Consider the following 72,089-nt stretch of genomic DNA (forward strand, 5'->3'; position numbering starts at 1 on the left):
TCAGATGTTAAGTCACATAGTGCTTAGAGCCATTTGAATGATTGCCATAGGGTTTATCATCATTACATAGCAAGGTAAGTCCTTCAGTGTTTAGTGCTACTGTGTATCTGTGTCAAAGCACTTTCATTTCCTACAGTATATTTTGAATTCTGTCTTTAAGTATCTCTGCAACAGGCTGCATTCTTCTTACTTTATGTATTTATTTATTTATTGTCACTGGCATTTTCTGGTGTACAATGTACAAAGATATAGGACATAGTTTACAGTAACTGTACAGCAATTGTTCAGTTTTTTAAAATATATAATACAAATAGTAATAAAGTTAAATATTTTCAAATGCATAAGCTTAATGTATGATGACATTAAAATAATCAAAAAGCTTATCAGAAAGAGGAGCAGCTTGTGTGTATGATTGAATAAAAAGGTATCATAAAGGCAAATACCCACAGTGGACAGTTCATAATTAACAGAATGCATAGAATATGAAGTAACAGTAATATATATGGGCTAGAGTGCATGATGGGAATGAAGAAACTACAATTAGTACAAACATATAGACTCATTTCTATACATAACTGACTTAGAGTGCAATTAATTTCATTATATGAAACAATATTAAGAATAGATAAATTAATTTAATGTGTTATTTGACAATTAATGATCTCATGTAGTTATTTGTTGGGGAAGGAATTTTGGAGAGCTAGTGTAAATTTGCCTTTATGTACTCATCAGTAGAGTAAACAGAGTGCATGGCAAGTAGTTCTTTTACTTTCTTCCTGAATGACAGACCTTCACTATTTCTTATGGGCATTGAAAGGTTATTGTACTGATGATTGCCTGTATTCCTGACACCTGCTTGACACTTACTTTGTCTCTGGGGCAGCAGATGAATGTTCTAATCTGTTCTCATATAGTGATCATATATAATCCTATTTTTGGTGAAGAGGTGCATAAGTGCATCGTCCTTACTGGTAAAATTTTCAGGTCTTTGGAAATTGGTGTTGCTGATGATCTAGTGTGTTGTTGATTCATTATCTTTAATGGCCTTTTCTGCATTATAAAGGTCTTTTGCGATGATCACCAGAAGGGGATGGGGAATGTTAAAATGGAATGTAGTAAGCCAAAGCACACTCTTTGTAATGTATCTGTGTTGCATGTTTGACTGAGGATTCTGAATGCACAACAGGCTGCTCAGCTTATTCAGTACTTCAGCCTAGAGCAAATTTCACTTCAAATTGTTATCTATCCATATTTTTAAAAAATTTCATTGCTTCTACAGGATTGATTTCATCTACATCTACATCTACATTGATACTCCGCAAGCCACCCAACGGTGTGTGGCGGAGGGCACTTTACGTGCCACTGTCATTACCTCCCTTTCCTGTTCCAGTCGCGTATGGTTCGCGGGAAGAACGACTGTCTGAAAGCCTCCGTGCGCGCTCTAATCTCTCTAATTTTACATTCGTGATCTCCTCGGGAAGTATAAGTAGGGGGAAGCAATATATTCGATACCTCATCCAGAAACGCACCCTCTCGAAACCTGGCGAGCAAGCTACACCGCGATGCAGAGCGCCTCTCTTGCAGAGTCTGCCACTTGAGTTTATTAAACATCTCCGTAACGCTATCACGGTTACCAAATAACCCAGTGACGAAACGCGCCGCTCTTCTTTGGATCTTCTCTATCTCCTCCGTCAACCCGACCTGGTACGGATCCCACACTGATGAGCAATACTCAAGTATAGGTCGAACGAGTGTTTTGTAAGCCACCTCCTTTGTTGATGGACTACATTTTCTAAGCACTCTCCCAATGAATCTCAACCTGGTACCCGCCTTACCAACAATTAGTTTTATATGATCATTCCACTTCAAATCGTTCCGTACGCATACTCCCAGATATTTTACAGAAGTAACTGCTACCAGTGTTTGTTCCGCTATCATATAATCATACAATAAAGGATCCTTCTTTCTATGTATTCGCAATACATTACATTTGTCTATGTTAAGGGTCAGTTGCCACTCCCTGCACCAAGTGCCTATCCGCTGCAGATCTTCCTGTATTTCGCTACAATTTTCTAATGCAGCAACTTCTCTGTATACTACAGCATCATCCGCGAAAAGCCGCATGGAACTTCCGACACTATCTACTAAGTCATTTATATATATTGTGAAAAGCAATGGTCCCATAACACTCCCCTGTGGCACGCCAGAGGTTACTTTAACGTCTGTAGACGTCTCTCCATTGATAACAACATGCTGTGTTCTGTTTGCTAAAAACTCTTCAATCCAGCCACACAGCTGGTCTGATATTCCGTAGGCTCTTACTTTGTTTATCAGGCGACAGTGCGGAACTGTATCGAACGCCTTCCGGAAGTCAAGAAAAATAGCATCTACCTGGGAGCCTGTATCTAATATTTTCTGGGTCTCATGAACAAATAAGGCAAGTTGGGTCTCACACGATCGCTGTTTCCGGAATCCATGTTGATTCCTACATAGTAGATTCTGGGTTTCCAGAAATGACATGATACGCGAGCAAAAAACATGTTCTAAAATTCTACAAGAGATCGACGTAAGAGATATAGGTCTATAGTTTTGCGCATCTGCTCGACGACCCTTCTTGAAGACTGGGACTATCTGTGCTCTTTTCCAATCATTTGGAACCCTCCGTTCCTCTAGAGACTTGCGGTACACGGCTGTTAGAAGGGGGGCAAGTTCTTTCGCGTACTCTGTGTAGAATCGAATTGGTATCCCGTCAGGTCCAGTGGACTTTCCTCTATTGAGTGATTCCAGTTGCTTTTCTATTCCTTGGACACTTATTTCTATGTCAGCCATTTTTTCGTTTGTGCGAGGATTTAGAGAAGGAACTGCAGTGCGGTCTTCCTCTGTGAAACAGCTTTGGAAAAAGGTGTTTAGTATTTCAGCTTTACGCGTGTCATCCTCTGTTTCAATGCCATCATCATCCCGTAGTGTCTGGATATGCTGTTTCGAGCCACTTACTGATTTAACGTAAGACCAGAACTTCCTAGGATTTTCTGTCAAGTCGGTACATAGAATTTTACTTTCGAATTCAATGAACGCTTCACGCATAGCCCTCCTTACGCTAACTTTGACATCGTTTAGCTTCAGTTTGTCTGAGAGGTTTTGGCTGCGTTTAAACTTGGAGTGGAGCTCTCTTTGCTTTCGCAGTAGTTTCCTAACTTTGTTGTTGTACCATGGTGGGTTTTTCCCGTCCCTCACAGTTTTACTCGGCACGTACCTGTCTAAAACGCATTTTACGATTGCCTTGAACTTTTTCCATAAATACTCAACATTGTCAGTGTCGGAACAGAAATTTTCGTTTTGATCTGTTAGGTAGTCTGAAATCTGCCTTCTATTACTCTTGCTAAACAGATAAACCTTCCTCCCTTTTTTTATATTCCTATTAACTTCCATATTCAGGGATGCTGCAACGGCCTTATGATCACTGATTCCCTGTTCTGTACATACAGATTCGAAAAGTTCGGGTCTGTTTGTTATCAGTAGGTCCAAGATGTTATCTCCACGAGTCGGTTCTCTGTTTAATTGCTCGAGGTAATTTTCGGATAGTGCACTCAGTATAATGTCACTCGATGCTCTGTCCCTACCACCCGTCCTAAACATCTGAGTGTCCCAGTCTATATCTGGTAAATTGAAATCTCCACCTAAGACTATAACATGCTGAGAAAATTTATGTGAAATGTATTCCAAATTTTCTCTCAGTTGTTCTGCCACTAATGCTGCTGAGTCGGGAGGTCGGTAAAAGGAGCCAATTATTAACCTAGTTCGGTTGTTTAGTGTAACCTCCACCCATAATAATTCACAGGAACTATCCACTTCTACTTCACTACAGGATAAACTACTACTAACAGCGATGAACACTCCACCACCGGTTGCATGCAATCTATCCTTTCTAAACACCGTGTGTACCTTTGTAAAAATTTCGGCAGAATTTATCTCTGGCTTAAGCCAGCTTTCTGTACCTATAACGATTTCAGCTTCGGTGCTTTCTATCAGCGCTTGAAGTTCCGGTACTTTACCAACGCAGCTTCGACAGTTGACAATTACAATACCGATTGCTGCTTGGTCCCCGCATGTCCTGACTTTGCCCCGCACCCGTTGAGGCTGTTGCCCTTTCTGTACTTTCCCAAGGCCATCTAACCTAAAAAACCGCCCAGCCCACGCCACACAACCCCTGCTACCCGTGTAGCCGCTTGTTGCGTGTAGTGGACTCCTGACCTATCCAGCGGAACCCGAAACCCCACCACCCTATGGCGCAAGTCGAGGAATCTGCAGCCCACACGGTCGCAGAACCGTCTCAGCCTCTGATTCAGACCCTCCACTCGGCTCTGTACCAAAGGTCCGCAGTCAGTCCTGTCGACGATGCTGCAGATGGTGAGCTCTGCTTTCATCCCGCTAGCGAGACTGGCAGTCTTCACCAAATCAGATAGCCGCCGGAAGCCAGAGAGGATTTCCTCCGATCCATAGCGACACACATCATTGGTGCCGACATGAGCGACCACCTGCAGATGGGTGCTCCCTGTACCCTTCATGGCATCCGGAAGGACCCTTTCCACATCTGGAATGTCTCCCCCGGTATGCACACGGAGTGCACATTGGTTTTCTTCCCCTCTCTTGCTGCCATTTCCCTAAGGGGCCCCATTACGCGCCTGACGTTGGAGCTCCATGGTTTCATGGCTTCATGGTTTTATAACAGAGCCTTGTTGCACATCACAAGTAATGAGGGCTTTGTTAGAGCAAGTCCTTTCTCTGCTAGTGGTAGAGACATCAATCACCTGCATCCTGTTTGTTAGTGTGATTCAAACCATACTTAGTTGCCATACATGCTTAATTTCTGAAACAATATCTGGCAATTAACCAAATCAAATTCTTTGGTTAAATCGATGAACAACCCAGAGGAGACTCTCTGTGATTGAAAGAAAAGAAAATTTAGTCACAGGGAGCAGAAGGGCTCATTAACAGATCTGTGCTTGCAAAACCCATTTTTATGTCCTGATATTAAGTTTCCTTAATTCAGGAGTTCTAACACATGACTGCACATGACTTTTTCAGTTACATTTGTTACTGCTGCTAAGTGGTACATTGGCCAGTAATTATTTACATCATGTTGCTCACCTCTTTTTGAGAAACAGAATGACTCTTGAGATTTTCAAGAGTTTTAGAAAGCAGTCACTGCTTAATGAACTGTTTATTTCACCACAAACGGATCTAGCAATCTGTGGCCAATTTTTTATTAAATGGTCAGACAAGCCATCAGTATCACAAAAGTATGCGATTTTTGTTTCTCTGATAATTTTTACACTACTGGCCTTTAAAATTGCTACACCAAGAAGAAATGCAGATGATAAACTGGTATTCATTGGACATGCGATTACATTTTCACGCAATTTGGATGCATATCTCCTAAGAAATCAGTACCCAGAACAACCACCTCTGGCCATAATAACGGCCTTAATATGCCTGGGCATTGACGCATACATGTACAGCTGCCCATGTAATTTCAACAAAATACCACAGTTCATCAAGAGTAGTGACTGGTGTATTGTGACGAGCCAGTTGCTTGGCCACCACTGACCAGACGTTTTCAATTGGTGAGAGATCTGGGGAATGTGCTGGCCAGGTCAGCAGTCAAACATTTTCTGTATCCAGAAAGGCCCGTACAGGACCTGCAACATACAGTCATGCATTACCCTGCTGAACTGTGGGGTTTCACAGGGATCGAATGAAGGGTGGAGCTAGGGGTTGTAACACATCTGAAATGTAACGTCCACTGTTCAAAGTGCTGTCAATGCGAACAAGAGGTGACTGAGACATGTAACCAATGGCACCCCATACCATCATGCCGGGTGATATGCCAGTATGGCAATGATGAATACACGCTTCCAATGTGCGTTCGCTGCAATGTCGCCAAACACGGTAGCGACCATCATGATGCTTAAACAGAACCTGGATTCATCCGAAAAAATGACGTTTTGCCATTCGTGCACCCAGGTTCGTCATTGAGTACACCATCGCAGGTGCTCCTATCTGTGATGCAGCATCAAGGGTAACCACAGCCATGGTCACCGAGCTGATAGTCCATGCTGCTGCAAATGTCATCAAACTGTTCGTGCGATCTGTTGACTCAGGGATTGAGACATGACTGCATGATCCATTACAGCCATGCGGATAAGATACCTGTCATCTCGACTGGTAGTGATACGAGGCCGTTGCGATCCAGCACAGCGTTCCGTATTACCCTCCTGAACCCACTGATTCCATATTCTGCTAACAGTCATTGGATCTTGACCAATGTGAGTGGCAATGTCTTGATATGATAAACCACAATCGCGATAGGCTACAATCCGATCTTTATCAAAACTGAAAATGTGATGGTACACATTTCTCCTCCTTTCATGAGGCATCACAAAAATGTTTCATCTGGCAATGCCGGTCAACTGCTGTTTGTGTATGAGAAATCGGTTGGAAACTTTCTTCATGTCAGCAAGTTGTAGGTGATACCACCAGCACCAACCTTGTGTGAATGCTCTGAAAAGCTAATCGTTTGCATATCACAGAATCTCCTTCCTGTGAGATAAATTTCGAATCTTTAGCACATCATCTTCATAGTGTAACAATTTTAATGGCCAGTAGTGTATAAACTCTGGAGTTGGCATTGGTATTAAGGATATCGTACTGTTTTTTTTTTTTTTTTTTTTTTTTTCGGAAGTCTTTTGTTGTTTTGCCATTCCTGAAGAAGGAATACTTACATTATTTGTGGCATATGCATTAAAAAATTGACGTATTTCTTTAGGGACTGAGAATTTTTTTCCAATTCCCATTTATAAAATAAGGCAGTGGTTGTTTAAGCATTGTTCTTGTGGTACCACTGACAACTTACCACACAGTTTTATTCGTGTTGCTTGGACTGGTTGAGTGAGAGCTTATCTGACTTGGATATCAATTTCTGAAAGACTTTCTCGAATTTTTTGAAATAATTGACAAAATTGGGGTTTCTGTTACTTTTTCTTTCATTGTACAGTCTTTGCTTGGTTGTACAGGAACTGTATATTCATTGTGTTATCCACCCTTCATTTTCAGATCCTAATTATATCTTTTTTAATAGGAAAGGCAGTATTATAATCTGTTCACATACTTCCATAATACTAACTATATAACTGACATTTAGTAATGTGACTCTTGCTATCATTATCTGTTGCCTGGTAAACCTCAACCAGAACACCTATCACCGTGTGTCATACCAGTACTTTCTAAAATGGATAAAAAGGGTTTTTTCCAGGGCTCAGACTTGGGGTGCTATTGGTGACAGAAAGTTGTGGTCAAGCATTCTGTATAGCCCTTGGGCTAGGAAGCATTTGTGTAACTGTAGCTATCCTGCAGTACAGGGTCAATTTTTGAATATCACGCACATTTTTCAGGTTAAGCGAATGGAGCAAATAGGTCAGTTTCTTTTTGTGTTCAATGAGGTTTACAGTGTTCCTTAAGAAGCTCATGGAGGCACCAATTAGATGATCTGTGGTTCCTGCAAAGATCTGAAAAAAGAAACTTTCTCAGTATTTGTTTATGTCAGCACTGGATAAATTAAATAACTAACCGCAGAAAATTGCTGAAGTTTTATGTATATAATCTCACTGCATTTATCTAGAAATGCCATCTTCCTGTTTTCAAATATCATTATCCATTATCAAGAAATCTACCAAAAATGTGGATTTTGAGTATCAAATCCAAGCCATGGATTCTAAGATGGCTATGTATAGGAAAGGGCTGTAATTTTTGTGACACATTCTTAAGATTCCAGTCGTGAAAAAACTTGAAAATGTTATAGGTATTTTAACCATTTCCAAGACACAAGGTAGCCTACCTGTGCTTGTAAAATATGCACAATGCAGTGTGAAGCAAAAAACATAGTTTAAAAAGTGAATAAAGTGACTTAGTATGGAGACGTGAAGTGTCTGTTATCATCAGAAGGATTCTGAAACTCAATTTTGTAATATTTGAGCACATGTGAAAATTTTCTGCTCGTAAATTCTGGACTGAGGTGAAAAATTACCTTTGCTTACTTCAGTTTCACATGAGCAAAATGTCAAAATATTATGACCCATGAAATTCTTGTCATACAAGTGACTTTCCATGCCATAGCAGGGAAAGAAGGGAAACAGCAGTAAATTGCTGTAAAGGTAATAAATAATGGATGATGCTATACAGTGGTTATGGTATAGAAAGAGTGGAGTGAGGGAGACAATGGGAGTTTGAGGGAAAGAGAGGAACAAAGTGGGAGTGGAACACAAATGACAGTGACAGAGTAGTGCAAGGAACATAGTGACAAAGACAGTACCATTGTGAGAAAAATCCAGAGAAAAATTGATTATCAGTGGTTCTCACTCATACTAATTTGAGACGGTCAACAACAATGGCATCAAAGATAGAGAGATAACAACATTTAGAAGATGACAGCAATGGAAAGGATAGTATGAGAAATTAGCAGTAAGAGGGTGGCAGTGGCAGTGGCAGTGATGGTGAGAGGACAGAATAGTAGTAGGACAGAAGGAAGGGAACTGTGACTATGACACAGGGGACAGTGACAGAGACAGATAGAATATGACAGAGATTGATGGGTATAAGCAACTTGGTGTGATGGCTAGTGAGTGTAAGCAAGTTACAGTTAGGGTAGCTTGTGGGAGTGAGAGGTGAGGTGCATGTGAAAAGATAGGGATATGTTCAAATGCCAAAATTTTTGGGGAAATTTTTGAGGGTGGTGAGGAAGATAGAACGTGGCAGCTGGTATCCCACTTTTTAACTACTGTATTAAACAGGAGCATATTTGCCTTTTTTTGCTCTAATAGGAGTATTTTTCCACAGGCAAGTGATTTTGTTCCCCTCATAATATCCTGATCTTTGCTTTAAAATAAGATGTTTCACTTTCAAATAGGACTCCAAATAGAGTTTACATATTACTTTGATGGAATTCACTGTTCCCTGGTTCCATAATTTTTGCACATGTCGACCCAATTGTCCAATTAGATTTTATGATTCTCTCTCTTTCCACCGGTGCCATTGTAATGTCTGTTTTGTACCAGCACACTCAAAGGCACTTGTGATAATTAAAATGGTTCTACTGACAAGTGTCTACTGCTCTCTTGACAAATTTGTTCCTTAATTTCATCAAATTACAGTTACTTAGGACACTGAGAGGGGGTTGAATAGTTTCTAGCCTAACAAATGAAGAATGACATTATTTTCATAATATTGATTTATTTTTCAACCAAGCATCCACAGTATCAATTACTGCATCATCATTGTCCTTTGAGGACATTTGTAGGTTTGGGAAAAAAAGACTGATGGAACCAAATCTGAAGAATATGGCAGATGATGTAAATATTCGAACCCACCGTGACACAGTGTTGCAAGGGCTTTGTGTGCTGGTGCATTGTCCTGATGCAAAAGAGCTCAACCTGCCAATTTCCCATGCCTCTTTTCCCGTATCTCATCTCTCAAATGGTGCGGGAGGGTGCAATAGTATGATGCACTGATAGTTGCACCCTTTCATAAGTAATCTACCGTATTTGCCACTTGTGCATCTCAGAAGACGAATGCCAATAACTTAGCAGCTGATTTTTGCACCCAGAATCTTTTTGGGGTGGGGATGTAGGATTTTTCCTTTTATTGTGAGACAAAACAGCAGTCACAACAAAGTGGTGAACCAACATTGTGTCCATTGACACATACCTTGCAAGAAAGCTGTCTTTATCCACTTCAAATTGGTAGACAATTTTTGCACACAATGCTGCACATGCTCCCATCTCTGATATGAATTCAAGTCTTCCAGGATCAACTAAGATGAAACTTTGCATTCCTAACAATGTTGTGAGCATGCACATGAAAGATTCCAGATGTGATGAGAGGAGGAGTTGCCATATATGTCAAAAGCTTCCACAGTGTAAAAAATTTAGAAACTAAAAAATTTTGTGTAGAGCAACATATGGAAGCATGTGCCACTGAACTAAAACTAAATGATGGCACTTTCATAATTGTAACAGTGTATAGTTCCCCCTCAGGGAATTTCCAGGTATTTCTAGAAAACTCGGATGCTTTGGTGTGCTATCTGCCAGACAGGGGGAAGCAAATTATCATTTGTGGGGATTTCAGTGTTGATTCCCTGAAAGAGTGTAATAGGAAGAATGATGTTGTAGTATTACTCAGTTCTTTCAATTTGAGCTCCATCATTGATTTTCCCAATCAGATAACAAAGAACAGCAAGACATTGATAGATAACTTTTTTATACACCAAGATAAGTTTAAGGACATAAAGGCTTATCCTGTTGAGAATGGTTTTTCAGATCATGGTGCACAGCTAGTTACAGTACATGACATATCTCCATGCGGTATATCAAATCAGACTTTCAAAGCAGTGCATTCAATTAACAATATAAATATCGCAAAGTCTAGGGAAAGCCTACAGCAGCTAGACTGGGATGAAGTGTATTAGGAACCCGATGCAAACTTGAAATGTAACTTATTTCATGATACATTTTTAAGGGTATTTGAAAATTGTTTTCCCAAGAAAGTAGTTAAACATAATTCCAAGAAAACATATAGATAACCTTGGCTAACTAAAGGAATAAGAATATTTTGCAACCGTAAAAGAGAACTGTATCTAACAGCAAGGAGTAGTAATGACCCCGAAATTGTTCAATATTATAAAAACTATTGTGCGGTACTAAGAAAAGTTATTAAAAAGTCCAGAAGCATGTGTATCATGTCTGAGATCAGTAACTCTGATAATAAAATTAAAGCAATTAGGAATATTATTGAAAGGGAAACAGGGCAACCAAGAGCACAGGAAGACTTTAGTGCCATAAAAGTGAGTGACAAGTGTTCTAACAAACAATCAGAAATTGAAAATATTTTCAATAATCATTTTTTAAATGTTCTGGAGAAAGTAGGATCTAGATATTCACTAGAAGAGGCAAGGCTACTAATAGAAGAGGCCATACCTGTGCAGTTTGAAACAACTGTATTTCCACCAACCTCTCCCTCTGAAATCAGTAAAACAATAAACTCACTGAAAAGTAAAAGCTCTTACGGAATTGATGGCATTTCCAGCAATCTTGTTCCCCACAGATAAGTTGGATTCTCAGCCACATATGTAATAGCTCTTTGGAGCAGGGTGTTTTCCCTGATAGACTGAAATATGCCATTGTAAAACCATTGCATAATAAGGGGGATACGTCGGATGTCAACAACTACAGTGCAATCTCTCTTCTCACAGCTCTATCAAAAATTTTTGGGAAAGTAATGTATTCAAGAGCAGCCTCCCATATTTGTAAAAATAAAGTACTAACAAAATGTCAGTTTGGCTTTTCAACAGAAAATGCTTTATACGCTTTCACTCATCAAATATTAAATGCTCTGAATAACCAGACATCGCCCATTGGTATTTTTTGTGATCTCTCAAAGGCCTTTGATTGTGTAAATCATGGAATTCTTTTAGATAAGCTAAATCATTATGGTTTGAGGGGGGCAGTGCACAAATGGTTTAATTCATACTTAACTGGAAGAATGCAGAAAGTAGAAATAAGTGGTTCATGTAATGTTAAAACAACAGCTGATACCTCAAACTGGGGTGCTATCAGGTATGGAGTCCCACAGGGTTTGGTCTTAGGTCCTTTACTGTTCATGATATACATTAATGACTTACCATTCCACATTGATTGAAGATGCAAAGTTAGTTCTTTTTGCTGATGATACAAGTATAGTAATAACATCCAAAAACCAAGAACTAAGTGATGTAATTGTAAATGATGTTTTTCACAAAATTATTAAGTAGTCATCAGCAAACGGCCTCTCTTTAAATTTTGATAAAACACAGTATATACAGTAAATGGCACAACTCCAGTAATAAATATAGACTTTGAGCAGAAGTCAGTAACTAAGGTAGAATTTTTAAAATTTTTAGGTGTGTCCATTGATGAGAGGTTAAACTGGAAGCAACACATTGATGGTCTGCTGAAACGTCTGAGTTCAGCTACGTATGCTATTAGGGTTATTGCAAATTTTAGTGATAAGAATGTCAGTAAATTAGCTTACTATGTCTACTTTCATTCATTGCTTTCGTATGGCATCATATTCTGGGGTAATTCATCATTGAGTAGAAAAGTATTGGTTGCTCAAAAATGTGCAATCAGAATAATTGCTGGCGCCCACCCACTGTCATCCTGCAGACATCTATTTACGGATCTAGGGATCCTCACAGCAACCTCACAGTATATATATTCACTAATGAAATATGTTGTTAATAATCCAACCCAGTTCAAAAGTAATAGCAGCGTGCATAGCTATAACACCAGTAGAAAGGATGATCTTCACTATGCAGTGTTAAATCTGACTTTGGCACAGAAAGGGGTAAATTATGCTGCAAAAAAGGTCTTTGGTCATCTACCAAACAGCATCAAAAGCCTGACAGTTGGCTAACTAACATTTAATAATAAGTTAAAAGAATTTCTAGATGACAACTCCTTCTACTCATTGGCTGAATTTTTAGATATAAATTAAGGAAAGGGGGGAAAAAAACAAATTAAACATTAGTGTCATGCAATATTTTGGGTAATGTAATATCTTGTGCAGACATCTTTTATTAACCTGACATGTTCCACATCATTACAAAGTGTCGTATTCATGATCTATGGAACAAGTATTAATCTAATCTAATCTAATCTAATCTAATCTCTGGTTTCAATTTGCTGCAACGTTGTTTGATGGTCCTGCAGAATCGTACCATGAATTGCAGTCACTGCTTCATCAGTGGCAATGGTAATAAGCCTTCCACTGCTTGGCACATTTTCAACACTCATTCTTCCATGTTTGAGGTCATATACCCAGTTATTCACTGTTTCATAAGACTGAGCACTGTCCTTATGTATACTGCGCATGTCCTCTGCAATTTCCTTGGGTGTCACTCCCTTCAAATGAAGATATTAAATCACAGTACAGTTTTCAATTCTCTTGATATTCACCATTTTGCTTACACTAAGGTATACAACACATCCAAGTGGCAAAACTAACGGAGTTGGAGCTGCGAAATTTGACTTCCATATCCAGAAAGGGTCACCATAAAAGTAGGTGGTGGTGTTTGTGCAAGGCACTGTTGTAACTAACTCAGGCTATAAACTTTTTGACCACCCCTCATCTATCTTGCTGTAAACACTGACTCCCCTCCTGCTGTTGTAGTGTGATCCTGGGGATGGACGGACTATGATAAGTTGTAGATCTGGATGATACTCTACAATTGGACCAAAGTAATGCTGGATTCTGTTATGATTATTCCCACTTCCAGATGTGCCTCTGCCATCCTGTAACCATAAGAACTCTTTCAGGTCATTTGCATGCCCCATAAGATATTTATTCTCTCATATTTCAGTTACTATGTTGGATCATTTAATGTGTTTCTCAGTATAAGGGTCTAGCAATGACTGATTTCCTTGGCCTCCCATGTCATACAGTTTTGTCAAATAAAAAAAAAAATTCTCCATTTTGGATGCTGTGTATCGCAGCAAGTTGTGTTTTCACTGACAATTCTCATTTGTGGCTGTTCTGAGGTGCCAACTGTAACCTAAGACATGACTATTTGAACGACATGACTACAGAACTCTTTCAGATGCAGGGGTAACTGGATTGGGGCACCAGAAGAGATTCCCAGTGAGACTGGCAAAGGCTTATGGAAGTTATGCTTAGAAGACATGAAGATCACATAATGAAAGGCAAAGATAAAAGCTTTCTGTCCTTTAAGCTCAGATTTAGGTAGGAAAAATTTAGTTCTGTTGGAGCGGATAAACAGAATCAAGGAAGGGGAAAAGGCAGCAGTTTCGATAATTCCCTTATTGTTGAGCAAAAGAATGAATACAGCCTGTTACCTGATTGAGGGCAGGAACCTCATTGAGCTCTAGAAGAAAGTAGGGCGCAGCATACTATTAAATTCTTATTACGATGCTCGTCAGAAATGAGGTGAGGAGGAAAAGCTAGATCTCACCATAAGAAGGGTACAGTTGCGTGCGTGTTGTGAATGTGTGTGAGAAAATAAAGTGTCTTGTGAACAGAAATATATTACAGTTGCACCTTTTGTTAAAATCACTGTATGCAAGGTAATGTATCTTAAACAATGTTCATACATCTGATCTGACATTACATGAACTCAGTTTGACAGTTGAATGACAGGATGTTGTAGCAGGGAATAATGGAATCTTCTGCAGGCACTGTGCTGTGAGTTGTGCTGAGGCTGCAAGTACTATTCTGTCTTCAACAAGTGTGGTGTCCATCCCTATCAGTTTACATACATGAAAAATAAAAACTTCTGAGCAGTCTACAATCCTAATTTCTTTAATAGATAGATGTTGGGTAGAACACGACATGGATGATTTACCTGCAGATGTGATCCTCCATTTGCATAATTCTCCCTGAGAATAGTCAGTATTGCCTACGCTATAGTTCACTTGACTTTGCATTGAAAAAGTGGTTCACATTAATTAACTTATAATTCACAATTGAAATCGTTTAAAACGCAACATCTCCTGCACAGAGAGATGGGGGAAAGATGAGATGGCAGAGAGGGAAAGGAGATTGAGATCTGTGAAATACATGTCAAAGGCATAAGTAGCTGAAGCCATGGGGAAAAGTAAAATTTGTATACAATCCAGCATTTTTCCTGTGCTCCTGCTTGCATCTGTGTTTGACACATACATACCTCCCATTTTCCCCATTCCCCACTCTTTGTCTACCTCTTCCTCCCACACTTCAACCACCTTACACTCAAGCCGCTAAATGTACATCTCTTCCACAACTCCTCCCTTCCATCTCTACATCTCATCAGATTCAGGGCTGCCCTCCCGTGTGCTGCTCCTCCAGGTGCAAGAGAGTTAAATAAAGAGGCCTATACTGCTCCAACATGACACACCAGCTGTGCGTGGTAACCTATATATATCAGGCTGTCGGCCCATATCTCAGCCCTTGTTTCACCTAGGAGTTTCTAACACCCACACTGCAGATACCTGTGACCTTGTTGTTAGTGCGTCACATGTGGTTGGAACTGATCCAGGGATTTTGTAGATCATGTAAGTTTGCAGCATGTTGCCTTGTCTTTGACTGAGAATGTGTATTTGCTGTTCAGGAATGGCTCAGTTGGGAGCGGCAAGGCTTATTGAAAGACAGAGTTCTTTTCTTGAAATTAGGCAATTTATTGGCAGAAAAAAGAAAAATTCAAATGGGCAATATGGTTTAGGCCTGGGGAGGTGAGAGTGAGCCAAGACGTAGTGGTGGGCAAAACATAGTTCCCAGCAAACTTAGGCAAGGTTACAAAAAAGTGGTGACAGCCATCCGGACAAGTCCAGATGGTGTGGCAGTTACAGAAACAGAGTCCTCGACACTGCAGCATTGGGAAGGGAAGATGATGTTCACAGCTACAGTTCATGCAGCAGAGACGTGTGGCCTGCATTTATGAGGGTGAGGAGGGAGGGGAGTGAGGGGTACAGCATTGCAAGGTAGCCTGGGGAGGGGCAGAATCTGAACAGCTGCTCACTCGGCGATGAGGGCAGGGCTTGCGGTCTGTAAACAAACTGCATGCAGCTATCTTTCCTGGCATTAACCAGCGACTTTCTCTTTTGCATTTGGTATACAGAAACGCGTAGTATCACGAAACCTTATATTGTTGTTTCTCCAGTGGCATATTAAGAAACAATAAAACAGCACTTAGGGTGGGCTCCTTTTACTTTTAAAGTAACATATTTTATGTTTAACATGAACATATGTATTCTAGTTATCTGAATACACTATCTCCCTAGCCTGATGTTTAAATTGTTTCTTCCCTTTTTAACATTGTCAGTATGGGTGTATGAGCTCTTAGCATAAACATACGCGTAATCTGGTGTATCCCAAATTGTAAATAGAGGGTGGCAGGTTGTCTCTGATCTTGTGCTAATGGCAGTTATGAATACGTGTTACTAACATACTTTTATGGCAAAGCTTTAACAGCTGTTCCTGTTCACTAAATCATCATGTGAACTGTCATTCCATTTGACATATGAAAGATTAATTGATTTTCACTCTGTGTGTTCTACTGACAAGAACAATGTTTCCCCTCAATTTCCTTACTAAAGAGTGATTGTGTTTCCAGCTCTTTATTGCTACAACAATATTACTGAAGGCATTGAATGATGCAAGACAAAATGATTACAAAAAACTCCAATCCCTTCCCGTTAGCATATGACATCATGACTTCTATTACAAATGGTTGCCAATACTTATGAATACTTACAAATAACATGCACAACTTAAATGAATACATTGCAATGACTGCAGTTTCCCATCAGTTAGTTCTCTTGCTTCTCTGAAGACTTTTCAAATTAAGTACATGGCATGCTATACCTAGCCCCTGGATCATAAACCATAAAGGTGTTTTGACCTTAGAGCATATTTAGTTCACACTATAGGTGGTTGCACTACTTTCTTTCTTGTCCTCTTCGTTGCGGCTACTTGTGTAGCAGGCTCTGCTTTACTGTCAAGCAGAGGTGGCTCAGAACCCTTATACAACATAATCTGTCAAAATGAATGATCACAGTCTGCTAACTGAATTTCTGCATTTACCGGTGAAGTGAGCTCCATGATGAGGTTATGGACCTTTATACATAAGAATAAATTTCTTTGTCCTTCCCTTCTTAACTACTGGATTGTGCAAAATCACTAAATCTCCTGCCTTTTAGTAAAGCATTTTTGCTCTCTCATTATTCCTTTTTAGCTGCTGAGCCATAGCTTTTGTGTACCAAACATTTCACATCCTTGGATCTAATCCCTGGAGGCAGTTTGTCAATTTCAAAAGGTGAATTCATGGGCCAGCCATGTATGGCCTCATAAGGGGAGTATCCAGTGACCTCATGGACATGGCTATTACATGCTTACATGACATACTGGACGGTCCTGTCCAAATCAGAATGGTCTTTTTTGACATAATAAGAAAGCATATGCATAACTGTGTGGTGGACTCACTCTAAGCATCCATTAGCCTTAGGATGAAGCAGGGTCTTTCTCCACTTTTTGATTCACAATATTCAACCAACTTCTGTAAATAAGGCTGCCATAAAGTTCGTGGCTTGATCTGTAAGTACAGCTTCATGACTTCAATATGGTAACACCAAGTGGGTGACAAATGCTAAAGCTACAGTTTCTTCTGACATGTCCAGTATGGGGGCAAGAATTAGGAATGTGGAAAAATGATCTATAATTGACAGTATGTATTGGTTATTCTGTGGACTTAAAGGTAAAGGATCAACAATATCTGCTGCTAGTAAGCCCCAGGGGCAAGTGGCTTCTGGCACTTTGTTGCAACGGTACATTTGTTTGAGGCAGCAACGACCTCCTAACGCAGGGCAATTAATTTTGTATGTACTTTTGCATGTCTTGCCATCTGCCTTCCCAGAAATAATAGGCTGCTATTTGACATTTGGTAGCATGAAGACTATTATGACATGCTTGCAGGCTATAATGACATTGTGCTATTATCTTAGGATATAATTCTTTCAGGATTACTACTCGTTCACCCAGAGGGGTTTTTCGATACAAAATTCCATCTTTGACAGAAAATACGGGCAAAGTTTCATACCTCTGGCATTCAAAATCTCTTTGCTGCGCTTCCCCCAATTCTTCAATAGAAATATCATTGGAAACAACAACTCTAACCTTCCAGCTTAAAGTATCAGCATTTTGATGCAACTTGCTGCTTTATGTTTCAGCTCATATTGAGATTCACTCAGTTTTAAAGTCCAATGAGTTAACCTGCTGCTGGGATCTTTCAAGCTTATTATCCACTGTAATGCGGAGTGATCTGTTATGACAATAATCTTCCTTCCATAAAAATAGCATCAAAAGTAGGTTACGCCAAACATAAGCATAAAAGTCCTTTCTCAGCTTAATCTGAGGTATCTACCAACAGAATAAATGGTTTTCCAAAATCTGGGTAGGCTAGTACAAGGGCTCTAGTCAAAACATGTCGAATTTGTTGCATCACTTCATCACATTCCTTGGTTTAGGTGAAACTAACTCTTTTCTTCAATAGTTTAGTCAGGGACTTAGCAATGGTAGCATAATTGTTCACAAAACGTGTATAATAATTTGCAAGGCCTAAGAATGACTGTAATTCTTTGGTACTTGTTGGCAATGGAAAGTCCTTTACTGCTGTGTCCAAACAGGGTGGTGGGGGTTAGTGTTTAACGTCCCGTCAACAACGAGGTCATTAGAGACAGAGCGCAAGCTCGGGTTAGGGAAGGATTGGGAAGGAAATCGGCCGTGCCCTTTCAAAGGAACCATCCCGGCATTTGCCTGAAACGATTTAGGGAAATCACGGAAAACCTAAATCAGGATGGCCGGAGACGGGATTGAACCGTCGTCCTCCCGAATGCGAGTCCAGTGTGCTAACCACTGCGCCACCTCGCTCGGTCTGTGTCCAAACAGGGATCCAGTTTGACACCTTCCTCACTTATTATATGTTCTAAATATTGTACCTGCAATTGAGCAAAGGCACACTTCCCCAGTTTAACACTCAGGTGGGTTCCTTTCAACCTTTCAAATACATCCCTCAATCTCTCTGCATGTTCCTTTATGGTCCTAGAAAAAATGATAGTGTCATCTAAATATACTAAACATGTTGTGGGTTTTTAGTTCATGCAACAATAAGTTTGCAAATCTCTGGAAAGTGGCGCGCGCATTCCTCAAACCAACTGGCATTCTTAGAAATTCATATAGTCCCATAGGTACAGTGAAAGCAGTTTTATGGTGATACTAAGGTGCAACAGGGATCTCGTGATATCCAGAGAGCAAACCAAGTGCGGTGAAAAACTTACGGTTGCCTAGTCGTTCCAGGGTTTCATCGATACACAGTAGGGGATATGTGTCTGGAGTAGTTACTCGGTTCGCTGCCCTCATATCGACACACAGACAGTAGGCTTTTTCACCATTTGCTGATTTCCCTGGCACGATGACCATGAGAGACACCCACAAGCTTGAGGAAGGCTGAATAATTCCTGCTGCTAACTGCTGCTGAATCATATCTTTGATGACTGATTGCAAATGATGCAGTAAATGAAATGACATCTGTGCGATCAGCCAAGCTTCACTGGTTGGAATTTCATGCTCTAGTGACCATGACATGAATGTTACAAAACAAAGAGAGGCCACAAAATAACCTAATCCAGCAGTGGTTGTCCTGCGATGTTAAGGTTTGAAGTAATGCTGCTTACGTTGAAGTTGAGTCAGTGTGATGTGTTGGCAGAAATGACAGCATGCTGAAGTGGCGGATGGCAGGGTTGTTGGCGGCTGTCATAGATGCAGGCTGGCAGCTACTGGACACTCAGGCAGTGGCAAATTTGTTGGCGGCTGATGACTGTGGCTTGCCTGACACACAGCTGCATCCTCTTCACGTGGCAGCAGATGGCAGCAGTTACTCGAACTCTGGCTGCTGTGGCACTGCAGCAAAAATCCTGCATGTTTTACTGACACAGCCACGTCCTGTGTGGTGCGTATGTGGCCACAGTCTGATGCATTTAGTACATCTGAAATGCTTGGCGCTATCATCTTAATGAAGTGGAAGTGTCCCACCACGGCTGCCACTCATTGTCCATAAAGGAGTACTAATGATGTTATAATATGGGCCCACTAGCAAGATACTTTCGCTGGAAGGATTTAAATTAGCTGCATGTGCCCTCTACCATCACCATAGTGATATCACACATTTCAGGTGTAAAGTAGAACAGACAGCCACCAAAATGACTGCAGGCCAAAATGCCAAACTGAATGGTCAACAGCTTCTGTCTCTATTTCTATGACAATGATTAGAGACTAATGAATATTTAAGAATAATCATTGTACTGAAAACTGAAAAGTTCAGTTGCCAGGTGTGATATGCTGTCTCATAGAAACACCAGTGGTTAAACTGTAAACATTACAAGTAAATAAACTAATTTGTTTTTGATTATTATATGCTGGAAAACAATTTTTGATGAGGGTACTTTCATTGACTCTGTCCCAAAAATGGAGGAATGCAAATGAAAAGACAGTACATGACAGCAAACAGAACAAGATTTTCTGCAGAAAATTTTTTTAAGCCATGAAGTACACACAGTTTCAAATCCATAAAATGAATTGTGCAGGACAACCATGCACAATGACAAAAAAGTTTGGTTCAAAAGGCAGTTTAGAAATGAAACCAGTAAATTTGTGCAGTCCAGTTTCACGCCAACGTCTATTGTGATGAAAGAATGAGGGTGAATTGCCTTTAGGAAATGGAAAATGGACCACAGAACACTGACACAAATTTGTAGAATATGCAACTTGTAAGCAGAACTGCCATTTGATCTATGGTATGAGGAAGTAGATGTAAATTTATAATTATACCCTCAAAAACTATACTCTTGTTGGTGTTAGTTCTTTTCTATGTATTCACCCTTCACCCACTTGTGCTCACACTGGAGTAACCATATAACCTTTTTAACTGTATTTGGCAGTCTATCAAGTGTGTTGTAGCTAGTAGACACAGGCCTCAGGTCATTTATTTTTGACATTTTCTTTGTATGCTCACTTACTCCTGCTGTAAGTAGTATACCAAGATATGCATAAAATTCTTTAGTTGTAAATGGCTTGCTCAGTTTCACTGCTCCTTCTGGATTGGATATAATTTCTATATAAATAATTTGCCTTCCTTTGCTTTCATGTATAATTATGTAAAACATTTCATCTGTTAATATAATCTCAAGTTATATTTCATGGAAAGAAATTTTGCTGCATGTTTTGAAGCAGACCTCTCTCACAAAAATTGTTCTTCAGAAGGTTCCTTATGCCACTTGGTTCTATATTTACCACATAGCGTCTGAAGAAGACACAATAGCTTCAATGTCTTCATCAGCACTATCAGTGTCATTCCTACTATTATCGCTCATCTCTTTTGACTTCATTATTACTTAAAGTGCAAATAGCATGTTCAGCATCTGAAGCAGCACCATGTTTCTGAATTGTAATCCAATTGTGTGCAGAATCTTCTTCTCTGACATCCATAGTTTCAACAGTAGACAATTACTTTACAGTATAATCATCTTTGTTTTGTAGCGTAATCTTCTGTATTCAGATTCAGAGAATCCTTCTATACTATCCACGAGAGTAGCCAGCAATAATTCAACTATGTTGTTATAATGATTTTGTACATACTGTGTGTTTCCAATTGTGCATGTACGGTAAATTGCTTCAGTTACAGTCATGAACTAATTACAGAACAAGGCATAATTTTTTGTGTTTCGGCACAAGGGTTCATGCAACAAATTTTTTCCAATTGCATATGACTTGACAGACACCTCAGTTGTAGAAGTCTATATTTTTATTTTCAGAAAATGTTCCACCCCAAAAATTGATTCAGTTCTATTTGAAAATGGCTGCCACCCAATGGTTTCTATGTCAGAGTAAAAAATCACTAAGTGGAAAATATGGGGATGAGGCAAAATTTGATAGCTGAAAGAAGCAACATGTCTGCCCTGTACAGAATGAACTGATACATTCTTATTGAGCAAAAATATGACCTCATTAATCATCTTGTGATGCTTCACCCTGACAGCTTTGCATTACCTCATCTGGAGATTTCACCAGTATGTGGATATCATTGTAATCTGATAGTGACACACAATGACATGTCCAAAGAACACTCATCATCAACTTACCTAATGATGTTTGTGTCTTTGCTTGTTTTATTGATCATGAGTCCATGTTTACACTGCTCTCTATGCTCCTTTTTTTTGGGGCAATGACTGGAAGTGGTGCAATGATCCTTCACCATGCTCTGTGTGGTGGTGTGTGGATTATGTATGTAGAAGTAGGTGGATGTATATACGCCCAGCACTCGTTCCGTGATTAAATGACTAATGAAGCCACCTCTGTTAGCCATACACAGCTGCAACATGTTCACTGTTGCTTCAGTTTGATGGCTATTTCAGTAAGTGGTCTACACTATAGCAACCAGAGAGAGAGAGAGAGAGAGAGAGAGAGAGAGAGAGAGAGAGGTGTGTGTGTGTGTGTGTGTGTGTGTGTGTGTGTGTGTGTGTGTGTGAGCATGTGAGTGAGTGAGTGAGTGTGAGCACGTGCGTGTGCGCGCATACAATTTCTCCTGCCCTGAAATGAAATCCATTGTGTCCGAACTTTTTTTCTCCACACCTAGGAAATGTTTTCTGCCGCCCTCCCAATATCTGCAATATTCTTGTCAGACCCTATGCTCCTTCTGCAGCCATCTCCCTACCCTATACATCCTACCCTTCAAGAGCCCCACTGCAAGTTGCCCCATGCACCCTCCTACTACCAACTGTTCCAGCCCTGTAACTGGCGAAACATATGCTGCTGGAGGGAGAGCCACCTCTGAAATGACATGTCATACACCAACTGTTATGTAAAGACTGTTTGGCCTTTTTACCACCAAATTATCAATTGGGATGAAAGGGCATAGGTAGTGGGTGTATACACACACAAAATATAGTGTTGCAGAGCATGTGCTACATCATCACAGTTGTGACCTTTGTGCCTGTTTCACCCCATGCACTCTTTGGATTCTTCCCCCGAACACCAGTTTCTGAGAACTCTGCAGGTGCGAACTAGTGCTACAACATGTCCTTTGTTCTTGCCACCCATCTGGCATTAATTTACATTAATTTCTTCTGTCTCAGCATTTCTTCACAGTAAGTACTCTTACTGTGACTCAGTTTTAGTTTTCTACATCTTTCATTGTCTTACCTACCTATTTTTCACTGCCCCGACTGACCTCTGTTACGTACAATGCGCTTGCTTAGCTTTTCACTCTTATTAACTCATGTGTCTTGCATATTATCCAGTCTTCCAGCTTTAAGCCCTCAGATTTTCAAATCTCATGCAATGGAGTCCCCAACAATCAGTCGTTCCTTCTCACCCTGTGTGATAAGTCTCCCCTGACCCATGGTTCCAGTAGACTTTCCCTAAATCTTCCCTTTTTCCTAGACCTCTATAGCACTTTTCCTTCACCCCTCTTCATTCCCCTTCAACTGTTCTGCCTGAAGGCGGATCCACTGGCTCCAAAAGCTTGCCTAATTTCAATTTTCTTTTATGTGTGTCTTCTGCCACCACTTGTTTAGTAGTTTATTTATCTATGTCATTAAATATTCTCATTTTCATACTGTGTGAAAGTAATGTGTTGCTAATCAACCATTCAGGTCATGGATTACACCTATTATAGACTCAATTTTTATTCTAGGTTTCAGTGGAACTTCATAAATGGCAGTCCAGATTCCTTGACATTCTGATATTATAGTGGTCAAAAGTTTTTAGTCGGTAGACTGTCATCTAGATAGCATACAATAGTGTTTTCTCATCAACACAGTAACATTTGGCAAGTGCTGCTTAAATCTCCTTCCTTGCCATTGAGGATTATGTAAATTCCTCTTTAGTGTTTTCATCCTTCTTCATTGGTTTTACGTAAGCATTCTCCGCCCTATCTTATTACTTCTAGCACATACACATTTTTTGGGATAACATATTTTATAAGACTGACAATGAGTGCTCGTTCTTCCTATAATAGTTGTATAAATGAACACTCGTTCAACCTATACTTCAGTATTGCTCATCAGTGTTGGATCCGTACCTGGTTGGGTTGACAGAGTAGATAGAGAAGATCCAAAGAATACTGGTGCATTTCGTCACTGGGTTATTTGGTAAGTGTGATAGAGTTACAGAGATGTTTAGCAAACTCAAGAGGCAGACTCTGCAAGAGAGGCGCTCACATCGCGGTGTAGCTTGCTGTCCAGGTTTCGAGAGGGTGCATTTCTGGATGAGGTATCGAACATATTGCTTCCCCCTACTTATACCTCCCAAGGAGATCACGAATGTAAAATTAGAGAGATTTGAGCGTGCATGGAGGCTTTCCAGCAGTTGTTCTTCCCACGAACCATACGCGACTGGAACAGGAAAGGGAGGTAATGACAGTGGCACATAAAGTGCCCTCCGCCACAAAGCATTGGGTGGCTTACGGAGTATAAAAGTCGATGTAGATGTGTAGATGTAGATTACTTGACTCCAGTGAGTACATGTTCCATTGTAGTTTCACCTCATGTTTGGGATTATTTATTTTCTACATGGTTGTTTTTTCACTGAAGATGTAGCTGTAAGTGTTGTGAAACTGATAGAGCCTAAGAATAAAAGGGTTTTACAGCTGAAGCAGTTTCATTTCTCAACATGGTTTGCCATGGCTGTGGTTGCCCAGATTGTAAAATTTTTAAACAAAATGCTGATAAACTGCCTGTAGCATCTGATAATTGCATCCTGTGATGACACATTGTTGCTATACACTTCCAATTAATTTGGACTGTAGCAACATTGTCCTCCTTTAAGTGCAGAAAATGCCACACAGTTTATCAGGCCTGCAGAGATTTGCCTGCAAACAATCAAACAGTTATTATGTAATTTTATTTTTAAGGTGATGATGAAAATGTCATGACTGTTTCTTCTGTACTTGTGTCAGATGGCGGCAGATACGGCTCCCCAACAATTCTTGACCAATGTATCTGCTGCAACTGACACATTTGGTTTAGTTTCTACTGTTACCTCATCCAATGTCCACTTTTCTGACAATACAATGCAGTACTAAAACTGATAATAGTGCCTCACTTGGCAAAAAAGGAAGGAAAACCCTGGATTTTTCTGCTGTACATTTCTTCTTCCTTTGAGTAAGAAATATTGGTTGTGGAAGATGTTTGGAAAATGGGATAACTCACTCAGATCACAGACTGAGTGGAGTGTGCTGTGAGAAGAAAGTGTCGCAAAGTTTGGTTTGGTTCTTTTTTTTTAACATGAGAGCTTGCCATGTTTGTGTTGGTTAAAGGTGATGGTCATGGTGTTTGGAAATTAATACTGGACATTCACACAAATAAAGGTCTGCAAGACCTTCATGCTACCACCTCTTCTCTCCTCGCTGGCTGAAAACTAACAGTGACGTTCTCCACCACCACCATTCAAACCAGAAAACCTTAGAATTGAGCTCCACTACACAGATGTGCATTAGCCTACAGATGTAAATACATCAGATAATATTCTCACTGCACACATTTGTGATATACATTGTCTATTGCATAGAACTGATCCAGAATATTATTTCATTTGACATCAGTGAATGGAAGTACGTGAGGTAAGCTAATTTTGTAAAGCTTTCATCACCAAATTCTGAAATGATGCAGAGAGCAAAGTTTCTGAAACTGTGGGTTACTGAACATGTATAACATGTGATTTCCATTTAAAATTCAAATTATAAGGGCACATAGGAATTTTGAATAGCCGGTTTTGCAGATTCTCTTTCATGACATCCCATACTCTTAATTGCTATGATATAACTTCACTTGTAATTAAATGAAAGAACTGTACCTTTAAAAGCTATGTGATACACTGTTTACCAGGAATAATTTAGTGATACCTTTTAACATTTCATTTATTGGACACGGTGTTGTAGCTTGGATTATGATGCTTGCATCGTACAAAAATGGTACTATTTCTGCTTTACCAGTGTAGCGTGGAAGATCAGTTATATGAAACGAGAACAGGAGTGGTTCTGCAGCAGCAGCAATTTGACACCTCTCAACTCAAGATGCTATCATGATCAATCTTCTTCTATCTGACACAGTACTTTGCTTTCTTTTTGTTAAGTAAGAAGTGGACCATTTACTCATTGTGCCTCAAAAGCATCTCGGTGTCTCATGTTCTTACTTTCATTGCTCTTCTTCTTGTACTTGTTGTTGTTATTGTTGTTGTTGTTGTCTTAAGTCTGAAGACTGTTTTGATACAGATCTACATATTTATGCAGCCTACATCCTTCTGAATTTGCTTATTGTATTCATCACTTGGTCCCCCTCCAATATTATTACCACCCCCATCCTCCCTGCTTCCCTCACCACCATATTGGTGATCACTTGATGGCTCAAAATGTGTCCTATCAACCGATCCCTTCTTTTGGTCAAGTTGTGCCCCAAATTTGTCTCCCCAAGTATATTCAGAACCACCTCATTAATTACATCATCCACCCACCTAGTCTTCAACATTTTCTGTAGCACTACATATCGAAAGCTTCTATTCTCTTTTTGTTCCAACTGTTATTGTCAATGTTTCACTTCCATACATGGCTGCACTCCAGACAAATACTTCCAGGAAAGACTTCCTATCACTTAAATCTATGTTCAATGTTTACAAATTTCTCTGAAATGCTTTTCTTGCCATTGCCAGTCTGTGTTTTATATCCTCTCTACTTTGTCCATCATCAGTTATTTTGCTATCAAAATGGAAAAACTCATAGAGTACTACAGGTGCCTCATATCCTAATCTAATTCCATTAGCATCATGTGATTTAATTCAACTACTTCCTGTTATCCTTATTTTGCTTTTGTTATGTTCATCTTATATCTTCCTTTCAAGAAACTGTCCTTTCTGTTCAGCTACTCTTCCAAGTCCTTTGATGTCTGACCCAATTATGTCATGGGCAAACCTCAAAAATTTTATTTGCTCTCCATGACCTTCAATTGATACTCCAAATATTTCTTTGGTTTCATTTACTGGTCATTCAATGTACTGGTTGTATAACATCATGGATAGTCTACAACCCTGCCTCATTCCCTTCTCAACCACTGCTTCTCTTGATGGCCCTTGACTATAGCTTTTCATTCCTTGTGTTTTACCCCTTATGTCTTTGGAATTTCAATGAGAGTTTCCCAGTTAATATTGTCAAAAGCTTTCTCTTAGTCTACAAATGCTATGAACATAGATTTGCCTTTTCTTAATCTATCTTCTCAGATAAGTCATAGGGTCAGTATTGCCTCACATGTTCCTACATTTCTCCAGAATCCAAACTCATCTTCCACGAGGTCAGCTTCTACCAGTTTTTCCATTCTTCTGGAAATAATTCATGCCTCATCCAGATAACAATAAAAATAAAAATACTGAAAATGAAGTTATCATTCAGGCATTATAATACATAGTGAGTGAAATTGGAATTGTATATGGCACTTTCAGTGGGGAGTCCCTCCTAAAAGAAAAAATGCAACCAAAATAGCATCTTTTGTTTGCAGTTTTACATAATCTTCAAACTGCTGTGAAGTGCATGGCACAGGATACTTAGCATTGTAACATATTACTTTTTCTTCCCATTCAAATCATATCTGAAGTTCAGGTAGACAGGCCACTTAAATGGCTCTGGAGTTTAATTAAACTAATCTTGCCTTTGCAATCCCTGCTGGTGTGGTACATAGAGGGCCCACGAATATCCCCATATTCTTCACTTACTTTTTGGTAATCAATGTATGCGTAGTGTAGTGACCTATGTTTAGTTTCAGCTTGATATGTCACCTCTGCATCTATTATCAGTTGCTCTTTACATCCTCTTGCTCCTTTGCAGCAGCCTTTTTGTTCTTAATTTATAATTTTGTTCTGTATTGTATGTGTCATTAATTTCTGTGTAATGACTGAAGTTAATATTTTGTATATTGTTGTCAGGCATGTTATGTGGCGATATTTTGCTGGGTTTGCTGTGTCTGCTTAATCTTTAGGTTTCAGATAAGTTGTTCCATGTGTAAGTGTATCAGGGAATGTGTATGGGTCTGCAATGTAACTGTTAAATAATTTAGTTAGATGTAAATGTTTTGAGGTGAACTTCTTTGGCCAGAAATTTGCTATTTTATCTTTTACAGGAGCTTTTCAATTGTGCGTAGAATTAATTGCTCAGGTGACTTCATGTTGCAAAATTATCACTTCAGGCATTTGTGGTATCAGCATTTATGTGTCTGTTTCTGCTTGTATCCACCATGCATGTCTGTTATGTTGTACCGGGTTTGACCATATGTTGCTCCAGAAGTGTTCCTTGTCTGTTATGTTTGGTGAATTGTCTATTTTAATGTGTGTGTTATCTATTGTCTGGTAAAATTTCCTTTGGTTTGTGTTGAATGTTTGGTTTTGTTTCCTTCTATTTTCACTCTTTTTGTATCTTCTAAGTCATTTGGCCAATGCTTGTAATTTCTGCTTCTTTTCATCTAATTGCTCTGTCGCTTCTTGTTGTGAGATTTTACCTAACCTTTTTCGTTTTTTTTTCCGAGATTTCATTTCTTATCAATTGTGTTAGCTGTTCGATGTCTTTTCTCAGTTTTTCTGTTCTGATCTGTAGCCTGCATTGCCATGCTGGTTTGTGGGTTTCTTCTGTGTGTTGGTTGGTTCTGATCTCTGCCTAGTGTGTATATTTAGTGTAATGAGTGCTCCTATATAAACCAGTAGTTGTAAGTCTTCCATAGTTGTATTTTCATTTATTTTGTTGTGTATGATTGTGCTGATAGTTGTTGTTGTTGTTTCGACTTGTGGGTTATTTGGTGGTCTATGCAAGAATGGTCTAATGCCTGTATTTGTGTCTTTGCATTCTATATATGTCAGCTGAAATTTTTCTTCTACATCTAACGTGTGTGTCACTTTGTGTTCTGTTTGTGCTTGTTCTGGTGACTGTCTTAAGATTTCGTTTTCCTCTGATTGTTTAATTGATGCGTGTTGTTCTTTGTTTGTTTGTTCTGGGATGTTTGAGTCCATTACTGTATTTTCTTCTTCTTCTTCTGATTGCACATTATTTTGTTCCAGTATTTGTTGTTTGATGTTTTCTAATTCTGCTTGGGGTATCCTTTTATTTTTGATTATTACACGGATCTGATCAGCTAGTCGTTTGTTCTGTTAAAAATTTTAATTCTGGGTATCTGCTAATAAATGTTGTGTATACTTTTGATCTGTATCCAGTTGTGTTGGTTCCTAAATTTGTTGCCTGGTAATAATAGAACATGAGGTGTTGGTTAACTTCATCTGACAATCTCATCCTCGGTCTTTGTTTTCCTTCTAGATTGGTTGCAGGAAGCATATCCTGAAAAACACCTCTATTTGTATTTAAATCATTTTCCGTGTGGCTAGCAGTGTCATTACCATTGTGGATGGGCATAGGGTTCAAGCATTGTCCCCAACCACGACAGTGCTTGTCCAAGGCGTCATTAGTTCTGTCCTGAACCAACTGATCACACTAAAAGGGGGTGTTAGCCCTATTAGTGGTTTGTTCTTTTCGTCGCCTTTTTTGACAGGCAGAATGTACCAGCGGCCTATTCTTTTCCTGGGCCTCCACGGGTTTTATTATTATTATTATTGGTTTTTGGGGCACTCAACTGCATGATTTTCAGCACCCGTACAAGTTCCCAGCCATTACACAGTCCAATCTAGCCACTTTCATGAATGATGATGAAATGATGAGGACAACACACACGCTGGGTGCTTCTCATGTCCCCTCACACATGCAGAATTGTAACTGGTTTTGTCTTGTACTTTTGGGTCATCTGTGTAGAAACATATTGAATTAAAATAATCATGAAAGACTGAAAGCAAAAAGTATTTGAGAAGGGTAGGATCAGCATACTGCTTGGGACCACAAAAGAGGTACATCCATATCACAGGACAGAGAACAGGCCAAGGGTGTGTGGAGAGGGAGCTCTACGGACCCAGACTGACAGATGCATTTGGAGGTCCTTCATTTGAACAAGCGAAAACACAGTTTTGGGTGATGCAAGAAAAGACTGGACTGGTAGTTGAGGAACAGAGTTGAGTGACAGGGTGGGGGAGGGGGGGTTAGGCATCTGACATATTGTTACTGTGTGATTTGCCAGAAGATGCTGTCGTCTAACCTACCACAGCAGTGGGACACCAGCTTCTCCTAGAAAACTGTCAACAGGGCTTCTACAGAAGATTCCCAAAGCCAACTGCACACTTGTCTGCAGTACAGGGTCGAGCAACCTCAGTACAGATGGTGCTGCTGTCCCACAGGCAGCACATCCGTAGTCCAAGTGACATAAAAATCAGCACTTGGTAAAATCTCTGAAGAACTGTGCAGTCTGTGCCCCACAAAGAGACTAAGAAAACAGAGCATTCAGCTTCTTTATACAAGTTGCCTTGAGTCAGCAGACATGTGGCAGCCAAGTTAGCTTGCGGTGAAATACCTAAGAATTGGAAAGCTTCAATGACTTCAAGTAACTCATCACCAAGATAATTTTATGGGTGCAGGTGCACAGTACAGAGTTGACAAAAATGAATAACTTGTGTTTTTGCGGCAGAAAATTGATAGCTGTGATTCAGGGCCCAGTCATTGGCTCTCCAGACAGCCCCCAGAAGTTGGATCTCAGTGGTGTGCAGTGATGTACGGAGACAGTACAGGCCAAGATTGTCCACATACATTGACGCAGAGACTGTGGGGCCTACTGCATTTACGATAACATTGATGCGATAGCAAACAGCATTACACTAGGAACCGATCCTTGAGGAATTCCAGTTTCCTGCACATATCAGTAGCTGGGAGTCTAACATATCCAGACATGAAAAAATTGAAGAGATGGGAAATTCCGGATAAAAATGAGTAAACTGGCCTGGAATCTGCACTTGTGCAGTGCAGATAGGATGTAATGTCACCAGATGGTATCGTATGCCTTCTGTGGGTCAAGGAATACAGGAATCTGATGATGGTGATGCACAGAAGCATTGCACACAACGGATTTCAAATGAACCACATTATCTGTGGTGGACTGGAACGGCTGAAAGCTACTTTATAATCACAATATATGCCCTCTGGCTTCAAGGCACCTACAAAGACAGTGATCAACCATTTGTTCAAATAGCTTACAAAGTCCATTTAACGGGGAGATTGGACCATAGTTAGTCTTTTCCTGGAAATCAGTGGGTCCTTTCCTGTTTTCAGGACAGGAATAATACTACCCTTCCACCACTGAGATGGAAATGCTCCCTTCTGCCAAACGCAATTTATAAGCCTGAGGATATATTTCACGGTGTTGGCAAGATGATGTTTGAGCATTTTCTTATGAATTTTATCAAGACCAGGGACCATATTTCAACACACTGACAAAGTGCTGTGAAGCTCCCATTCTCTAAAAGGGTCACTGCATGATAGAGAGAAAGGTGCATGGAAAGACAGCAGGTGGCACCTACCAAGATGTTTCCACATCAGGAAATGAGGATTGTAATTACTGGAAATGGACACTTCAGTTAAGTGTGCTGCAATACTTTCAGCAAGTACCTCTGGATCACTGCAAGTGTTACCACTCACAAAGACACCATGAACTGTGTCAGGTGGTGGATGGTTGCATATACAGCTTAGTTTAATCCATACTTGGGACGATGGGACCTGGGATTGGAAAGTTGAGATATGTTGCTCCCAACGTTCCTGCTTCCTTTTCTTTATCACCTGAAGCCTCTCGAATGCTATTAAATTATCCATAGAGCACTGTTGCTTGTACCATTGAAGCACTCTGCAGCATTTCCTGATAGCTGCAGTTATATTTTCAGACCACCATGGCACTGGTGGCCATCAGGATTAACCTGAGAAGTAGAGTATTGTTGCTGCTGCAGCACAAGTGATAGTATCCTGTACAAATTTGTCAATATCCATCACATGACTGGCTGAAAAATTGGCCGAAGAGGAGATGGCCTGCCAATCATCTTTCCAAAGTGACCAATGTTATGAATATTCTAGGTATCTGTGAGTGGAGAGGGAGAGAACAGTAGGAAAATGGTTTCAGTCACAAAGATCACCATGGGTGTGTCACTGAATCAGGGGTAAGATAATCAGGCTGCAAACTGAGTTCAATAGCTGAAAGCATTCTGTGGGCAACACTGAAATGCATTGCAGTACCAGTGTGGAGTAGTCAGACATCCAATTCTGAAACGAGGTGTTCTAGTGCCCAGTTTCGGTGAGACAATGTCATTGCCCCAGAGAGGATAATGGGCATTAAAGTCCCCAATAAGGAAAAGGGGCCAGGGAGCTGTGACCCTAACTCAAACAGCTCATGATAATGAAAGTTTCATCCAGGGTAGACAGAAATTACATATTGTCATTGAACAGAGAGGTTGACACTGACAGCTGTGGCCTCTAGTGCAGCAGAAAGTGGCATCCACTCACTGAAAATATCAGAGTGTGTGAGGGTACAGGCCCCATAGACGCTCTTTAGACATTAACACAATTTTTACAGTAGGGTTAGTAGTTTTACAGAGCAGGGAGGTGTGTTGCCCTGAAATGTGCTTCCTGGAGCTTGTCTCCAAAGAAGCCATTAAATGATGGAGTTCTCTCAAATGGCAATAGTAGTCATTACAGTTCCATTGAATGAGGGTTAGTGTCCGGTCTGAGAAAAGTGGTAAATGGAAGAGATGGATGTGATTACTTCACTAGCAGGTAGTGGTCCACCTGAATGCATGAAACATTGTCAATGTGCATAGGCTCGACTGCTGCAGGGCTGGGGAGCGGAAAATTTCAGGCCTCAGAAAGTAGCTTATCTTTCCACTTACCCTTCTGAGACTGATTTCTGTGAAGATTTCCCCATTTAATCTCCCAGAAGAAGAGGAGCATACTTTCCTTTGGCCGATGACCTGTAGCTAACAACTACAAGGAAGGGTTTACTGTTTCCAACTAATATGTTCTCAGTTTCATTGCCTATTTCCATGGAGCAAGTTGTAATGACTCAAGGCAAACATCTGGAGCCATGAAGCAAAAGCAGTCAGATAATTCCAAAGATCCCCTAGCTAAAATGAATTTGTCAGAAGAATTGAATGCCACTGAAATTCTATAATTCTGCAAGTCAAAGCATGGAATGTCATGAGTCTGAATGTGGTAAGGAAGCTAGAAAATCTGGAAAGGAAATTTGACTGCTCAGTCTGGATGTAGTTAGGGCCGTGAAGTGAAATAGGAAGAATATAAGCATTTTTGGTTTGATGAATTTGTCGTTAATAGAACAGTAGGGCTGAGAAGGAACCACTGTGAATGCTCTAGTCCCACAAGAAAATACCATATAATGATGCACACAACAAACTTTATCAAGTCTAAATCACAACTAATTATAACAGGTACACTAGCCACAAAGAGGTGCACAATAACAGTCTGATAACATGAATATCAAGGTAAAAGTGACTAATTTAGAGCGGGCTGTGCCCATCTCTAAAAGCTGTCAGCTGGCCAGGAGAGTGTACATATGAGAACTTGTATGTGCATCCACAAGTGGCAGCCTATGATGGTCATCATACTTCCAGCTGTGTCTGCCAACTTGTGTGGTGTACATTGTGCCAGCACATCCAGATCTCGGGTGTGGATCTATGTGGGTCACTACAGTTAACAGTTCAGTAATGGGATTATTCTCATCAGAATTGACAGCAAAAAAGCCAACAATAATAGTTCAGATATATCCGCCAACTTCATGAGCAGAAGATGAAGAGACTGTGAAAGTATATGAGGAAATATTTATGTAAAATGGATAAAAATCCAATAACCATGGGTGAGTGTAATGCTGCAGGACAAGTAACAGAAGACAGAGTTGTAAGAGAATATGAGGTTGGAAAGAGGTGTGACAAATGAAAAAGTCAAATTCAGTTATTTTAGAAATTTTAGTTAATCTGTTCAAAAGTCACACAAGGTGGAGGTATAGTTAGAAAAGTCCTAGAGATGTGAGAAGATTCTAATTAGATTACATCATTTTGTGACATATTGCAAAATTTGATATTGGACTGCAAGGTGTACCCAGGAGCAGATAGAGATTGATATCAAAGTTCTGTAATGATGAAGAATAGCCTGAACTTTAAGGGAATTGCCCAGACCTAAACGTGATGAAGGAAGTTGGGCACTGAGAAGAATGTTGTGTGTTTGAAGTTCAAAGGGGCAGTAAACAGTGTGGTAATGAATACCACAATGGGCAAGTCAGTTGAAGAAGAACAGACTTACAGAAGTTGGACAGACAGATTTAAGTATACATGAGGTAACTGTGAAGAAACATGATGTTAAAGAAGAAATGCTTGAATTGATTCATGATGTAAGGAAGTACAAAAATGTGCAGTAAGGGACAGGAAGACATTAATATAAGTCACTTATGTGTGACATAAGTAGGAAAGCTGTGAAGCCAAAGTGAAATGATTGCATAAAAAATATGAAGGAGTCAAAAATGAAAAGGTTATTGCTACTACTGTTCAGAATGTAAAACAGTCAAAGCAACCTTTGGTAAAAATAAAACTAAAGGAACAAGCATTATCAGTGCAAAAGGATCTCCACTGTTAAACTCAGAGGAGCAAGCTGATAAGTGGAAAGAGAAGATTAAGGCATCTGTGTGTGGTAGGATTTGTCTGGTGAGATGATTGGAGACGAGTTAGAAAATATAGGTGATCCAATGTTAGAGTAAGGGTTCAACAAATTTTTGGGAGACCTGCAATCAAATAATACTGGAGGCACATGCAACATTCCTAATTGTATGTTTGGAATGCAGAATTGTATAGAAGTCAATTACATACTGTGGGAAAACCAGAGATGAAAAGAATCAAAGTGTTTGAGATGTGGTTCTACAGAGGATTGTTGAAAATTCAGTGGACTGATGTTATAAGGAATAAGGAGTTTCATCACAGAAACATAGATGAGAAGGAACAAAATGATAGGTCATGTGATAAGAGAGCAATGAAGAACTTCAATCATAGTAGAGGGAGCTATAGAGGGTAAAAACTTCAGGAGAAAGCAGAGATTGGAATATGTCCAGAAAATAACTGAACATGTTATACTCTGTGGTGAAGTAGTTGCGATAGGAGAAGAGTACATGGTGGGCTACATCAAGCCACTCAGAAGACTGTTGAATGTCACCATTCCCTCTGAGCTGTTATGAACCATGCACAATGAATTTTATTGGAGAAAACATGTGTTGTAAAGCTTTGGATAAAATACCTAACACCTTAATCAGTTGTCTAAAAGATAATCAAGGCAGAATACTACATGTTATTCTTTTGGCATTCTCTTGTACAATTAAGTTTTGCTTATGGTGTCTAATTCCCTCAGAATCACCTGCTTCAATAAAACTACATCCAGTTACACTTGTTTTTCACTTTATAATCTGTCTAAAAGGCACTGTCCAGTCTGTGCAACTAATCTTCCATATCCTTTGCCCCCTATGAAAATTAAAATTCATTTGCAAACCTAAAGTGATTTTATTCTTCTCCTTACTTGTTGTCCTCTTCCTACAATCTATAGCTGTGTACACCATTCTGTGTGAGTACATTGCTGTGGTCAAGTCCTTTGAGATGGGTGCATTAAACAAGATTGACTTCAGCACCCTCCATGCATTCCTTGAAATGGTGTTGTATTCTATAGCTACTCTGTCTGGACCTTATTTCAAAGTATATGCTTCTGTGTGTTAAAAGTATCCATCATGTCTTTTCCTCATAACTTTCTTTAATTAGCCTAGCATCTAACTATGGAACATGGAACACCCATATGAATATCAGAGATCCTATTACCTTTATGTACCTTTGCCTTGCAAATGGAGCAGTTTTGTTCCGATTTTTTCATGTCTTACAATTTGTCCGATGTTTCTAACTTGTAGTTGGCTGTTAAAACCTGTTAGAAGTCATGATATATGATATTACTGGGACATAGGTTTGATTATAGGCTTAGCTGGATGTTATACTTAAGACTTGAGTAATGATTCAGCACTTAGACATATTTTAAAGTGCATTAATGTAGCTTGTGGGGAACAGACCATACTTGCCTGTCTTGATTCTCCATAACCAGGACTGCAATCCCAGCTTGATTATGTATGTGTACTTCTGCCCCTTCTTAACATCTACACTGAAATACATTTTGTACTCCACACCATGAGGGCCTCAAATGAAGTATAAAAAAGGTCATTTTGTATGGAAGACACCTGAGGAAAGAACTACTCACCAAAGCAAATTATTTGAAAGAAAGGAACTTCTTGACCAGGTTAGTTATATTCTGAAAGTAGGCCCATGCTATCTGCTAATGTCTGGACACAATAAAAATAGCTTTTCTTTTCTCAAATTGACCATACAGACCCATTGTCCATTTGTCTCTTACAAATGGGTGCGGTAGCCCAAGTCTCACATCAGCTGATCTACAACCCATGTTTATTTATCACTGTGCCATCATTGAAAGCTAAACTTTAGATTATTATGAGCACCTGTTGCAACTAGTGGGTGATTTGAATGTGTACAGCATCTAAGAACCACAGTTGGAAAAGAAATTCTCTACAGTGCAAGGTATTGTTGCATAAGTCTCTTCCTTCTGCCTTACCATATCTGTTGATGTTTGGCAAATTCTGTTCTAGATCTATATTGTAATTATTGGCTCGCCCTTTAGTATCTTGTCATATCTTGTTCTTCTGAGGTAGAATTCCGACAGAGCACTTCTACACAGGTATCCCACCAACAGTTTACATCATGCCAGAATAGATTTTCCTAGTAACAACTGAGACATTCAACAAAATAAAATTAAAACAGTCAATATTAACATATTGTGTAATGCAATATGTTCTTTATCTCCAGTAGACTTATAAGATAAGAAATTTAAATTCCATTTGAATGACATTTCACTTAACCCTGCTGTTCTGTTCACTTTTACTTGACATATATACTGTTCGGGTCAATATGACCCGACATATCAAAATGCTTTAGAAACATAAATTTTGGTACAGTTTTAGCTATCGACATTGTTGTTCTATTCCAGTACCTTGTTAGTAATAATAATAATAATAATAATAATAATAATAATGGTAATAATAATAATAATAACAATGCATACAACTTTATTGAGGGATATTTTTCATTTAAATATGCACATAAATTTGAAACAACAGACAGTTTCCATTACAGGCATTCAACTTAGAAAGCACTACAGTTTTTCCATACTTCTATTCTTATTGTTGACAGTTTAGACGTAAGTATTGACATTTTCTAACAACAGACAGTTGTCATTACAGATATTCATCTTAGAGCACACTACAGTACAGAACACACTACAGTTTTTTTATTACATTCCAACATAGAAAGCACTACAACTTTAGAATCCTCTCTTCTTACTGATTGTAGTTTAGGCACAAGTATTCACATAAATTTGAAACAACAGAATTTTCAATACAATCATCTTATAAAATACTACAGTTCTTTTCTTACTGCTTGCACTGTGGACACAAGTAGGTTACATGTTTCTTGCAAATATGTTTACTACATTTTCCACACACCATGTTTGTTTTATTGTCATTACTTGATGGACAGAACTTACAGCGTGCACGTTTTGTAGATTTTCTTGTTGTTACCGATTCTGACACACCACCCACATCATTCGGGTTTTGGATGCTTGTGACCATTCTCAAAGAATCTTCTGTTCTTGGGAAATGCGTTCTTGATGCAATATGTTCTTTTATCAGTGACTTTCCAAGTTCCTCCAAGAATATTCTCCTTCTAGTCAATTTGCTTGCATTCCAATTAGGGTCAACCGAAATCCACAAAACGTATGCATTATAAGCAGAAACATCAAGAATATTGTAGAAAACTATCATTGGCCACCTATTACTTTTTCGTTTGCATGTATATGTACCTAATAACTGATCAAGCGTGTCTACAGCACCTTTGGTTGAATTATAGTCCAAAATCATTTTTGGCTTCTTATCAGCCCTGTCACTGATTTCCGCATCATGGTGGAGAGTGCTCATAAGTACAACATTCTTGTGTCTCTTAGGAATATAATTAACCACAGTAGTGTCATTTGTGAAGTAAAATGAAGAGCTGTGTACCTCCTTGTTGGTCATTTTGTGTGGAAGCTCCGGCTTATTTTTCCGTATAGTTCCCAACATAGTCAATTTCCTTTTCAGAAGCAGCTGCCCCAAATTGTACGACGTAAAAAAGTTGTCACACGTGATATTCTGACCACGTAACTCAGAAGTGAGATCAGATACCACCCTCATTCCCTGATTTCTTTCTGGTGCCGCTCCACTCACCTTTCCTGTATAAATTTGGGCTTTCAGTACGTATGAAGTTTTGCTGTCACACATGGTCCATATTTTGATCCCATATTTTGCCGGTTTACTTGGGATATACTGCTTGAATGGACAGCGACCTCTAAATGCTACTAACTGCTCGTCAACAGTAACATTTTCTCCTGGATTATACAGTTTAGGAAGGACCTCTACCCACTTCTCCCAAATACTACGAATTGCGGCAAGTTTGTCAGTACGTCGTCTTTCCTCTCTAGTAGATTTCTTGTCAAATCGCAGGACACGTGATATCTTACAGAATGTTTCATGAGACATGGTTGCTCGAAATATGTTTCGCCCAGTATCTTTATCCCACAAACTTTTTGTAGACTCCCCATGAGATCGATATACACCCGCTAGGAGTAAGAGTCCTAAGTATGCATGGAAAACAGAACCATCAATATCTGTCCACTGTTCACCATAAACTCGCTGCCCTTCAATATTTGTCATCTCTATTATTTCATTTTGAAGCGCTGTGTGAAATACTGCTTCAAATGAACATTTTACATCAGATATTCTGCTGACTGCATACCTGGTAACTCCTGGGGTACTCTTGATGATGTTCGAAGCTGGTAGGCGACCATGTTGTGCTGGTGGATGCAACTGCCATTCTATATTCCCATTTTTAGAAAGAAAAGTCTCTACACTATTTTGTATGGGCTGTGGACTGTCGTAACTGTCATCGGAACACTCGCTTTCAGATGCATTGCTGATGTGATCTTCAAACTCAGAAAGTGATCCTTCATCTGGTGAGGCATTTACTATTTCTTCCAACTCACGATCATTCAATGGTCTCATCGCCATGGTGTCACAAGTCAAACTGGGCAGAAACAAAGCATTCCAATTATTGAGAACTGCCAATTATTATTTCCTGGGGAAAGCAACAAACAAGCCCATTGTTGTGAACGCATGGAGCTTTAGGTGATTGTTGAGAGTAAGTTGGAATGATGCAGTCACTATTCCCACACAACACAACAAAAATAATTTTCGCCATTTCCAGATTTTAGAAATAAATACGAGTTACACTAAACATATTTGTGTCGGGTCATTATGACCCGAACATTACATATGCAACTATTACAGTTGAAGCCCAAACTTCTTAAACTTTTTTAAAACCTTTTAAAACACATGCTGCTCATCCATTTTCAGACAAAGTCACAAAGTTTCATAAATATATATTGGTATTTACATAATGTAAAATAACGTTCATATTCGTTTCGGGTCATATAGACCCGAACAGAACAGCAGGGTTAAATATTTGTTTTTATAACCCATCACCTGTATTACAGGTGCACTACTAAACTATTTCAGTATTGTTTATTGTACATCTGAAATGATTTAGAGGTTTTATTTTTATAACAAATAAACTTACAACTAAGTAATATTATGCTAGTAAAAAGTAGCATTACACAGAATGTCTCTTTGTCTTGCAGAAAATTTGAGGAGCCTTACTGAGAAAAAAATGGTACAAAACCAAGGAAACGTTATCATCCACTGGCTAGGTAATGACACAAGTCTTATTTGTTCGTAGAAAACTATTTTATGTTAGATTTTCATAGACAGGTGATGGTTTTTACAAAAATTACTACTCAGACAGAAATTTTTGTGGGTTTTTCATTAGTTTTAAATACCTGTGGCCACTGAAGCTGTGTTAAATGTCCCCATAATGAATATTTCAGTCTTCAGTGGAGTAAGATCCAGTATGAAACTGGCTGACAGTTTAAAACTACGTGGTGGTGCATTGGGACATGAACCTGGGAACTTTGCTTTTTGTGGGCATATGCTGTACCAACTGAGATACCCAAGGAAAGTCATGACCCATCCTCACAGCTTTACTTCTGCCAACACACACACACACACACACACACACACACACACACACACACACACACACACACACACAAATTCACAGAGTTAAAGTAAATGTCTTTCAGAAACAATTTCATCTGTTTCTGATCATATTTTATCTATTTTATGTAGGTTTGCTCTTATACAGAATCTTCTCTGTGCAGGTGAGGGTGCTGCCACACACACCCATAGAACATGGTGAGCACAGCACCAGGAGAAGAGGAGGATTTTCTGTAGAGGTATGACATAGATTATTAAAATATTGTTAAAATAATGCAAATTAATTTGGCCACAGTGTCTGTTGTTTCAAGCAGAAAGCTATCATTAATCTGTCCAACTCTCAAAGCGCTTTCTTTGGGTTTAATTTCAGGGAGGTACTGTGATATTAGTATCTGTTTTACATCATAAGTCTGCAGGTAATATTTCCATTTTACACTAGTAAAGTTCCACAGAATATCAGAAATAATTGCTTCTTGCTTGTCAACATGTGAAATGTAATTTTCAATAATCTATCAGATTGGCAGTGCAATACAGGCACTTTTCAAGATAATAATTCAATAGATATTTGGAAAGTAGGTCACATATTGTAACAACATGTTTAACATCTGCATGGCCCCAAGGAAAGGGGCCACATAAAGTCAGTGGCAAGTATTTGCAGGATTTTCTTGGTAATGATTGGGTGTAGCTCACCTTTGGAGCCATAGTTTGAAGCTTTCACATTTTGACAGAGTTGGCATCTCTATCAAATACATTGTACTCTCCTTTGAAGGAAGGAAAATAGCAATAGTCAATGATTTTCCAAGCCCATTTAGCCACCTTAGGATCCCCAATACTCTGTGGGTGTAAAAAATTAGGTTCTCCAGACTGTCATCTGGAATACAATCACACTAGTTATCATATCATTCATACCATGTGAAATGGCAATAAAATGATACATTATAGTGAAGCATATAGTATCTAACTAGTGCCTCAAGTCAGGTAAGTGTAAATTGTGTTCTGATTTCTCTCCACCAGGATTCTCCACCTCGGAGATTACACATCACTGCAGATCTGTAATGCAGATGATAAATGTTGTCTTGCCTCAGTAAGACCTCATATTTCACACTTTGTTCCTTGGATCCAAAGTTACTAAACATTCCTTCAGGCACACACAATAATACCTCAGCTACTATATTGTTCTCTCGCTTTGTGTAAACTATTTCAAAAATTGTGTTCTTGAATTGAAATGATTATGCATGAAGTAATTTTCAATCAAGAAAAAAGCCTAAAGGTTGATAATGACAATATACTATGGTGCAATTACCAACAAAATGGTGATGGAAGTTCCTAAAAGTGAACACAATTACAAGAACTTGTAATTCAGTGGCTATGTAGGCCCATTAGTGAAGAGTATTGTACAGAGAGTTTGTCTGCCATCAATATCTCTGAATTGGAAGGGACAAGCTGCCAAACTGGTGAATGAAGCATTAGTTGTCAAGCAAAAAATCCTGAGACATATCTAGATAGCGCAACATTTGGGTATTGTCTAGTACATCTTTCAACTTACTGAAAGTAGATTGGCATACTTCTGACAAAATGTATAGCATCTGTCTCTATAATAAGTTTAGTAATGGTACTCGATTTAATAATTAATCTGGAATGAAATGATAACAGAAGTTTCCTAAATCTAAAGGTACTTTTAATGGTCTTTTCCTCTGGAGTACAGGAAAGCTATGAACGGGTTGTATTTTTGTTTTGTCAGTTAGGATGTCCTGGGGCATAATAATGTGCCCAAGAAATTTACTCCCTCTTTCCCATATTTGATTTTTTTTTTTTTCAAATTCCCCATAACATCTTACTACTTAAATTAATTTGTCTACCATCTCCATGTGCTCTTCCAAATCTTGTGTGGCAGCCAACAAATTGTCCACAAATTAAATAATTCTTTCCAGTAATTCTGGGCCTAATACATAGTCTAGTGCTAGTATAAACACGCCACCACTCGTGTCAGGAGTAAATAGTTTCATTATAAACTGGTAGCTATGATCTGCAAAAATAAAAACAGGTTGCTTTATAGAGGATCCATCTAGTAGTATCTGCCAGTATGACACTCTCAAATTGATGTAAATTAAGTATATGGTCCCTTGGATCCACTGTATTTGTTGATATAAATTTTCTGATTGGATTCTCACATAAATATTAATTTTTTAATTTCCCTCACTCCAATACCAACCTAATACTTCTCCCTTCTTTAGCTACAGCTCACAGGGGTTACAGTATTGGCTTTTTGATGGCTGAATCATTTTCCTGTCTATCATAATCATCACCTGTATCTCTTCTGCTACAGTTGCCTGTTTCAAATAAGGAATGGGCAGAAAGATAGACAGAAAGGTTCATGAGACAGAATACTCAGAAGACATGTGCTTTTCCTTCATTTTACTAAAAAATTAACTAGAGCTGTTGTATGAATTTTAGTCAAATACTGAGATTCTCATTACGTAAGTTCAATTTGCTGTTCAATATCAAATTCAGTGAATGTTTTGGAATGTTGGTGTAATAATTTGGTAATATCTATGTCCATGAACTCTGATTTAATCCCTGGCAATAGTTTTCATGGTCTAGATTGGTCTCAATGATATCAGGTTCTGCTTTACATTTATTAACATAATTTATCATTTTCATATGTAGAGATCTACATCTACATCTACATCTTAATGGTTACTCTGCAGTTCACACTTATGTGCCTGGCAGAGGGATCATCAAACCATTTTCATACTACTTCTCTACCATTCCACTCTTGAATGGCATGCGGGAAAAAGGAACACCTAAGTCTTTCTGTTTGTCCTCTGGTTTCTCTTATTTTATTATGATGATCATTTCTCCGTACATTGGTGGGTGTCAACAAAATATTTTCACATTCGGAAGAGAAAGTTGAAGACTGAAATTTTGTAAATAGATCTCACCACAAAGAAAACAGCCTTTGTTTCAGTGACTGCCACCCCAACTTGCATATCATATCAGTGACACTCTCACCCCTATTGCGTGATAACACGAAACGAGCTGCCCTTCTTTTTTGATGTCGTTCGTCAATTCTACCTGGTAATGTTCCCATACCATGCAGCATTATTCCAGCAGAGGATGCACAATTGAAATGTAGGCTGTCTGTTTACTTGTTTTGTCGCATCTTGTAAGTGTTCTGCCAACTAAGTGCAGTCTTTGTTTCACCTTCCCCACAATATTATCTATGCGGTCTTTCCAATTTATGTTGCTCATAATTTTAATTCCTTGGTATTTAATCAAATTCACAGCCCTTAGATTTGTGTTATTTATTGTATACTCAAAATTTATCTGATTTCTTCTACTACGAGTGTGGATGACCTCCCACTTTGTTTACTGTTAATTGTCACTTTTCGCACCATACAGAAATTCTCTCCACATAATTTTGTGATTGGAATTGACCATCTGATGATTTTACTAGACAGTAAATTACAGCTTCATCTGCAAACAATCTAAGGGGGCTGCTCAGATTATCACCTAGATCATTTATATAAATCAGGAACAGCAGAGAGCCTATGACACTACCTTATGGAACACCAGATATCACTTCTGTTCTGCTTGATGATATACCATCTATCACTACAAATTGTGACCTCTCTGAGAGGAAATGACAAATCCAGTCACACAACTTAGACGATACTCCAATGCATGCAATTTGATTAATAGTCACTTGTGAGGAATGGTATCAAAAGCCTTCTGGAAAACTAGTAATATGGAATCGATCTGAGATCCTTTGTCGACAGCATTCATTACTTCATGGGAATAAACATCTAGGTGTGTTGCACAAGAATGATATTTTCTGAATCTGTGTTGGTTATGTATCAATAAGTCATTTTCTTCAAGGTGAATCGTAATGTTAGAGTACAGTACATGCTCCAAAATCCTACTGCTGATTGAGGTCAGTGATATGGGTCTGTAATTCAATGGGTTACTCCTATTTCCTTTCTTGAATATTGGTGTGACCTGTGCTGCTTTCCAGTCTTTAGGAACAGACCTTCTGTCAGGTGAGTGGCTGTATATGATTGCTAAGAAAGGTGCTATTGTGTCTGCATTCCCTGAAGGGAACCTGATTGGTATACCATCTGGACAAGAAGACTTGCCTCTCTTAAGTGATTTGAGCTGTTTCGCATCACCTAAGATATCTACTTTTATGTCACTTGTGCTAATAGGTGTTCTGGTCTCAAATTCTGGAATATTTACTTCTTCTTCTTTCATGAAAGAACTATGGGAAACTGTATTTAGTAACTCCACTGTAGTGGCACTGTCATTGGTAACATTTCCATCACTATTGTGCAGTGACTGTATTGACTGTTTTTTTCCACTGGTGTACTTTACATATGAACAGAATCTCTTTGGGTTTTATACCATATTTTGAGACAATGTTCCATTGTAGAAACTATTAAAGGCATATCTCATTGACATCTGCACTAAATTTAAAGTTTCTGTGGAATTTAGCCAGTCTTGGGGAATTTGAGTTCTTCTGAATTTGGTATACTTTTTTGTTGTTTTTGCAACAATGTTCCGACATGTTTTGTGTACCATGGTGGATCAGTCCCACCTCTTATAAACTTATGTGGTATCAATCAATCTATCTATTTCTGTTGATGCTGTATCTTTGAATTTGAGCCATATCTGTTCTATACATACATAATTAGCTTGGAAGGAATGGAGACTCTCCCTTCAGAAGGCATTAGTCAAATTTTTATCTGCTGTTTTAAGTGGATATATTTTGCATTTATTTTTAGTGGTTTTCATTTATATGGTTTTGGGCCTCACTACAATGACCTTGCGTTCACTAATCCCTGTATCCGCCGTGATGTGCTTAATTAGATCAGGATAATTTGTGGCTAAGAGATCATGTGTGATTTTGCAACCATTTAAAATTCATGTGGGCTCATGAACTAACTGTTCAAAGTAATTCCCAGAGGAAGCATTTAGTTCAACTTCGAAAGATGTTTTCTGCCTACCACCAACTTTGAAAATATATTTTTGCCAACAAATCGAGGGTAGATCTCCACCAATTATAACTGTAAGAATGGGGTATGTATTTGTAATGAGATTCAAGTTTTCTTTGAACTGTTCAGCTATTATATCATCTGAGTTGTGGGGTCGGTGGAAGGAGCCAATTATTATTTTGGTACGGCTGTTAAGAATAACCTCTACCCATAGTAATTTTCAGGAACTATCTATTTCAACTTCACTATGAGATAAACTACTATTAACAGACATAAACACACCACTACCTACTTTATTAAATGTATCCTTCCTGAACATGGTTTGTGCCTGTGTAAACATTTTGGCAGAATTTATCTCCAGCTTTAGCCAGCTTTCTGTTCCTATAACTATTTCAGCTTCAGTGCTTTCTGTCAGGCCTTGAAGCTCTGGTACTATTCCAACACAGCTATGACAATTTACAACTGCAATACTGACTGTTGCTTGGTCGATTCTCATTGTTTCTTTGCCCTGTACCCTTTGAGACTGTAGACCTTTTTGATCTTTCCTGAGACTGTCTAACCTAAAAAATCACCCAGCCCATGCCACACAGCCCCTGCTACCCATGTAGCCATCTCCTGTGTGTAGTGGACACCTGACCTATTTACTGGAACCCAAAACCCAACCACCCTATGGCGCAAGTTGAGGAATCTGCACCCCACACTGTCGCAGAACCGTCTGAGCCTCCACGCGGCTCTGTACCAACGGTCCGCAATCAGTCCTGTCAATGATATTGCGGATGGTGAGTTCTGCCTTCATCTTGATAGCAAGACTGGCAGTCTTCACCAACTTATATAGCTGCCAGAAACTGGAGAGAATGTCTTCTGATCCATAGCGACACATGTCATTACTGTCAACATGAGCCACCACCTGTAGTTGGCTGCACTCTGTACCCTTCATGGCATCAGGAAGGACCCTTTCCAAATCTTGGGTGACTACCCCCAGTATTCACATGGTGCACATACTGTAGCCTTCTTCTCACATAAGAAATGAATGCCTATTAGACAGTCCATGATTAATGCCTTTACTATGCGCAACATTTCCATCATTGCTATTTCACTACCACTACTAAAACACAGGTCTGTCAGTTAATTATCTTAGATTGTGCACTGTGCCTATCACTACTATGACCCTACAACAATTTATCAGCAAATTGGGCATGACATGATATTTAAACGGGCCTTGGGAAATAACACTTGCTGCATCATCTATGTCTGTTGTTATTATGGTAGCTATGTCTCCCACTACAGAATGTGAACCTGCTTGCAACACAATTTGTGATAAACTGACAGTTTATGTTATCATTGGGTAGATAAAAAGCTACTCACCAATAATCATCAGGAGAACACTCGCAAGGAGAAAACAACAACAGAATAACAAAAACGGCGTTTACTTATGCATGACTTTGGAGCTAGTGGCTCCTCCTTCTAGGAGAAGAGTTGAAGGAGAAGGACGAGGGGTGAAAGGAAAGGAACTGGAGAGGTTTAGGAAAAGGGGTTGAGTTCAGAAAAGATGCCCAAAACCCTGGGTCTGAGGAGACTTAATGAGCAAGATGAGAAGGAAAGGCGGATTGCTGGGAAATGCACTGGAAGAGATCTGAAAACCTGGGAGCTTCCAGGTGGAGGACAGGGTAGTATGCAAGACACAGTTTTCTATGAAAACACCATGCATGATTTAATAAGAGTGAAGAGCTGAATGCATTGTACATAACAGAGATGGAAGGGGATGGCAAAAAGTAGATAGGTCAGAAAGTGAAAGATGTAGGAAACTAAAATGGAATGATTAAAGGATTAGTTACTGTGAAGAAATGCTAAGATGGAAGGTATTTATGTAAATTAAGGCCAGGTGGATGGCAAGGATCAAGAACATTTTGTAGCTCTAACCCCCACCTGCAGAGTGCTGAGAAACTGGTGTCTGGGGGAACAATTGCAATGGCACAAGTGTGAAATATGCACTGAGGACATAACCGTCATGTTGTAGAGCATGATCTGCAACAGGGTATTGTGTGTTACTGGTATATGCTTCCAGCATATGCCCATTCATCCTGTCAACTTGGTGCTATTCATGCTGATGTAAAAGGCCAATCATTGTTTACATAACAACTGATATGACATGTGGTGCTTCACGTGGGGATCTCCCTTTGATGGTATATGTTTTGCCAGTTACAGAGCTGGTATAAATGGTGGCAGGAGCATGCATAGGGGAAGTCCAGCAGCAGGGACTGTCACAGTGCTAGGAGCCACAGGGTAGAGAAATGGGTGCAGATGGAGCACAGAGTCTTACAGGAATATTGCTGAAATTGAGAGGACAACAAAAAGCTATTCTAGGTATGGTGGCCAATATCTCAGACAGAATGGATCTGATGTCAGAGCATGATTTTAGGAAGTCATAGCCTTGTTGAAGTAGCTGATTACTATATTCCAGACCAGGATAATACTGGGTGACAAGTGATGAGCTCCAGGATTGGATGTGATAGCCTGGGTAACCTGCTTTTGAACTAATCTGGTGGGGTCATTACATCCAGTGAAAGCTGAGGCGAGAATGGTGGTGTAAAGTGTCTGCATCCAAACAAATATGTTTGCCTTGAGTGTCAAGGCTGTATGGAATGGAACGTTTGACATGGAAAGGATGGCAACTGTCAACATGTAAGCACTGTTGTTTGTTAGTGGGTTTATTATGGACTGACACCTGTAGCTGGCCTTCAGTGAAGATCAGATGAACATCAAGGAAAGTGGCATGGGATTCAGAATAGTACCATGTGAAATGTAATTGGGAGAAGGTATTTAGAGATACCAGGAATTTTAACAGGTTAGCCTAAGCATGAGTCCATATGGCAAAGATGTCATCAATGTATCTAAACCAAAGTAGGGACTGGATGCTTATGGATTACAGGAAAGTCCCATACAAGCAGATAATGATAACTTTGGCATATGAGGAGGTGTCCTGGTTCCTGTGACTGCACACCTGATCAGATAGTACATCTAACACTCAAAGGTGAAGTAGTTGCTGGTAAGTACAAATTAAGGTAAGCAGGAAGAAATAGGTTTTGAATCAGGTGGACACTGACTGAGGAAATGTCCAGGAGCAGGAAGACCATGATCATGGGGATTTCAGTCCAGAGGGAGGTGGCATCAATGGTGACAAGCAAGATGTATGATGGGAGTTGGATTGGCATGGATTTCAGATGAACTAGGAAATGGTTGTTATCTTTAACATAGAAGGGAAGTCTTTGTACTATGGGTTGCAGCTACTGGTCCATTAACGCAGATATACATTCGGTGGGTGCTTTGAAGCCAGTAACTACAGGATGGCCATGAAAAATGGTCTTGTGGGTTTAAGGAAGAAGGTAAAATGCGGGGGTGTGTGGTTTGGGTGGTGCAAGAGGTCTCATGGATTGCAGTATTAGTCTTTGTGAGGGGTGTGAGGTTTTAAGGAGGGACTGCAGATCAGTTTGAATAACAGGAATAGAATCATGAAAGCAGATGCTGAATGTAAAGGTGGCAGACAGCTGACACAGACCTTCACTAACATGCTTCTGTCAGTCAAGCACCACAGTGGTAGATGGTTTGTCTGCTAGGGGGATAATGGTGGAGTCATCAGCCTTTAGAGAAGACAGCCTGGAGTTCTGCAGAAGACAGGTTAGGGTCATGTTATAGAAAACTGAGGAAGGATGAACCCTCTGCCAGGCACTTGAATGTGATTTGCAGAGTATCCATGTAGATGTAGATCATGAAACAATACTGGATGTGAGGAATACCTGGAAGGCTGGTAAGGGATGAGGTAAGCGATGATTTTGAGGTAGTGGTTGTGGATCAAGTTTGGTTCTTGATTGGAACTGTTTATGACAGGGTTCAATGTCAGGTATGGTTTTGGAAAGGTTTTGGGATTGGGTTGCGAAGTGATATTTCCAGTTGACATTGTGTGTGAAGGAAAGTAGGACCTTCACGATAGCAGCATAATTAAATGCAGGCTTAGGTCTGAAAGTGAGGCCCTTAGATAATATATATAATTCAGGAGGGGAGAGTGCCTTAGGTGAGAGGTTGAGAATTATGTACTGTTTCGGCTAGTTCTTGTGATTGAGTTGTTACTGATTGAGGAGGCAGTGGCGAGGGCTGTGGTATGTTAAGGAGGTTGACTAGCTCATTTTGTAGGATAGTAGTGGTGGCTGATGGTGTCACTGTTTAGGGAGTTGCAGAGAAACAGGAAAGGAGGCACCACTGTTGTAGTTTAAGAGGAGGAGGGATAGATTTTTGTGGTGAGGACTATCATGTTGTTGCAGTTTGAAGTCAGCTTGGCAGATAATACCATCAAAGGAAACATGAGGGACCCATAACAGCAGGACTTCATAGAAGGAGGAAGTCTGGTGGAGTGGAAATTGGCAGTTGAGTCATGTAGATCACAGATAAGCAAGGTAACAGCAAGAGATTGCTATATTTGAAACTGTAAAAGAGCCTAGTGTAGTGCAGGATTACATCCAGAAACTGAGTTTCAATGTTAGGCCTGTTGGAGTAACTCAAAGAGGCAAGCAGGTTTCGAGAAACAGTATATGGGACCTTAGCTTTGATACTGCATTATGAAAAGAGTGGATGTAACATGCAATTCATCGTGGCCAGGGACGACAGTATACAGTATTAGAAATTGTAGGAGTGACAAAAAAAGAGAAGCAGAGGGTGGAAAAGATTGAAAAATGGAAGAAAAGCAAGGAAATTTTTTTCAAAATCAGAAAAATTCATACAAAAATCATGAGAACAGACAATAGTTAACAAGAGATAATGAGTGGATGAGAATTTCTTGCCAGAAAAGTGGTCTATATGAGTATGAGAATGGACAGCTCCTTCCTATGGCAACCTTTTCATGGGCCACTTGGAGGGGGCTTTCCTGAAATTCACAAGCTTCCAGCCCTTGGTTTGGTTTAGGTACATTGATGATATTTTTGCCTTACGGACTCATGGTGAGGCTGACACATTAAAATTCCTGCCATCTCCAAATACCTTCTCCCTGTTACATGTCACATGGTCCTTTTATGAATCCCATGCCACATTCCTTGATGGTCATTTCATCCTCACCGAAGGCCATCTACACACTTCTGTCCACATTACCCATACTAACAAATGACAGTACTTACATTTTGATGGCTGCCATCCTTCCAATGTCAAACGTTCCCTCCCATACAACATTGGTATTTGAGGGAAACATATTTGTTCAGATACAGATTATTTACATCATCACCCCACGATTATCACCTCAACCTTGACTGATTGTAATTACCCCACCAGCCTAGTTCAAAAGCAGGTTTCCCAGGCCGTCACATCTGATCCTGGTACAGCTGATCACTGCAAAAGAACAGCTTCAGAACACATTGCATATTACTCAGTGTTATCCTGGTCTTGATGTAGTAATCAGGTTCTTCGACAATGCGATGACGTCCTAAAATCATGCCCTGATATGAGATGCATTCTGTCTGAGGTTTTACCCACCACACCTAGAACAGCTTTTTGTCACTCTTCCAATGTCATCATGTGGCATTGATGGCTGGGGAACCCATCTGGGGAAGTTCAGCCACTGAGTTGCATGTCTTATTTCATGTGATGCAACATTGGGCAACTTTTGTGTCAATGATGATGAAATGATGATGAAATGATGATGATAACAACACAACACCAGTCCACAAGCAGAGAAAATCTCCAACCCTGCATGATAGGTAAACATGTTACCACTCAGCTAAGCAGACAGACAGCTCCACAATATTCTTATCAGACCCGATGCTCCTTCTGTCCCCATCTCCGTACCCCATGGCTCCTGGACCTGTGACTGTCCCTCTGTCCTTGCTGCAAGTTGCCCAATATACCCTCTTACCATTGTCTATACCAGCCCTGTAATTAGCAAAATGAATAATATTGAAGGGAGGGAAACCTGTGAAACAACATGTGTTGTATACCAGCTGTTACACAAACACTGTTGGGCCTTTTACATCAGCATGGACTACCACCAGTTTGTCAGTTAGGATGAATGGGAAAATGCAGAGGGTATATACTGGCAACACACAATATCCTGCTGCTGAATATGCTCTACAATGTTACAGCTGTGATGTCGACTCCTGTTTCCCTACACGCGTCATCTGGATTCTTCCCAGATACCAGCTTCTAAGAACTCCACAGCTCTCAGGTTTTAAAATTTCATCCAGTACTGTCCCCAATAATTAATCTTTCCTTGATATCGCATCCACTAAGTCTCACCTGACCTGAGGTTCTGGGTGACTTTTCGAAACCCTATGTCTGTTTCTTAAACCTCTCCAGTTTCTTTCCCTTCACCTTTCTCCCTCCTTCTTTAACCCATTAACCCATCTGCCAGAAGATGAAGCCACTGTCACCAAAAGGTTACACAAGTAAAACCTTTTTTATATTTGTGTTGTCCTGCTGCCACTTCGTGAGTAGACTTTTTTACCTATTCATTTACATTATATTGTCAAAATTGATTATTTTCTGTGTTACAGTTTGTGTTGTCAGCTATGAATTGTTCCCAAGATCACTACACTTGTCACATCGTATTTAGTTAATCATGTCATGCCTGTCCCCTTCCTATTCTTTGACTGTCTATTTATGGCTAAGCAGAGTCAAATGCAGATTTCTGAATGTGGTACATGCAGTTGTTCCACTCAGATGGTCATTATCAACGTTAGTGTTATTCATCCGATTATGGTCTGCAGATTACTTAACTGGCTGATATTTCCACTGTGGAGCACAGTTCCTGTTCAGCTGCCAGAAACTGTGTTCATGTGTGTGGCTTATTGTGTGATAGTCTTTTTGTTGTGCCTGCCACTTAGTACCTCTGCCATGTGGCGAGCAACAATCATCAGTTTCATAATATTGTTACAATTACAGTTTGCACGTGCAAGATGAAATCTGTAATTTTGCTTCTTGTGTTTCTGCGATTCAAGTGTTTATTGTGGTTCCTACATTACCATTCCACTGATCATTATAATGTTATGTTTGGTTTCTGTCCCTTTTATTATTATTGTTATAAAAATTAGCAACATTGTTCCTTCCATTTTGATAATAAGCCTTTGTGTGTTAATTTATCATATCTATGTAATCTAATACCAATATGGAGTCTATAACAATCAATTATGTTATGTTAGTTAATTTTTCCCTAGTACAAAAAATCAGTTCAGTTTTTAAAGTTATTACGACATCTCACTGTAAAATCAGAGACTGACCCACTATCAAATTTTATTAAAGTATTAATCAAAATATTTTCTTAAGTTTCCCTGATGTTCTTGTATGGGGTCAGGGTTAACAACTTCTTCTCTGTATGGCTACTGACCAGCCTTTAGACATAAATACACATTCAGAATAGTCACAGCTTGAGCAGTATTGAGCAACATTACACTTAATATGCAGTCATCCACAAATGTGACTCAGCTCCTTGGAAGGCTTTTATCAATGTGATGAAATAAGAGCATGGAATTGGTGGTGCCTAATCAGTGTTCCTTCTAACTTCAGATTGGCAAAATGTCACTGCTGCAGGTGGTGACTATTTGGAGGTGTGGCAAATTGATGGTGTATGAGGAGGCACTATCCCAGTTAGCCAATTGCTGTTCCTCGGGGAACTCAGCATCAGTCCCAAAAGTTAATGAATGATCATGAAGTGACAATGTTTATTTAGATTAAAACTGTGTACCAGACCGAGACTCAAACTTGGGACATTTGCCTTTTGTGGACAAGTGCTCTACCATCTGAGCTACCAGAGCACGAACCACACCCCATCGTCACAGCCCTACTTCTGCCAGTACCTTGTCCCCTACCTTCCAAACTTGCTTGTGAAAGGCAAAGGTCCCAAGTTTTAGTCTTGGTCTGGCACACAGTTTTCATCTGCCAGGAAGTTTCATATTGGCACGCACACTACTGCAGAGTGAACATTTCAGTCTGGAAATGTTTATTTACTCTATTATGAGTTTTAACATTATTAGCACCAAATACAATGAGAGAGGCAGACTGACATTAAAAATTGGCATCCATTCAAGGATATAAAGAAAATGACATTAAGTGTTTAATTCTAATGCCAATTCATTTTCTGTTGCATGCAATTCATGTAAGCACTTCTCCAATGGGAAATACAAAGAACTGTTAAGCCAAGCAGTGGTGGGGCAGACAACTTCACACAGGCACACTTACACCTTTCCAGCTATGTTTTCTGTATCAAGCAACAGAGTGCCTCACACTTCAATGTGATGCAATTAAGTTTTCAAAGCTGCACACAGACAGTTTCAATAGTTTCAACTTTAGTGCATGCCATAAAAAAAAAAAAACAATTTGCCATCCACTACATAACTGTGTTGTATACCATACATCATGTGTCATTATTATTGCTTAATAATGTCATCATTAATGCCATTATTGCTAGTAGCTTTATCAAAGAGACCCAACTTTAGTGATTTTTCCTGTGGTTGTGTGCTAGTAAAACACATTTGTAAATGGCTAAATTAGAATCCAGAACAGATCAATTAGTTGAGGAATCTTTGGATGTAGCATAACTGTGGCAACAGCTAGTCCAGCTCACAATATTTAAAATGCTTTATTGCAAAAGTCAGATGCTATCATGAATCATCAGAATGAACTTGTCAATCAGCAAATTTCTTTTGCAGTTAAGAGTACTGGAATTACGAACTAGCAAAGTACTATTATGACTGACATTACAGTACTTTTGGCTCATCAGGAAGCTATGGCACAAAGCAAAGTCAAATGATTCCATAACATATAGCTGAAGTCACTCAGATTGCAAAGAGACTGGATAAAATTACAAAACATTTAGCTGAGGAAATTAACATACTAAAGCATACATACACATGTTTACTGGAATTTGTGCAGCAACATTTCACAGGATTGGGGGATGTTTGGAAAGAAACAGAATGAATTGCTTAACACAGTTCAGTGTGTAAGTAGTGGAATGTAAAATATCACTATTGAACAAAAGTAGATCTACACAACATAAGGATAGAAGAATTTATCACTTGGTCTGCAAACAAGGCACAACTTAAGTAAATTAGTTGACACAAAAGTACTAGAATAAGTAGGGAAAACCTCTGGAGAAATACACAACATAAAAATAATGATGGATACTTCAGTGGGAAGTGAATTACTGATGGTTAATTGAAAAAGTAACCAGCATTGTTCGTGTCAGTGAAACATAGTCAATGAACAACTTGGAGAAATGGAAAAGGATGTAGCAGGTATTTAAGAAATTGCCAGAATGACATATCATTGTTTTGTCCTCAAAGGAACTTTCATGAAGAACCATCACATGGAAAAATACCATGTATGCATCCCAATTCATTAGCTAACATATTCTGAACATAACATGTAGCATGACAGCAGTGTTAAGTACCAACTCTGTATCAGGCAGCAGGTCGCAGAATTTCTTAACTGCGAAACCTCATTCACTTTGTGTTCCTTGCAGGAGTGTCAACAAGTGCTACACTAAATGATGGCGTTTCATCATGCTATCAGGTCAGGTGGGAAGCAGGACATCAGCACTTTGTGTGAACTGGATAGCTAGCATCAGCTGCAGCTTTGTAAAGTAATATGACTGAGAATTATCATATCAGATTGTTACATGAAACAAGAAGCCGCATTGCTAACAGAAGAATGCATACCAAATATTGTTATGGACCAGTCTGTTGGTATAACAAAAGTGTTAAGCAAATAGGGTACAATATGAATCGCTGATACATTTGTATTAGGAAAGCCAATGTGGTCGTTACAAGTGACGTTGGGTCAACACCATCCAGTACTTCACACTATAAATACTCCAGCATTTTAGTTCAGAGGAGAATTGGTCAGAAGGATCAAGGGGTACAGGACATGTGTACTCCATTTGCTTACCCGATATTAATGCTAGGTGTAAGTCTGCTGTAGATTTCCTGCTAGTACCTGACACCGCCAAAAGCCACTGGAGAGATTTCTTCTTCTCCATAAGCACCACTGACGTGTTTGGTGCTGCTGACCGCTTCCAACACAGATGGGAAGGCTTGGGGGTCTTCTGTGACAACCTGAGCCAGGACAACAATGATTCTGACACTTCAGCGAAGCCACAGGGCCTACCTGCATGACAGATTAGGGTCAGTGCACTTCTCGACCACACCACAACTGTCATCACAGTTGAGAGAGCAGAGACAAGCCACCATTATGGGAGAGGATCAAGAACCTCACAAGGCAGCTAAATTATTGTGAAAAGGCATGAATAGTCATAAAGTCTATATGAGATCAATATCATAAATTTCGTTTATTGATCCTAGGGAGATAATTACTTTCTTAGATTTCCACTGGTTTTGTGATTCATGGGTAGAACTATCTGTATTACCCACCACCAGAGCATTGAAGGCAAGAGGATTTGGTGGTTCAGTTTTTGATGGCCTACCAATGTGCATTACTTCAGTTTCTTTTCTTTTTTCTTTGGAAATAGCCAGAACAGAATTCAGTACAAAATGCTAAGAAAAACTTTGCATTTCACCAACTGGACATCAGCCTATTTTAATTTTTGATTGTCAGCATCCTTTTGTGATGTAATTGTTAGTTTGTTATCTGTTACTATTGTACTTTTACCTGTTCACTGTTAAGGGATTTCCTACCTCTACTTTGTGTCAATGAAGGTGAACAGTGAATTTGGAAACTTGGAATGTTGAGTGTTTTTCCACACAAAATACATGGTGTTACGAAGTATCTGGAGCTAACAAAGCTTAAAAACCAAAAGCTTTTGCACGTCCCCTAGGATCATCCACATAAGATCTGCTTGATAAACATTTTACTAAGTAGCTGTCCCTAGTCCACCTAAGAATTCGCAATACCATTGCAAATGTTTGGCAATTACGTAATAGTGCACTTACTTCCAAATGTGATCCTTTTAAAATCTTTATTTCCCTTTCCATTTTGTTAACTTATGCCATGCAGTTCTCATGTAAGATGACACACTGAGACAGAAAATTTAATTTTTTTACTCCAGGAATGCCATTCTTCACATAAAAAACAATAACAAATCATAACTCTAACTTTGCGTTATGAGGTTCCGTGATCAATATTGCAATGAAACAAATCTATTTCCAGCAGCATGTCATTAGCTCTGCTGTTCCGTGCCAGTCTTGTGATGCAAGGGCAGCATGAGTTTTCTGTTCTGATTGTGGTGCAGACCACTACACTCTACGTTACTGTTTCCCACTATATTGAACTCTAGATTGCTAAAAGGGGGACCATTGCCATTAAAACATAGTCAGGGTTAGAGGAAAAGGGGGCAGGATGGAAAGGCTAAAGTTATCATCAAACAAACTGGACACCACTCTAATTTCCTTTAAATAACTGGTATTTTTTTAGTGTTTAAATTTCATAAACGTCATTTGTGTAACTTGAGACAAAATAACTAAGTGTATATATTTTACAAGCGGCTTAAATCAATGTGCACATTTTCCATTTCTCATGCTTGTAGATGGTGTGATGGAAAGCTCATTAGAGCATAATGGAAATTGGTTTTTTATTACCAATAATATTTAAAACATAAGGAAAACTTAGACTTCAAAGTCTGAAAATTATTTGAAAGGTTAATAATTTCTTACTAAGCATAAACAAAAGATTAAAAAGTTACCATTTTCAAATACATGGTGGAGCAAATTAAAGTGGCATTGAGAACAGAGCTTGAGGGTTCAGAGAAAAACAGTAGAGAAAAGGAAATACAATTCAAACCTAACTGTAGCAAAGAGTGAATGTCTCTTGGCACTTTTGGGCCCTGAGAAGCAAGTCACTGAAGGCAGACTGAAGCTAGACTTCTGGAATCCCATCTAATATGTTCTGCTGCAGTTTTTTTAAGACTCTGAAGGTTGTGGTAATACATTTTAGACTTGAGGGTTCCCCATGCAAAGTGATTACCCGGTGACAGATCAGGTGACCTGGGTTACCAGCTAGGACTGCAACCAGACTGACCCCTGCTAACAACCCTGTCAGATGTGGAGATTGTGTAAATGTTCTCCAAGGTTTGACTGGCTATATGGGCAGTTGCTCCACCTTTTGGAAGTAACTAGAGGTCTTTCCCTCCTCCATTAATTCTGTCACAGATTGGTTTAAAACTGTTGGCAGTGTTATGTGCCAAAGTCAGCATCCGATGATAGAAGATGGGACAACCTTCTGATCATGCAATAATATTTCTCGGAAGTTGTGCAGATTCTATACTGCCCAGAACCTATTATCCTGCAGGTTGATATAATCACTCAAGTGAAACCAGGCTTCATTAGATATAAAGAACAGATCCATGCCCAAGTCATTCATTGTTATCTCGGTGAACAGCCACTCGCAAGACTGGAAGTGTTGACAAGCATCTGATGGTTGTAATGCATGAACAACAGACATTTGGTAGGGATGCATGTGCAGATCCAGGTGTAGTATTTTTCTGCATGATCAGTGTGGTCTGCCAGTCTCTTGTGATGGGCTCTGGATTGATTTGGTAGGATCTTAAAGCATTTTCTGGTGAACTGAGCAATGTTTTCAGGTGTGTGGGCATGTTCTGGAATGTTTTTTGACTTGTTCAAAACAGGTCATGTATGATGCCATGTTCAGACTGAGCATTGCGTGATACTCTTTACTGGCACTTTGATACCATTAAACCTCTCCGCAAGCAACCGGCCATAATTTTTCTGTGACTTTGCTGTCACATAACTTTCCATAAAGGCCATCCACTGCTCTACTATGACTACCACTATCCCCTTTGCACTGCTCAACTCACACCGGCATAACCCATGTTATCATGATATGGGCTCAGGCCCAAGACACCCTATCTTTGTTCCTTCACAACCTCAACACCTTCTCTCCCATCCACTTCAGGTGGTCCTCCTCAGCACAGTGTGCCGTCTTCCTGTATGTGGACCACCTCATCTCTGATGGTTTCAGCTCCTCCTCTGTCCACATTAAAGCCACCAACCACCAACAGTACCTGCATTTTGAGGGCTGTCATCCCTTTCACACCAAAAAATCCTTCCTGTACACCCTGGCCATCCATGGACTGCCTATCTGTAGTGACAAAACCTCCATTGTTCAGTATGCTGATTACCTATCATTATGCCCTGAAATGAGGGACACCCTCCCTGAGATACCAACCCCTACTAAAGTTGTGTAGGTATTAAAATTCATGGAGAAGAAGTAAAAACTTTGAGGTTCGCCGATGACATTGTAATTCAGTCAGGGACAGCAAAGGACTTGGAAGAACAGTTGAACGGAATGGACAGTGTCTTCAAAGGAGGATATAAGATGAACATCAACAAAAGCAAAACAAGGATAATGGAATGTAGTCAAATTAAATCGGGTGATGCTGAGGGAATTAGATTAGGAAATGAGACACTTAAAGTAGTAAAGGAATTTTGCTATTTGGGGAGCAAAATAACTGATGATGGTCGAAGTAGAGAGGATATAAAATGTAGACTGGCAATGGCAAGGAAATCGTTTCTGAAGAAGAGAAATTTGTTAACATCGAGTATAGATTTAAGTGTCAGGAAGTCGTTTCTGAAAATATTTGTATGGAGTGTAGCCATGTATGGAAGTGAAACATGGACGATAACTAGTTTGGACAAGAAGAGAATAGAAGCTTTCGAAATGTGCTACAGAAGAATGCTGAAGATAAGGTGGGTAGATCACATAACTAATGAGGAGGTATTGAATAGGATTGGGGAGAAGATAAGTTTGTGGCACAACTTGACTAGAAGAAGGGATCGGTTGGTAGGACATGTTTTGAGGCATCAAGGGATCACAAATTTAGCATTGGAGGGCAGCGTGGAGGGTAAAAATCATAGAGGGAGACCAAGAGATGAATACACTAAGCAGATTCAGAAGGATGTAGGTTGCAGTAGGTACTGGGAGATGATGAAGCTTGCGCAGGATAGAGTAGCATGGAGAGCTGCATCAAACCAGTCTCCAGACTGAAGACCACAACAACAACAACAACAATCACCCACCCACCCAACTTCCACGACATCCTCGTCCATCCCTATGCAATCCCCTATCCCAACCGCTTACGACAAGGATCTTATTGCTGTGGAAGACCCAGGTGCAAAACCTGCACAATCCACCCACCCAGCACATCCTATTCCAGTCCTGTCAGAGGTTTATACTTCCCCATCAAGTACCGGGTCTCCTGTGAGAGCAGCTTCATCAATTAGCAGCTGTGTGGCAACCATTGCACAGATTTTTATATTGGAAAGAGTACCAACCAGCTGTCCAGCAAGATGCCACACTGTGGCTGAGACCGATGTAGTGCACCCAGTGGCACAACAAGCAGCTGAACATAATACAACTAATTTCAATGGCTGTTTCACTATTCCAGCCATCTGGATCATTCCCTCCATCACCAGCTTTTCTGAGCTATGCAGATTGGGGTTATCCTTACAACACAGTCTCTGCTCCTGTAATAATTCCAGCCTCAACCAATGGTAACATACCATACCAACACCCTCCATGCAATAGTTTTCCCCCCCCTCTATCTATCATCTCCTCCCCATTCTCATCTCCCATCCTGTTTATTTGCAACCATCTTTCCCTGCTCTTCTCCTTATTTTGCTCCTTTTTTTATCTCATCGTCCTGACACTGCACCTGTTGGCAGTCTAATCCATGCACACTTCAATAGACAGATTTCATCACTCTCCCCACTCATACACTACCACCCCTTCCCCTTGCGCACCCTCTCAGATTGATGGTTGCATCCCACATCATAGTTGCATTCCAGCCTGAGACTTTGCACTTGGCAGTCATATGTGCATGAGGTTTGCTTGCTTGTATGTGCTGTGAATGTGTCTCTTGCTGATAAAGCCTGTCGTCACATGCTTTATATAAGTGTCTTTTAATTGTGCCTTTCTGCAAGTTGACATGTCCTCTTCATGGTAAATAGCAATCTATCTTTTCCTACATTGTTGATGATGATATCAAATTCAGCTGTAGGAACAAGGTACTATACTTAGTGAATATAATCACACATGGCCAATTTATGTAATGAAACATATTTATTAGATACACTGTTGTTGTTGTTGTGGTCTTCAGTCCTGAGACTGGTTTGATGCAGCTCTCCATGCTACTCTATCCTGTGCAAGCCTTTTCATCTCCCAGTACCTACTGCAACCTACATCCTTCTGAATCTGCTTAGTGTATTCATCTCTTGGTCTCCCTCTACGATTTTTACCCTTCACGCTGCCCTCCAATACTAAATTGGTGATCCCTTGATGCCTCAGAACATGTCCTACCAACCGATCCCTTCTTCTGGTCAAGTTGTGCCACAAACTTCTCTTCTCCCCAATCCTATTCAATACTTCCTCATTAGTTATGTGATCTACCCATCTAATCTTCAGCATTCTCCTGTAGCACCACATTTCGAAAGCTTCTATTCTCTTCTTGTCCAAACTATTTATCGTCCATGTTTCACTTCCATACATGGCTACACTCCATACGAATACTTTCAGAAATGACTTCCTGACACTTAAATCTATACTGGATGTTAACAAATTTCTCTTCTTCAGAAACGCTTTCCTTGCCATTGCCAGTCTACATTTTATATCCTCTCTACTTCGGCCATCATCAGTTATTTTGCTCCCCAAATAGCAAAACTCCTTTACTACTTTAAGTGCCTCATTTCCTAATCTAATTCCGTCAGCATCACCCGACTTAATTAGACTACATTCCATTATCCTTGTTTTGCTTTTGTTGATGTTCATCTTATATCCTCCTTTCAAGACACTGTCCATTCCATTCAACTGCTCTTCCAAGTCCTTTGCTGTCTCTGACAGAATTACAATGTCATCGGCGAACCTCAAAGTTTTTATTTCTTCCCCATGAATTTTAATACCTACTCCGAATTTTTCTTTTGTTTCCTTTACTGCTTGCTCAATATACAGATTGAACAACATCGGGGAGAGGCTACAACCCTGTCTTACTCCCTTCCCAACCACTGCTTCCCTTTCGTGTCCCTCGACTCTTATAACTGCCATCTGGTTTCTGTACAAATTGTAAATAGCCTTTCGCTCCCTGTATTTTACCCCTGCCACCTTTAGAATTTGAAAGAGAGTATTCCAGTCAACATTGTCAAAATCTTTCTCTAAGTCTACAAATGCTAGAAACGTAGGTTTGCCTTTCCTTAATCTTTCTTCTAAGATAAGTCGTAAGGTCAGTATTGCCTCACGTGTTCCAGTGTTTCTACGGAATCCAAACTGATCTTCCCCGAGGTTGGCTTCTACTAGTTTTTCCATTCGTCTGTAAAGAATTCGTGTTAGTATTTTGCAGCTGTGACTTATTAAGCTGATAGTTCGGTAATTTTCACATCTGTCAACACCTGCTTTCTTCGGGATTGGAATTATTATATTCTTCTTGAAGTCTGAGGGTATTTCGCCTGTTTCATACATCTTGCTCACCAGATGGTAGAGTTTTGTCAGGACTGGCTCTCCCACGGCCGTCAGTAGTTCCAATGGAATATTGTCTACTCCGGGGGCCTTGTTTCGACTCAGGTCTGCTCTCTCAAACTCTTTACGCAGTATCATATCTCCCATTTCATCTTCATCTACATCCTCTTCCATTTCCATATTATTGTCCTCAAGTACATTGCCCTTGTATAGACCCTCTATATACTCCTTCCACCTTTCTGCTTTTCCTTCTTTGCTTAGAACTGGGTTTCCATCTGAGCTCTTGATATTCATACAAGTCGTTCTCTTATCTCCAAAGGTCTCTTTAATTTTCCTGTAGGCAGTATCTATCTTACCCCTAGTGAGATAGGCCTCTACATCCTTACATTTGTCCTCTAGCCATCCCTGCTTAGCCATTTTGCACTTCCTGTCGATCTCATTTTTGAGACGTTTGTATTCCTTTTTGCCTGTTTCACTTACTGCATTTTTATATTTTCTCCTTTCATCAATTAAATTCAATATTTCTTCTGTTACCCAAGGATTTCTACTAGCCCTCGTCTTTTTACCTAGTTGATCCTCTGCTGCCTTCACTACTTCATCCCTCAAAGCTACCCATTCTTCTTCTACTGTATTTATTTCCCCCATTCCTGTCAATTGCTCCCTTATACTCTCCCTGAATCTCTGTACAACCTCTGGTTCTTTTAGTTTACACTGATACTAAGTTAAAATTCACTAGTGACACAGTGGTGAGAACAAATAGAGTTAAAGACAATACCACTGAGCATTGCAGCAGTTTAGGCACTCTCTAGATCAGTGGTTTTCAACCTGTGGTTAATTACTCCCTGTACGTTAAAATGAAATTTTCTGATAGGTAAAAACTAAGCAATTTAAGTATTTCTATGTCAGTTATTTTCAAAAGATCATTAATATCATCACAATGTTGTAAGACCATAATATTTATTATATAAGATACCAATAATTACTCTTTCTCAATTGCTGGCATTTATGCCGTGGAGGTTACAGGTTCCACACATAGTCGACCCACTACGTACATACCCTGTGCTTTGTTCATTACATGGCTTATGAAAAAATTGAAGACATATTCATAACAAATGCTAAATATCTCAAGAAATCTTCTTCTTCAAGTTGTAGGTAGTATCTAAGTAGCCCATAAATTGCTTCATTACTCACTTCAGAACATATAATGAAATAATTTGCAGCAAAACACAGCAAAACTGTAGTAACAACATAAGCTGTACTATAGTGCTGTAAACATTATTATTATTATTATTATTATTATTATTATTATTATAATTATCTTTCCTTTCTCAGACCTTAGGTCTGGTTCGGAATGAAAGTGACGCGGACCTTGATCAAGCGTCACTTCCTTTTAACTGTATGGTATATGTTACATTGCGTTTAAGAACTTTCGGGTAATTGAACATGTATCAATAATTACGGATTTCTGAAGTTGTATATATAAGTTTGGATGTAGCTGTATTGCATTGATGTACTGGTGGATATTGCGTGGTATGACTCCTGTAGTTGAAAGTATAATTGGTATAATGTCAACTTTATCCTGATGCCACATGTCCTTGACTTCCTCAGCCAGTTGGATGTATTTTTCAATTTTTTCTCCTGTTTTCTTCTGTATATTTGCTGTATTGGGTATGGATATTTCAATTAGTTGTGTTAATTTCTTCTTTTTATTGGTGAGTATGATGTCAGGTTTGTTATGTGGTGTTGTTTTATCTGTTATAATGGTTCTGTTCCAGTATAATTTGTATTCATCATTCTCCAGTACATTTTGTGGTGCATACTTGTATGTGGGAACGTGTTGTTTTATTAGTTTATGTTGTATGGCAAGTTGTTGTTGTATTATTTCTGCTACATTGTCATGTCTTCTGGGGTATTCTGTATTTGCTAGTATTGTACATCCGCTTGTGATGTGATCTACTGTTTCTATTTGTTGTTTGCAAAGTCTGCATTTATCTGTTGTGGTATTGGGATCTTTAATAATATGCTTGCTGTAATATCTGGTGTTTATTGTTTGATCCTGTATTGCAATCATGAATCCTTCTGTCTCACTGTATATATTGCCTCTTCTTAGCCATGTGTTGGATGCATCTTGATCGATGTGTGGCTGTGTTAGATGATACGGGTGCTTGCCATGTAGTGTTTTCTTTTTCCAATTTATTTTCTTTGTATCTGTTGATGTTATGTGATCTAAAGGGTTGCAGAGGTGGTTATGAAATTGTAGTGGTGTAGCCGATGTATTTATGTGGGTGATTGCTTTGTGTATTTTGCTAGTTTCTGCTCGTTCTAGAAAGAATTTTCTTAAATTGTCTACCTGTCCATAATGTAGGTTTTTTATGTCGATAAATCCCCTTCCTCCTTCCTTTCTGCTTAATGTGAATCTTTCTGTTGCTGAACGTATGTGATGTATTCTATATTTGTGGCATTGTGATCGTGTAAGTGTATTGAGTGCTTCTAGGTCTGTGTTACTCCATTTCACTACTCCAAATGAGTAGGTCAATATTGGTATGGCGTAAGTATTTACAGCTTTTGTCTTGTTTCTTGCTGTCAATTCTGTTTTCAGTATTTTTGTTAGTCTTTGTCTATATTTTTCTTTTAGTTCTTCTTTAATATTTGTATTATCTATTCCTATTTTTTGTCTGTATCCTAGATATTTATAGGCATCTGTTTTTTCCATCGCTTCTATGCAGTCGCTGTGGTTATCTAGTATGTAATCTTCTTGTTTAGTGTGTTTTCCCCTGACTATGCTATTTTTCTTATATTTGTTCCAAAAGCCATATTTATATCATTGCTGAATACTTCTGTTATCTTTAGTAATTGGTTGAGTTGTTGATTTGTTGCTGCCAGTAGTTTTAGATCATCCATGTATAGCAAATGTGTGATTTTGTGTGGGTATGTTCCAGTAATATTGTATCCATAATTTGTATTATTTAGCATGTTGGATAGTGGGTTCAGGGCAAGGCAGAACCAGAAAGGACTTAATGAGTCTCCTTGGTATATTCCACGCTTAATCTGTATTGGCTGTGATGTGATATTATTTGAATTTGTTTGGATATTAAGTGTGGTTTTCAAATTTTTCATTACTATGTTTAGGAACTGTATCAATTTAGGATCTACTTTGTATATTTCCAATATTTGTAGTAGCCATGAGTGGGGTACACTATCAAAAGCTTTTTGGTAATCAATGTATGCGTAGTGTAGTGACCTTTGTTTAGTTTTAGCTTGATATGTCACCTCTGTATCTATTATCAGTTGCTCTTTAGATCCTCGTGCTCCTTTGCAACAGCCTTTTTGTTCTTCATTGATAATTTTGTTCTGTGTTGTATGTGTCATTAATTTCTGTGTAATGACTGAAGTTAATATTTTGTATATTGTTGGTAGGCATGTTATGGGGCGATATTTTGCTGGGTTTGCTGTGTCTGCTTAATCTTTAGGTTTCAGATATGTTATTCCATGTGTAAGTGTATCAGGGAATGTGTATGGGTCTGCAATGTAACTGTTAAATAATTTAGTTAGATGTGAATGTGTTGAGGTGAACTTCTTTAGCCAGAAATTTGCTATTTTATCTTTTCCAGGGGCTTTCCAATTGTGAGTAGAATTAATTGTTTGGGTGACTTCATGTTGCAAAATTATCACTTCAGGCATTTGTGGTATCATCTTGTATGTGTCTGTTTCTGCTTGTATCCACCGTGCATGCCTGTTATGTTGTACCGGGTTTGACCATATGCTGCTCCAGAAGTGTTCCATGTCTGTTATGTTTGGTGGATTGTCTATTTTTATGTGTGTGTTATCTATTGTTTGGTAAAATTTCTTTTGGTTGGTGTTGAATGTTTGGTTTTGTTTCCTTCTATTTTCACTTTTTTTGTATCTTCTAAGTCGTTTGGCCAAAGCTTGTAATTTCTGCTTCTTTTCATCTAACTGCTCTATTGCTTCTTGTTGTGAGATTTTACCTAACCTTTTTCCTTTTTTGTCTGATATTTCATTTCTTATAAATTGTGTTAGCTGTCCAATGTCTTTTCTCAGTTTTTCTATTCTGATCTGTAGCCTGTGTTGCCATGCTGGTTTTGTGGGTTTCTTCTGTGTGTTGGTTGGTTCTGATCTCTGCCTAGTGTGTATATTTAGTGTAGTGAGTGCTCCTACATAAACCAGTAATTGTAACTCTTCCATAGTTGTGTATTCATTTATTTTGTTGTGTATGATTGTGTTGATAGTTTTTATTGTTGTTTCGACTTGTGGGCTATTTGGTGGTCTATGCAAGAATGGTCTAATGTCTGTATTGGTGTCTTTGTATTCTAAATATGTCAACTGAAATTTTTCTTCTATATCTAACATGTGTGTCACTTCATGTTCTGTTTGTGCTTGTGTTGGTGACTGTCTTAAGATTTCGTTTTCCTCTGATTGTTTAATTGATGCATGTTGTTCTTTGTTTGTTTGTTCTGGGATGTTTGAGTCAATTACTGTATTTTCTTCTTCTTCTAATTGCACATTATTTTGTTCCAGTATTTGTTGTACTTGTTGTTTGATGTTTTCTAATTCTGACTGGGGTATCCTGTTATTTTTTATTACTACACGAATCTGATCAGCTAGACGTTGTTCTGTTAAAAATTTTAATTCTGGGTATCTGGTAATAAATGTTGTGTATACTTGTGATCTGTATCCAGTTGTGTTGGTTCCTAGGTTTGTTGCTTGGTAATAACAGAACATGAGGTGTCGATTGACTTCATCTGACCATCTCATCCTCTGTCTTTGTTTTCCTTCTAGGGTGGTTGCAGGAAGCATATCCTGCAAAACACCTCTATTTGGATTTAAATCATTTTCCAGTTGGCTAGCAGTGTCATTACCATTGTGGGCGGGCATAGAGTTCAAGCGTCGTCCCCGACCATGATGGCGCCTGTCCGAGGCTTCTTTAGTTCTGTCCTGAACCAAGTATTCACACTAAAAGGGGGGTTTGCCCTATTAGTGGTTTGTTCTTTTCGTCGCCTTTTATGACTGGCAGAACATACTGGAGGCCTATTCTTTTCCCGGGCCTCCACGGGGGTTATTATTATTGTTATTATTATTATTATTATTATTATCGTCATTATCATTAAAGTGGTTAGACAAAAAGCATTAACAGCCTGAAGTCCTCCAGCATCTGCCAGTTCAGAAGCAAGGGGCACAGCAATCAAGTGGTTTACAAACAGCCAGTATAGTGCACACATCTGAATTTGTTTGATTTTAAATGCAGTAGCAGTGCTCAGATCAAGCAAGTGCCACAATGGAGTGGAGTAATAAAGGATAAGTATGACTTGTAACAGTGTCTGCGCTCACTGTGGATAGTTAGTTTTCGTATCTGAGAAGGAATTGTGGATATCACTTGTGATGCACCATGAATTCGTATGTCATTCATCATTTTGAAAATAAGTGTTCCAGTGAAAGTCTTTCATTTTACAGTTTAGTAAGGTGCTGTAGTTGGTGATAATGTGGGGTAGGGTGGGGGGTCATAAGATGCCAGGGGCCATGGTAGCTAATGTCTGTTTGCACTCAGGGGTAATGGTCTAAGAAAGGTTAGGAATCTGTATTCTAGATAGTCTATCTGCTATTGACAGTCACCACACAATTTACTAAAACTCCTTTCATTTGCTAAGTTTGAAATGGGGATTGTTGCAAAAAAGCCCTTACAAATGAGCCATTGTCACATTTGGATATGCTTCCTGTACTCCATTTCTAAAAATTGAGGTCAAAATTTTTGCAGAGTTCGTTATTTTCATGGTTGGTAGTAAATTAAGAGCATATTGCAGTTCTGTTATTAATTCATCCTTATCAAGGGGGTTATTATCAATGTCCACTAACTTCATTTCCTGAACATTATCATCCTTTAATGTCTGGATTTCCAGAAGGCTTTTGACACTGTACCACACAAGCGGCTCATAGTGAAATTGCGTGCTTGTGGAATATCATCTCTGTTATGTGACTGGATTTGTGATTTCCTGTCAGAGAGGTCACAGTTCGTAGTACCTGATGGAAAGTCATTGAGGAAAACAGAAGTGGTTTGTGGCATTCCCCAAGGTAGTGTTATAGGCCCTTTGCACGTCCTTATCTATATAAACGATTTGGGAGACAATCTGAGCAGACATCTTCGGTTGTTTGCAGATGACGCTGTCATCTGTTGACTAATAAAGTCATCAGAAGATCAAAATAAACTGCAAATGATTTAGAAAAGATATCTGATTGTGTGAAAAGTGGCAGTTGACCCTAAATAATGAAAAGTGTGAGGTCATCCACATGAGTGCTAAAAGGAGCTTGTTAAACTTCAGTTACATGATAAATCAGTCTAATCTAAAAGTTGTAAATTCAACTAAATACCTAGATATTACAATTACAAACAACTTAAATTGATATGAACACATAGAAAATGTTGTGGGGGAGACTAACCAAAGACTGCATTTTATTGGCATGATACTTAGAAAATATATGTTGTTGTTGTTGTGGTCTTCAGTCCTGAGACTGGTTTGATGCAGCTCTCCATGCTACTCTATCCTGTGCAAGCTTTTTCATCTCCCAGTACCTACTGCAACCTACATCCTTCTGAATCTGCTTAGTGTATTCATCTCTTGGTCTCCCTCTACGATTTTTACCCTCCACGCTGCCCTCCAATACTAATTTGGTGATCCCTTGATGCCTCACAACATGTCCTACCAACCGATCCCTTCTTCTGGTCAAGTTGTGCCACAAACTTCTCTTCTCCCCAATCCTATTCAATACTTCCTCATTAGTTATGTGATCTACCCATCTAATCTTCAGCATTCTTCTGTAGCACCACATTTCGAAAGCTTCTATTCTCTTCTTGTCCAAACTATTTATCGTCCATGTTTCACTTCCATACATGGCTACACTCCATACGAATACTTTCAGAAATGACTTCCTGACACTTAAATCAATACTGGATGTTAACAAATTTCTCTTCCTCAGAAACGCTTTCCTTGCCATTGCCAGCCTACATTTTATATCCTCTCTACTTCGACCATCATCAGTTATTTTGCTCCCCAAATAGCAAAACTCCTTTACTACTTTAAGTGCCTCATTTCCTAATCTAATTCCGTCAGCATCACCCGACTTAATTAGACTACATTCCATTATCCTTGTTTTGCTTTTGTTGATGTTCATCTTATATCCTCCTTTCAAGACACTGTCCATTCCATTCAACTGCTCTTCCAAGTCCTTTGCTGTCTCTGACAGAATTACAATGTCATCGGCGAACCTCAAAGTTTTTATTTCTTCTCCATGAATTTTAATACCTACCCCGAATTTTTCTTTTGTTTCCTTTACTGCTTGCTCAATATACAGATTGAACAACATCGGGGAGAGGCTACAACCCTGTCTTACTCCCTTCCCAACCACTGCTTCCCTTTCATGTCCCTCGACTCTTATAACTGCCATCTGGTTTCTGTACAAATTGTAAATAGCCTTTCGCTCCCTGTATTTTACCCCTGCCACCTTTAGAATTTGAAAGAGAGTATTCCAGTCAACATTGTCAAAAGCTTTCTCTAAGTCTACAAATGCTAGAAACGTAGGTTTGCCTTTCCTTAATCTTTCTTCTAAGATAAGTCGTAAGGTCAGTATTGCCTCACGTGTTCCAGTGTTTCTACGGAATCCAAACTGATCTTCCCCGAGGTTGGCTTCTACTAGTTTTTCCATTCGTCTGTAAAGAATTCGTGTTAGTATTTTGCAGCTGTGACTTATTAAGCTGATAGTTCGGTAATTTTCACATCTGTCAACACCTGCTTTCTTCGGGATTGGAATTATTATATTCTTCTTGAAGTCTGAGGGTATTTCGCCTGTTTCATACATCTTGCTCACCAGATGGTAGAGTTTTGTCAGGACTGGCTCTCCCACGGCCGTCAGTAGTTCCAATGGAATATTGTCTACTCCGGGGGCCTTGTTTCGACTCAGGTCTTTCAGTGCTCTGTCAAACTCTTCACGCAGTATCGTATCTCCCATTTCATCTTCATCTACATCCTCTTCTATTTCCATAATATTGTCCTCAAGTACATCGCCCTTGTATAGACCCTCTATATACTCCTTCCACCTTTCTGCTTTCCCTTCTTTGCTTAGAACTGGGTTTCCATCTGAGCTCTTGATATTCATACAAGTCGTTCTCTTATCTCCAAAGGTCTCTTTAATTTTCCTGTAGGCGGTATCTATCTTACCCCTAGTGAGATAGGCCTCTACATCCTTACATTTGTCCTCTAGCCATCCCTGCTTAGCCATTTTGCACTTCCTGTCGATCTCATTTTTGAGACGTTTGTATTCCTTTTTGCCTGTTTCACTTACTGCATTTTTATATTTTCTCCTTTCATCAATTAAATTCAATATTTCTTCTGTTACCCAAGGATTTCTACTAGCCCTCGTCTTTTTACCTACTTGATCCTCTGCTGCCTTCACTACTTCATCCCTCAAAGCTACCCATTCTTCTTCTACTGTATTTATTTCCCCCATTCCTGTCAATTGCTCCCTTATGCTCTCCCTGAATCTCTGTACAACCTCTGGTTCTTTTAGTTTATCCAGGTCCCATCTCCTTAAATTCCCACCTTTTTGCAGTTTCTTCAGTTTTAATCTACAGGTCATAACCAATAGATTGTGGTCAGAGTCCACATCTGCCCCTGGAAATGTCTTACAATTTAAAACCTGGTTCCTAAACCTCTGTCTTACCATTATATAATCTATCTGATACCTTTTAGTATCTCCAGGGTTCTTCCATGTATACAACCTTCTTTCATGATTCTTAAACCAAGTGTTAGTTATGATTAAGTTATGCTCTGTGCAAAATTCTACCAGGCGGCTTCCTCTTTCATTTCTGTCCCCCAATCCATATTCACCTACTATGTTTCCTTCTCTCCCTTTTCCTACACTCGAATTCCAGTCACCCATGACTATTAAATTTTCGTCTCCCTTCACAATCTGAATAATTTCTTTTATTTCATCATACATTCCTTCAATTTCTTCGTCATCTGCAGAGCTAGTTGGCATATAAACTTGTACTACTGTAGTAGGTGTGGGCTTCGTATCTATCTTGGCCACAATAATGCGTTCACTATGCTGTTTGTAGTAGCTTACCCGCATTCCTATTTTCCTATTCATTATTAAACCTACTCCTGCATTACCCCTATTTGATTTTGTGTTTATAACCCTGTAGTCACCTGACCAGAAGTCTTGTTCCTCCTGCCACCGAACTTCACTAATTCCCACTATATCTAACTTCAACCTATCCATTTCCCTTTTTAAGTTTTCTAACCTACCTGCCCGATTAAGGGATCTGACATTCCACGCTCCGATCCGTAGAACGCCAGTTTTCTTTCTCCTGATAACGACATCCTCTTGAGTAGTCCCCGCCCGGAGATCCGAATGGGGGACTATTTTACCTCCGGAATATTTTACCCAAGAGGACGCCATCATCATGTAATCATACAGTAAAGCTGCATGCCCTCGGGAAAAATTACGGCTGTAGTTTCCCCTTGCTTTCAGCCGTTCGCAGTACCAGCACAGCAAGGCCGTTTTGGTTATTGTTACAAGGCCAGATCAGTCAGTCATCCAGACTGTTGCCCTTGCAACTACTGAAAAGGCTGCTGCCCCTCTTCAGGAACCACAACGTTTGTCTGACCTCTCAACAGATACCCCTCCGTTGTGGTTGCACCTACGGTACGGCTATCTGTATCGCTGAGGCACGCAAGCCTCCCCACCAACGGCAAGGTCCATGGTTCATGGGGGGGAGGTAGAAAATATAACAGATCTACTAAGTAAACTGCCTACACTATGCTTGTCCATCCTCTTTTAGAATACTGCTGAACAGAGTGGGGATCCTTACCAGATAGGACTGACAGAGTACATTGAAAAAGTTCAAAGACAGGCAACACATTATGTATTATTGTGAAATATGAGAGAGAGTGTCACAGAAATGATACATGATTTGGGCTGAAAATCATTAAAAGAAAGGCATTTTTATTTACAACAGAATCTTCTCACGAAATTCCAATCACCAACTTTCTCCTCTGAGTGTGAAAATATTTTGTTGACACTGGCCTACATAGGGAGGAATGATCACCATGATAACATAAGGGAAATGAGAGCTGGTAGAGACAGATGTAGGTGTTCATTCTTTCCGCGTACTACACGAGATTGGAATAATAGTGAATTGTGAAGGTGGTTCGATGAACCCTCTGCCCGACATTTGAATGTGATTTGCAGAGTATCCATGTAGATGTAGATGTACATGTAGACACTACAATTTTGATGAAGTTTTAAGTGATTCTAAAAGTCAGTTTTTCCCCATAGCAGGAACTTAGTGCTGCATGGTGTTTTGTATCAATAGGAACATGAAACTATAGAAAATCATGAATTTATTTTCCTACAAAATGAAACCCCAAGAGAATCAAGTATTCAGCCTGTATGTGCTGTCTTGGAAGAGTCTTTAGAGAAAGTGTTGTTACCTTTAGCTCTGAGCACTATGGGACTTAACATCTATGATCATCAGTTTACTTTTAGCAAAGTGTTATGCATTGCATTGATGAACCACATGGTGAATTTTTTCGCATTCAATATTGTGTATGGTGCACCTTAAGTGGTTTGTGGAGGTGCCGTTTAGTTCTTGGGTAGTCCCCGAGAAAATTGAAAAAAGCATTTTCACATTTTTTGCTGTCAGCAATGCAAACTAAAAATCTAACTGCAGCAAATTGTTTAGATTTAAACTGTATCTTATCTAAGAGTTTATCTAGAATTGCTATTTCACCATTTTCAAAAATCTTCAGTCACTCTA

Source organism: Schistocerca serialis, chromosome 8 (genome assembly GCF_023864345.2).
Source record: "Schistocerca serialis cubense isolate TAMUIC-IGC-003099 chromosome 8, iqSchSeri2.2, whole genome shotgun sequence".
NCBI lineage: Eukaryota > Metazoa > Arthropoda > Insecta > Orthoptera > Acrididae > Schistocerca > Schistocerca serialis.